General features: G+C 35.7%; 9 protein-coding genes across 18 annotated transcripts in view; 3 read left to right on the forward strand and 6 right to left on the reverse strand.

Annotated features, from left to right (window-relative positions):
• Positions 1–954, reverse strand: part of LOC104900605 (uncharacterized) — a 3780-nt gene extending 2826 nt beyond the window's left edge. Inside the window, exon 1 of the mRNA XM_010688073.3 lies at positions 639–954. Within this exon, the coding sequence (XP_010686375.1) occupies positions 639–705 (67 nt within the window). The 5' untranslated portion in view covers positions 706–954. The remainder of the gene's footprint in view (positions 1–638) is intronic.
• Positions 955–5371: 4417 nt separating this feature from the next.
• LOC104900606 (uncharacterized) lies at positions 5372–8913 on the forward strand. Its single transcript, XM_010688074.4, has 2 exons — positions 5372–6463; positions 8469–8913. Exon 1 carries the CDS (start codon positions 5540–5542, stop codon positions 6434–6436), a length of 897 nt encoding a protein of 298 aa, XP_010686376.1. The 5' UTR covers positions 5372–5539; the 3' UTR covers positions 6437–6463; positions 8469–8913.
• A 1118-nt stretch (positions 8914–10031) lies between these two features.
• On the reverse strand, positions 10032–11701 carry LOC104900607 (cyanidin 3-O-galactoside 2''-O-xylosyltransferase FGGT1). The gene is made up of 2 exons (XM_010688075.4): positions 10691–11701; positions 10032–10534 (listed from the first exon to the last, which is right to left on the reverse strand). The coding sequence occupies exons 1-2, from the start codon at positions 11586–11588 to the stop codon at positions 10032–10034; spliced, it is 1401 nt and encodes a 466-aa protein (XP_010686377.1). The 5' UTR covers positions 11589–11701.
• A 7029-nt stretch (positions 11702–18730) lies between these two features.
• LOC104900608 (hypothetical protein) lies at positions 18731–31399 on the reverse strand. The gene is made up of 9 exons (XM_010688076.4): positions 30622–31399; positions 24020–24223; positions 23384–23872; positions 21959–22072; positions 21070–21261; positions 20412–20642; positions 19695–19815; positions 19465–19618; positions 18731–19303 (listed from the first exon to the last, which is right to left on the reverse strand). The coding sequence occupies exons 1-8, from the start codon at positions 30997–30999 to the stop codon at positions 19506–19508; spliced, it is 1842 nt and encodes a 613-aa protein (XP_010686378.1). The 5' UTR covers positions 31000–31399; the 3' UTR covers positions 18731–19303; positions 19465–19505.
• Positions 31400–32238: 839 nt separating this feature from the next.
• LOC104900609 (COP9 signalosome complex subunit 4) lies at positions 32239–42049 on the reverse strand. The gene is made up of 14 exons (XM_010688077.4): positions 41785–42049; positions 41541–41692; positions 39223–39326; positions 39045–39105; positions 38577–38669; positions 38390–38490; positions 37141–37249; positions 37001–37045; positions 36832–36900; positions 36657–36748; positions 36456–36498; positions 35653–35712; positions 34972–35031; positions 32239–32822 (listed from the first exon to the last, which is right to left on the reverse strand). The coding sequence occupies exons 1-14, from the start codon at positions 41912–41914 to the stop codon at positions 32748–32750; spliced, it is 1194 nt and encodes a 397-aa protein (XP_010686379.1). The 5' UTR covers positions 41915–42049; the 3' UTR covers positions 32239–32747.
• Positions 42050–50863: 8814 nt separating this feature from the next.
• Positions 50864–55982, forward strand: LOC104900610 (uncharacterized). 7 transcript variants are annotated; one of them, XR_007269274.2, is made up of 8 exons: positions 50885–51400; positions 52036–53388; positions 53464–53532; positions 53626–53824; positions 53960–54066; positions 54519–54564; positions 54980–55165; positions 55254–55982. XR_007269274.2 is itself a non-coding variant. In XM_019251106.3 (7 exons), the coding sequence occupies exons 2-6, from the start codon at positions 51395–51397 to the stop codon at positions 54028–54030; spliced, it is 1698 nt and encodes a 565-aa protein (XP_019106651.1). In that variant the 5' UTR covers positions 50864–51000; positions 51132–51394; the 3' UTR covers positions 54031–54066; positions 54519–54909. The 7 variants fall into 7 exon arrangements, 4 of the variants coding, with proteins under 4 accessions (XP_019106651.1, XP_010686383.1, XP_010686382.1 ...); XR_007269272.2 differs by having other exon boundaries at positions 50887–51400; positions 54519–54885; XM_019251106.3 differs by lacking the exons at positions 54980–55165; positions 55254–55982 and having other exon boundaries at positions 50864–51000; positions 51132–51400; positions 54519–54909.
• Positions 55983–57559: 1577 nt separating this feature from the next.
• On the forward strand, positions 57560–61165 carry LOC104900611 (transcription elongation factor 1 homolog). Of its 2 annotated transcripts, none has more exons than XM_010688082.4 (5): positions 57560–57888; positions 59549–59678; positions 60188–60258; positions 60667–60688; positions 60776–61165. In XM_010688082.4, the coding sequence occupies exons 2-5, from the start codon at positions 59569–59571 to the stop codon at positions 60834–60836; spliced, it is 264 nt and encodes an 87-aa protein (XP_010686384.1). In that variant the 5' UTR covers positions 57560–57888; positions 59549–59568; the 3' UTR covers positions 60837–61165. The 2 variants fall into 2 exon arrangements, with proteins under 2 accessions (XP_010686384.1, XP_010686385.1); XM_010688083.4 differs by having other exon boundaries at positions 59554–59678.
• Positions 61166–61909: 744 nt separating this feature from the next.
• On the reverse strand, positions 61910–64610 carry LOC104900612 (ABC transporter G family member 20). Its single transcript, XM_048635273.2, has 2 exons — positions 63167–64610; positions 61910–63049 (listed from the first exon to the last, which is right to left on the reverse strand). Exons 1-2 carry the CDS (start codon positions 64263–64265, stop codon positions 62211–62213), a joined length of 1938 nt encoding a protein of 645 aa, XP_048491230.1. The 5' UTR covers positions 64266–64610; the 3' UTR covers positions 61910–62210.
• Positions 64611–66255: 1645 nt separating this feature from the next.
• LOC104900613 (transcription factor VOZ1) overlaps positions 66256–70391 on the reverse strand; it is a 7345-nt gene continuing 3209 nt past the window's right edge. For 2 of the 3 annotated variants that reach the window (XM_010688085.4, XM_057390992.1), the window contains exons 4-5: positions 67834–68350; positions 66256–67466 (exon numbers count right to left, since the gene is read on the reverse strand). In XM_010688085.4, the coding sequence (XP_010686387.1) occupies positions 66910–67466; positions 67834–68350 (1074 nt within the window). In that variant the 3' untranslated portion in view covers positions 66256–66909. The remainder of the gene's footprint in view (positions 67467–67833; positions 68351–70391) is intronic. The other variant, XM_057390993.1, reaches the window with a different exon arrangement.

Here is a 70391-nt window from a genome sequence, read left to right on the forward strand (position 1 = left end):
AAAAGAGGAAAGCTCACTACATAAATTAAAGAAGAATAGAGAATGTGTTCTATTTAAGGTGGTTGTTCATTGAACTCCTTCGTTTCAATAGTACCTAAAAGTGGCCTAAGGTTGTTTTTCACAAACAATCTTTAGGTTATGACAAAATTCCTCTTCGTATTCCTCTCCTCAACCCATTTCCATTGCCGAGCAACGGTAATAGAATCCCCCAATTTGTTACCTACCCTTCTCCCTCAAGTAACAAAATCCATTTATTAGCGATAATAGTTACAGTTTTCTTTCCACTCCATGGCTTGAACCTAACAAGCACTTAAACTGAAAAAGACTTCCAGTCTACTAAAGCACACTAATTCAGTTCCATATACAAAAACCAACATTAATTCTCAAAAAATGAGAATTCCATCCTCTATTCCATATCATAAAACTGTAAGATCACAAAGCATGACAAAAAAAAACACGACAACCAATTTGCTCAGCAATTCTAATTAAGAAAAAACCCAAAACAAAAAAACTGTCAGAAATAATCAGAAGGTCTGAAATTCGAAATTAAGAAAGATGCACAATTCAAAACTTATATAGATCTGAAAATCAAAAAACAAAAACTAAATTAGGAAAACGAAATTAAAATCAAAACTTACACATATCTTCTGGGGTAGAAAATTGGCGGCGGCCAGTAGGCTTTCCCTTGAATTTTCCTCTTCCCATGGTTGATCAAAGCTGAGGAAAATTTGTGAGAAAAAAATGGAATTTGAAGAGAGAGAAAAAGTTAGCGTGAGAAGAAGTTAAAGGCTTTAGAGAAAAGGGGGGAAACTTTAATCGATTGGCGATTATGGAATCCTCTTTATCTTCTTCTTCTTTCTTCGTTCTTCTTTTTGTCTGTGTTTTGGTTGATTCGAAAAACCCTAATTTTCAGTTATCGAATCGAATTGATACTCTCACCTCGACAAATTTGGAGTCCACTTGCTTGCAAAGCCTGTATTTACCCTTTGGGTAGGAGGTGAGGGTGAAAGTTATTTTGATAAAAATTGAAAGTTGGGTCGATTCGAATTGAATTAGTAATTTGGATTCGACTCGGTTTATATTTTGATTGGATTTGGATTGAGTATTTTTGAAAAATGGAATTCTTGAATTGGATGAGAACGAGGGTGATTGAATTCAAAACAACCGAACAACAAATAATCCTTATATTGTATATTTATGATTGAACTTAATTGATTTTTTCTAAAAAAATCTAAATGGTCTGGTAGCTCTTCTCTTCCCCTAAAATTTAAAACTCTAATGTATTGTTGTAAAGTTAAACATGTTGTACAGTTGAACATGTTGTTATGTTATTTTTGAACCTTTTGTGATAATGAATTATGAGTTTGTAATGAATTATTAGGTGTTATTAATTTATGAGATAATCATCTTAGGGTGATCCTTTTGTCGATGGATGTTCCTATCACACTCGTAGTCTCTAAAGGATGAGAACCCACTATGTAGCATCTATGTCAAAAAATCAAGTTTATGTCATTAGTCTCATCCTCTGTAGGAACTACCCGTGGTAACAAACTTGCAAAATTTAATGAAATATTACATGCATGAATTAATTCTATTATCGAACACTTTATATTGATGCTTGCACCAAATTTATTTCATCGAAAAAAAGAGTTTAAATAAATTGGATAATTTGTATTGAATCCGATCTAGTGTCTCAAAATTCGAATTGGTTTGATTTGGACTTAAACTTCATTAGTTTGGATTTGGATTGGGAAATTAAAATCCAAATTTTGATCTGATCGGATTAAATGAGGCCTAAATCCAAACTATATACCGAATTTTCGCCCCTACCCCGGATGTATTGTACACTTAGGAGTCTATGACTATTGAACTTCTTGCAATGAAAAACAAAAAAAAATACTCTTAAATATACAATATACTTGGTATATACTTTTTTGTTCTTTAATAATTTTTCAACATGTAGGAGTTGCATATTTTTTTTGGAAGAAGAGAGAGATGAAAAAGGGACCCATTTGATAAGGAGAGAGATAGAGAGAAAACATAGTCAAATTTAATAACATTGCAATTACTATGAAACTTCTAAACAAGAGAAATATTGCAATGATAAAAAAAAACAGAGGAAGTTCTATTCATGAAATAGGTTGTACTAATAGGCGCTCCACCATATGCGGAGGCTTCTGCCACAGACGCCTTTTACGTATGATAGAGCATCTGGCATGGATGCCTATACTTGTGGTAGGGCGTCCATGGCAGATGCCATTGTTTTCATTTTAGATTCGTTCAGGCGAAATTGTGCTTCGGGGTTTGCACTGAACACCATTGATGTGCTTAAAACCATCGAAGCGACGTTCTAGTGGTGGCGGTGGTGGCTTACGTAGTCTAATTGTGCAATTTCAATATTTCATAGTGGTGCTAGAAGAAGAAGGACGGGGAGAAAGGGAAGTGATCAGGGAAAGCGTAAAAGAAGGGTAAAGAAATGAAAAGGTGTATGGACAATACAAATACAACATAAAAATACATATTTACAGCGACAAAATAAATTTTATGGCGGTGAATAGCAAAACCTTTATAAAATCAAATTTATGATTAAAAAGTATGACCAATACTTGGTATCTACTAAGTGTTGCCTCCTATTCAATGTTGACATGATGTAACATCACTTGTGAGTTGTGACATGACAACTCTCTAGAGAAGTAAATTTTACTGAGTGCAAGATAAGTTCCAACTTTGCATAACATACAACTCTAATGGTTATAATTTTGGACCTACTTGCAATAATTGTAAGTAGTAAGCAAGTTGCTCAACCATTGGAGCAGAATAATTAAAACCTGGTTGAGAGCAAGACCTGCTCCATCAAGCTAGTTGTTTGACTTCAAAAAGGCAATATGATTTAAATTTTGAAATAAGAGAAGTTGATGTTCATATTCCGTATGATTACTGAGTGCATCTTCATCAACAATAAAGGCAAAAAGCTTTTATTTCTTCATAATTCTAACTGAATAAAAAAAATAAAGTTGAAAATGTTAATTGGCTTGTGGGACCATATAAACAACAATATGTTGTAGCCTACTATTGAGAGACTATGTACCTAGAAAGTAATGTTGGTTCATCAAAAGCTAATGTGACAAGTCAAATTATAAGGTTTTGTAGCTCATCATTGAAGTTTTGCGTACACTTTTTTTGTTTGAAATAAAAAGTTATTCATTAATTTGAAGTCATACAACATTTACAATAGACATAAAAAAACTAACAAGCACTTATCAAATCGGAAAAAAAACATAATTCTAATATGCAAAACCACGATCATTGAGTAGATCTAATACTGAAGAAGACCCTTGTCTTTCCATCATAATTTGATGCAGCCTTTTAGGAAGGGGTTTATCGATCTAATGTACGTAGTGAAGTGAAACCATATTTAATTCAACTGATTGTAAAAGAATAACTGACATTTGTTGCAACCCCACACAACTTCCAATCATTCAACTTAAGACTTTGGATAATGAATCTACACCCGAACACACAAAAGCACCTAATAAAACAAAAGCACTATAATAAACATTGGAGATTAGATCCCAACAAAAGGGGACAAACTAATCTCATGTAGAGGACAAAAGCCATCACAAAGGATGAATAAAATCTCTCATAAAAAGAGACTAATTTATTAAATAGACTAAGAAAATAAATTTAAAAATGAAAATAAAAAAGAAAAAGAGGCTTACCATGGACAAAAGTATCCATAAACCCACTAGAATGTTTTACCTTAAGATCGAAAAGAGAGAAAGAGAGTTGCTTAGCCTTTTACACTTCTAACAAGTTTCAACTTCGTTTTCAAAAAAATCTAACCTTATGCACATTATTACTTCTTCGGTTCTTTCGATCTTCATGGGTCATTTTTTGGATTGAGGGAACCTGAACTGAATTGAAATTAATTGAATCGAGGGAAACTAAATTGTAAAGTGAAACTAAATAAAACTGAACTGAAATAAAATTAATTGTACTGAACTAAAGATGGCCAACAGTGCGTGCCAATCCAGCCCATCCATTCAGTCCACCTCGTGGCCCGTGTGGGCCGGGCCCGCAAAAAGCCTGATCCAACCCAACTCAAATCGTAAAATTGATGGGTGTGTCGTGGGCCAGATTTCTTGAGCTCGGCCCACTAAAGCCCGCTACTAAAATCACCTAGCCCAGACCACGAAACCGATCCAGCCCGAACCATCGGACCAACCCAATCCAAGTAAATATTGAACGTGCATATTTTAATCAAATTATATATATTTTATGCAAATTGCATATATTATAATTCAACCAAATTTTTAAATAATGAAATTATTCATTATTATTAATAATTTTATATATTTTAATTTATTTTAAAGATTTTATGTAAAAATAATGAATAGGGTAATGTTATATGTAGCCCTTAGGACTATGGATAAGCATTAAATATATCTCTTAAAATAGAAACAGTTTTAAAATTCAAGACAAAATTACACATCATTTGAGATAATAAATGCTTGATTCAACTTTTTATTTCCATTTTTGACTTCATATATGTAGCCCTAAGGGCTATGTATATTCAATAATTAAATAATTTTGAACTCTCCCCTCTCTCCTCTCTACTTTCAAAAACCCTAGCCTCCATTGTTGATTTTTAAAGGGGCTTCCATCGGTTTTTACCGTTGGAAAGCCCCCACCTTTGCTTTTTTTATTTGTTTTTAGGTTTCCAATAACGATTTCTCCCTCGAAAGACAGGGTTTTCGATCTCCTTCGTAAGAAAAGGTTTTTCGATCTCCTTCGAAAGACAAGGTTTTTCGACCTCCTTCGAAAGACAGGGTTTTTCTCCTCTTTTAGAGGGGAATTTCTACAGGTTACAATCCGGGATACTAGATCTAATGGATTGCCGTGAAATTATTTTGTTCGTGAAGAATTATGCGGGATCACAAAGGTTATCAATTTTTCGAATACGGTTAGATGAATCCGACGGAAATCATCCTCACGACTACAAGGGATCGTTAGATTGTCTCTCCAACAAGGCTGTATTTTCCAGCGATATAAGCGGGAGATTTCCACATTGCAAGATTTGTTTGACGATCGTAGTTTTTATGAAGGAAATTTTTGTTTGATTCAACTTATGTATTTGTTTGATTCGATTGCTTATGTAGATGTCGTATGACTTTTTATTAATGAATTAATTTTACTATTCAAAAAAAATTAAATAATTTTGAAAAATATTTCTCAAGCGATGAATTTCATGTCCGATCCTAAACCTTAAAATCTCAGCCCAACCCGCTACGACCCACGATTCGGCTTGCCCAGCCCGCATCAGTGGCGATCCCTAAACTGAACTGAAATAAATCTAAAATTCTCGGTCGGCCAAAACTCCCGTTAGTTTTACAGTTTTACTATATCCTACTGGTAGTGGTTCCTATCTCAGACAGTCGGGCTATTCTTCGACGTTTGCTAAATCTACGAGTTTTAGGTCTAGGGTTTTTCCCATCTTCTCTCCATCAATCACACTGTCAGTCTTCTCAAGCTTTCAACAATGGCAAGAAACGAAGAGAAAGCGCAATCCATGCTGAATCGCTTCATAACAATGAAGCAAGATGAGAAAAAGAAACCTAAAGAACGTCGGCCTTACTTAGCCTCAGAATGCCGCGACCTCGCCGAAGCAGACAAATGGAGGCAGCAAATCATGCGCGAAATCGGCCGAAAAGTCGCCGAAATCCAAAACGAAGGACTCGGAGAACACCGTCTTCGCGACCTCAACGACGAAATCAACAAGCTAATTCGCGAGAAATCGCATTGGGAGCGTCGAATAATGGATCTCGGAGGTCCAAATTACACCAAACATTCGGCAAAAATGACTGATTTGGAAGGCAACATCGTCGATGTTCCAAACCCTAGTGGTCGAGGTCCAGGATATCGGTACTTTGGAGCTGCGAAGAAGCTTCCAGGAGTGAAGGAATTGTTCGAGAAACCGCCTGAATTGAGGAAGAGGAGAACGAGGTATGACATATATAAACGGATTGATGCTAGTTATTATGGATATAGAGATGATGAGGATGGTGTGTTGGAGAAATTGGAGGGACCGGCCGAGGCAGCAATGAGAGAGATGGCGGTAGAGGAGTGGAATTTGATGGAGGAGATTAAGAGGGAGGCGAAAAGAGCTGTTAAAAGTGGCGAGGTGGTTAATGTGAAGGAGATATTGTTTGAGGAAGAGGAGGAGGTTGTGGAGGAGGAGAGGAGAGAGAAAGAGAGGTTACAAGAGGATCAATTGCGAAACAACGAGTTCGTCGTGCACGTTCCATTGCCTGATGATAAGGAGATTGAAAGGATGGTTGTGGAGAAGAAGAAGATGGAGTTGTTGAGTAAGTATACTAGTGATGATTTGTTGGAGGAGCAGACTGAAGCTAAGGCTATGTTAAATATTCATAGATAGAGATTGCTGCACTACCTTAGTAACTTAGTAAGTAGTGTTTCTACTTTAAGTTTTGTGTTTGCTTTTATGTTAATTGATGTTTTCAGCTCTTCGAAACTTTGTCTGAGAATTTAGGATATAGATTAACAATAACTATTCTAATGCAAATTCTCGTTTTTAAGAGGGTTTATCTTATTGTCAGTTTTTTAATTTGCTTTGTTGCCAATGTTTTAAACATTGATAGTGAATTATGCAAGTTCTTGATTTATACAGTTGATGATGATTAGTATGAATAAGAATTATACAATATGAGATTGTGAGTTTAGCATGTGAGAGGGATGCAATTGCTTATGCGGCTGCATCTCTTAGCTCAAAGTGTGCGTCAACCCCTTCTGGCAGTGGCAATGTTTGGATCTGACAATACCATACCATAATCAAGAGGTACAACGGCCCGAGCAACCAGACTTAGCATAAATTTAGTGACTAGAGTCATTTTAGAAAGGGAGAAATTAGCAACTACTTGGTGAAATAGGTGTCTTATGCTGCCGCGATGGGCTTTGACGTGAACCGAGGGAGGCGTAGGATTCTATAAAGATAGTGAAGAAGGAAGCATTCAGTACGGGGGAGGAGAAGTTTGCAGACATTTTTGAAAGGTGATATTCAGAAGTGACAAGATCCGCTCTTTCCGACCTCTCTTGTTGGACCTTTTGAAAGTGGTGGATGCAGTTGAATGAATTTTGACTAAGTTTCATATAAAGAGTTGCGAACCTCGAGCAGAGTAATTGAGTGGGGATGTGCTGTTGTTAAGAGGTCTGCTAATTTAGAGAGGTTGAGGACTCAACACCTTGTTATATACTTGATTGAAGCCATCGGTGTTCTGAGAAGGAGTTGTGATTTGTTTGTTTTCTTCTGAAGCATTTGGCCTCTAGCTACCCAGGGGACAACTTAGTTTCTTGCTTTTTTGGGTGTGTTGATTCTATTTTTATTGTGTCATATGTTAAGTTATCTATTATAGGCTTCTAGATTAGATAGATTGGGATTGCAGAGATGCACTTGTAAAGATGGATGTGTCCAAACACATGAAGAGATAGAATTCAGAAGGAAGATATTTGAATTAGGGTTGAAATTGCAAATGTTGAGGATAAGATAAGAGACAATGGATTCATTGGTTTAGGCATGTGTTGACTAGATAATGTGTTGGTTAAGGTAGTGCCGTAGTGCAAGTTGGGATATTGGAGATTTGAGAAGAAGTCGGGGGTGGGGGGATGACACACAGGGAATTGGAAGTGATATAATGCTTGACAACAGAGTTTGGATGCAAAGGATCTTTGTGGACAACCATTGGAGATAGTATCTTAGACTCATCATGGAGGTGACCCATTGGCATTGAGGCTCTAACATTTTTGCCGTTGTTAAAGCTTATAGATTCGCTCTTGTCGTCTGATTAGATTGTTATTGTGTTTAATTTGTTTTTTTGTTTGAAAGACAGAAGTTTGAAATCGTTTTTTCCCCCTTCTATCTGTGTAGCGAATTCTCCTGCCTTCTTTGGATTATTGGATCTTCAGTTTCTTTTGTACAAGTATGGTGCTTAATATTCTCGAGAACTTCACTCTTATTTTTCTTGCAGCTTCTTTGTTGTAGATCAAGTGTTGAATCTGAATAGATTTTGACCCTGAGGTGGGTAGTAAGGAGGTGGGATTAGTTAAGTTCTACCTTGAACCTTTGTTTGAAGTGCATCTTCTACATGCAAATTATATAGATAGTGCATGTAGATGGAACAATAGTAGGTTATATCCCATCTTTGAGATTATGTGATATTAATGTAGGATTTGTGCGCATGTTATAGTGGCTTTTTTAGAGACATGTATGTAAGACCTTGTAGGAACTGCATGATTCCCTCGTCTGTGTGCACTATTTAAAAGTGTGGTGATCGACAACTATTGTTGCTTGGAATTACCTGTAAACTGATGGGTTAGAAGCATCATGTAGCGGGTGGTATATAATCCTTTGAATCTGCCTTGCACTTATTTTTTGTTTACTTCCTCTTTTCTAGATCTGTTGAGCATTGCTTCATCAAAAGGAGAGCAAAGATGGGGTGATTCATGCTGTAATCACTCATGGTTTTGCACGGAAAGTTTCATGTTGGAGAGTAAGGTCTTGCTGCTTTATTGTTCTATAAGCATGGTAAGATAGCAAAAACTTTTTACTGATAGGCCTCTTAAGTCTTATCTGTTGTATTTGAGGTGGTACTGGGTTGTGCTGCAATTGTCAGAAGAACATCATTTTATGGGCACTTCAAGTACGTTTATGATATGATAGAAATGGTAGTCAGATACCAGTCGTCTGTTATTGGTGCCGCGTTTGGGGTTCACATTTGCGTGTAAAGGTGTAGGTAGATACTTGAAAACGGGTACTCTAATGAAATAGACAAGCAGTGTTCATTCCAAATAGATACTTGAACCAAATATTGATGTTGGCTAGATCAATTCCTTCCTTAACTCTCCCTTTAGCATGTTGATTCCTTGTCATATCCCTACCTCACTTATGGGTGTCTTCACTTGAAGTGTGCCCTCATCATGTGTGTCTTCGGTGAATCTAATTGCATATATTCAACACTTAAAATTCCATTCTCATTAACCTTGCATTGGTACACCTAATTGCATACTTTGGCGACAACATGAATTGGCATGCATGCAAAAGCATTACGTTGACGATCTTCTTGTTTAACCTCAATTATATTGTTGGTTTCCATGACTCATTTCATCTTCGATTACTTTGCAAAATTCAGATGAAGAGAATACAACCTTAGTTATCTTCAAGATATTGGATCAAATCCTATTTACATCAATCCTATTGTGATTATAGATATTAAATAGTAATACGGAAAGTTAAACTGACACATGACTTCTAGCTTATATACTAAAGTTTTAACCACCAAATCAAGTAACACTAGTTATTAGGCCCGAGCTATGCCCCGGGTAAGAAAATTTTCATTTATTAATATTGTACTTTGATATTGATATTACTAAATACAACTTGGTCTAGTGGTTAAAACTTTAGTACATGAACTTGAGGTCACGGGATCAAAACCTATACTATGCAATTTCTATTTTTTTTATTGTACATGGATTACATGAACTAAAACTCCCCAGGGAGAGCGCCACGTGGCACCGTTCCTGGTTTACGCACGCCTTTTAATATATTAGTATAAATTGGGTGTCATAATTATAAAGTAAAATATTAATAAATGAAAATTATAATTACTCGCGACATAGCTTGAGCTTTATATCCTGTTATGCTATCAAAAGTTAAAAAGAGATTTGAAAATTGTCTCGGAGTCGCACAACATGAACCCAACCTTAATTGACAGATTGGAGAGCTCGAACTTGAATAAAACTATAGAAGTGAGAACAATTGTATTTCATGTGTATTATGTGATATCCGTTGCACCATCACGACTAGAATTGCAGCTGCTGGATTACTAATAATGTCTCATTAATTCCATGTTGCAACAATTTCAATCTTTATTGTAGCATTCATTTTCAACTACTGTTAAACACGGAAATCCATAGAATTTTTTAGAGTATAGGATACTTGAACTGACTGTAGATTTACATTATACTTGAGTGGATAAAAGGTCTTGCAGACTCTGAATGAATCCATTGATATAAGCATCCTCAAGGCCTTCTTTCAGCAGAAATTCCCTCCATTTTGCATGGTTAGCTCGCACCTCTCTTCCTACTTCATTCTCTGCGTCCATGACTGTGACCACTGCCTTACAAACCGCCTCACGAGTAAAAAAACCATCCCTGTCTCTCATCTCAACCTCAACCCCGAGCCGGAGGTCGAGGCTCATCAGCCTTGCGTTCACAGATTGATCCACTGCCTGTGGCAACATTATTATTTGGCACTGGCTCACCATAGCTTCTGATAGCGAACCGGCTCCACAATGGGTTAAGAAGCATCCTACTGAGGAATGTTGTAAGACCAATTGTTGTTGCACCCAACCAATGTGAACAATTCCCCTTCCTTTTGTTCTTTCTTTGAATCCTTCTGGTAAGGCTGACTCTAGCGTGGAGCACTCTGTAGGAAGCTTAAGGGCGGCCAAGAAAGGCATACCTAAAGATGAGATGAGTCAATGTGTATCCATACAAAAAAAACCTTCATAATTCATTCATACTTAGTTTCATCTGTCAGTTTGTTTCATAAGCTTGTATATCTTGAAAGGGTTAACTTTCTGCATAAAAGTATAGGTTTCCAATACAATATACTTACCTGTGAGTTCAAGTCCCAGAATGAGCTCTTGGAACTGGTCTTTTTGAAGGGTACATTCGCTTCCAAGCGCACAATACACCACACTGCCATTTCCACAACCCTTTAACCACCTATCAAAGTATTCATCAAGTTGAGTAGCAGGCAATTCAGGCACTACAGGCCCAGCCAGAAGCACAGGCTTACCATAATTTTTCTGCATAAAATCACAGTAAGACCCTTCCATCTCCCTACAAGTCTTGATACAAACAGCATCACATTGCTGGAAAGCTTCCGAAACTCGTTCCAATAACGACATTCCACCACCACCAAACTCCGCTTTAGAAGCACTAGATAGACTGCGAGCTTCATGGGCTCGCAGCCGGATAGAAGGCAAAGGAAACCCCGGTGGTGGCTGCTTCATATCTTCCTCAGAAAAGCAGTTGATGGCCAGTTTCCTTGGTTGAGGGAGCAAGTAAGCAACTGTCACTAAGTAGACTGTGGAATAGAACACTGACTTTATCTGGTGTTTTCGAGCTACTTTAGGTATCCATTCAGTGAAGTCAAAGAAGATAAAATCAGGCTTAATATGAGCCAGATGAGACTCGATTGTGTCTTGAGTCTGGTCCATAGCAGCCATGATGAGGGACCGAGAAGAGGCGGGCACATCCGCGGTTGTTTCAGCTCCAACATGCAAGCCATGGACGCTTGGGAGTGTGATCGGAATCAAAGTGATGAGGTGAGGGTGGTGATTGTGAGAGACAAATTTGAGTTTGGTTTTGGTAGGGATAAAGAAAGAAATTGTATGACCTTTTTCAGCTAGTTTGTTGGCTAAATGGAGAAAAGAGGTAATGTGACCAAAAGCAAACCATGGGCACATTGCTATATGCAAATGCTCAGAGTTGCCATTTTCCTTGGACATTTTTTGTTGATGTATTAAGTGTACTCACTTGTATTCTTTGAGCAATATGAGTCCATAGGATGCATGCTTTATAAAGTATCAGGTTTTGCATACAAGAGGACAGCCTTTTGTACATTGTTTCATATGGCCCAACTAAATCTGGAAGTCTATAGCAGATCCTTATCCAATGTTAGGACCAGGTATGAGCGAGGGGGTCTCGTAATGATAAATATGGGTAATTAGAACTATTCTACTTAGTAAATTGTTGTGAGTAATGTTACCAATAATTTTCGTTTACAACATTATCATTTTTGTCTCTCTATTCTCATCAATTTATTACGACTAGTCTTATATGCACGCTATGCGTGCAAAATCGTTATCAAAACTAAATTAATTGCGACGATTTATAAAAAAAATAATTACAAAGTTTTCCTAAAGATTATAAATTAATTCTACCGTATTTAATTACAGTTACCTTTCCCCCTTAATTGGGGATTTTATTGGTGGTTATATCTTTTAGATTACATGGTAGTTTTTGGAGTTCTTTTTGTTATTTATTATTTAAGGAGTTAATTTATTGAGAGTAATTAGGAATTTTAATATTTTGGTCTCCTATCCTTCTTCACATATAAAAAATAAGCTTAAGAGAACAAAGCCTGAGTATGTTTTAAACTTCAAATTCTTACTTATTAAAAACTTCAAAGTTTGCTTCTTTTAAAGATATGGGTTATAAATATAATTTCATCCCTTGTTCTTCATTTCTTTCTTTAACTTAGAAAAAAGAACTAAAAACCATAATCTCTGTCTTTGCATTTAACCTACATCCCTTAACCTCTTTCCTAAACAAGAAGCAACAAGGGAATAACAACTTTCCTATTAAATTGTTGCCACATTATCTTAGAACACAAACTATCAATTGCACCTAACAAAATACTCAATTTGCTATACATTTATCCAAGATTGTCAATTATCATGGATCCTTTTGAGAAAGAAAGATCTTTGCAATTTCTAACCGATCCATTCATTTTCGGGCGATATTAATTTCATCTTTTGGTTAAAAAAATGACTTACAAAGAAGGAACTTCCTATCCAAGAAATAAAGTGACAAAGATGATCACTAGAGAGTTGTTGCATCGATATCAGGGAGATCTTTCAAGATTCAGCATCCAAATCAAACTTCAATCTCTGTATATTACACATTACAATCACCCATATACTTTACTATTATTTTTAAAACTTTGTTTAGCTCAAGATCCGTTAAATTTATCGAAGAAGTTTAGTTCAATCATTGTTGTTAAAATTCCGATTCGAATTTTATGATCCTACAATTTTATGATTCGAATGTGCCTCACCGATCTCGATCCTACATAGGATCTTAATTTGGTAAATACTTTCGGTCCTACCTAACCACAAAAAATCACATGGTAGGATCTTAATACGATTTTACGATCTTACGACTCTACAATCCGATCCTATAGTAAAACAAATCATAAAGTAATTTCGCATATTATAATTTTCGGTTTTTTCACCAGGTACCCCTGTGGTTTTTCAAAATTCATGGGTACCTCTGGTTTTAAAAAAATGCACAAGGTACCCTTACTGTTTCAAATAAATGTACGAAATGCGCTTAATGACTAACGGTGTCAAGTTTCCGTTAGTCATATTTACCATTTTGCCATTGTTAACCCCTAAGTCCTAACCCTAAATTCTTAACCCTAACCCTAACCCTACCACCCCTCCCCTCACCCAGAGCCCCTCTACCCTTCCCCCAACCCGCAACTGCCCTGCCCTCCCCTCATCGCAAGTCGACCCATGAGTAACTCCTTCTTCTTCATTTCTTTTTCTCTCTCCTTCTTCTTCATTGATTTTTTTTTATTTCAAAAACTGATTTCGAAAATAGTTTCGAAAATGGTTTTCGAAATTGTTTTCGAAATTGGTTTTCGAAAATGGTTTTCGCAAAAGGTTTTCGAAATAGTTTCGAAAATGGTTTTCGAAAATGTTTTCGAAAATGATTTTCGAAAATGTTTTCGAAAATGATTTTCGAAAATGTTTTCGAAAATGATTTTCGAAAATGTTTTCGAAAATGATTTTCGAAAATGTTTTCGAAAATGATTTCAAAAATGATTTTCGAAAATGTTTTCGAAAATGATTTCGAAAATGTTTTGGAAAATGATTTTTGAAAATGATTTCGAAAATGATTTTCGAAATCAGTTTAGAGGTGGTGGTGGTGGTTCGGTCTACGGCGTAGGAAGGTGGTGGTGGTGGTTGCTGCTAGGGGAGGGGGGATGCTGCCGGCGGTGGAGTGGGGGAGGGGAGATGCTACCGGGGGTGGGGTGGGGGTGGGGTTGGGGTTGGGGGGGTGGGGGTATGCTGCCGGTAGGGATGGGTAAGGGTAGGGTCTGGGTCGGGTCCAGGTGGACCCTAGATCCGGACCCTAATTTTTTTGTAGACCCATACCCGGACCCGGACCCTAAGGGTTTGAAAAAATTGGACCCAGACCCAGACCCTTAGGGTCTGGAGGGTCTAGAGGGTCTGGAGGGTCCAGGCCTAAATTCTTTATTTTGCCAAATTTTCAGCATTATTAATATCAATAATCATCTGAAATTCGCATGAAACAAACACAAAAATTGAAAAAAACGAAACAAACACAAAAATTGAAAAAAGCGAAACAAACACAAACTTATAAACTGAAAAAAAACGAAACAAACACAATTCACAAACATATAAACTGAAAAAAAACGAAACAAACACAGACATACAAACTGAAAAAAAAAACGAAACAAATATAACTTACATAAGAGTTAAGAATGGGTGTTTTGGTGTTTAATTTAGGTTTTAGTCTTTTAGAAAATCAATTTATTTTTTTAAGAAAAATATAAAAATGTATATATTAAATAAGTTTAGGGTCTAAGGGTCGGGTCTGGGTCCAAAATTTTAAGACCCGGACCCTAAAAAATTCACTTGGACCCAGACCCGGACCCGGACCCTTAGGGTCTGAAAAAGTTGGACCCAGACCCTTAAATTAGGGTCGGGTCCAACAGGGTCCAGGTAGGGTCCTGGACCCATACCCATCCCTAGCTGCCGGGGGTGGGGGTGGGGTGGGGGTGGGTTGGGTGGTGGTTGTGGGGTTAGGGTTTCAAATTATGGGGTTAGGGTTTAGTTAGTTAATTAGGGTTAGAGGAGTTAATTAACGCTTATGACTAACGGAAACTTGACACCGTTAGTCATTAAGGGTATTTGGTGCATTTAACTTAAATAATAAGGGTACCTTGTGCATTTTTTTAAAACCAGGGGTACACCATGAATTTTGAAAAACCAGGGATACCTGGTGAAAAAACCCTATAATATTTCTATTATATTTTATTTGCATGTTACTTTGATCTTATAGTATTGAAAAACTATCACCATTTGCTAATGAAATAAGTCATTATTAACATGTGTAAATTTTTAACACGAGATTCTCACCATTATCTAGCATAATTATCTCTATTTTACCGAATTATAGGATCTACGAGCTTATGATACAGTCCCACCAATTCGATCCTACCAACTCTTACTATCTAAAGTAGGATTCCAATCCTGATGACATTGAGTTCAACAAAAGCAAGTTCGACAATGATGTTATATTACCCAATCTCCCATTCCACAAAGACATACTCGGATTATTTTGTGTTTCGTTGTTTTATGAAGTTCATCCATAATTTGCTTTCTTTTATTTTTGGCAAACTCTGATCCATCCTTAACCCTCCTTTACCTTCATCGCATGGTCAACCATCAACATGGATTTTCCATATTCAATCACTTCTTGATTTACAAGCAAAAGCTAATTAAAAATATTGAAGAACCATGTTTAACAGGTTACCCTATATCCAAATTCATTAGCTGATACTTTAGACACTCTGCACCATTTTACAAAAAGGGAAGATGAAATTAGTTATCAGAAAACAATCTAGAATAACTATTACATGATTTGCCAGCTTAGTAGTGTGATGCACAATTTTACAAAGACAATGATGTTATGATGTTTGAAGCTTTGCTAGACTGATATCAGTAGCATTTCCATTGATTTGAAGCTTCCGAAGACATAGACATCCAAGAGCAATGTGCTAGATATAACACATTTGTTTATATTATGATACAAAAATGCCTAAAAATATTGCTCATAATATAAGAATAAGTATTAGCATGTAATAGTGCAACTCAAGCATAGAAGTTTTATTAATAGAATAAAAATATACAACATTATTCAACTATTTTTGCATCAATTATTTCATACTCTCCAAAAATCAACAATATTAAACGCTCAAAAACAACTCAAGAATATAAAACTCTCAAAAACTATATCAAGAATATATCCTTCAAAGTAGTCGGTGTAAGATCTTTCGCTAGAAGATATGTTTCCTTCTCCATCCCATTGCCATGAGTTCTTTAATCCAACCTGCTGTTAAAACAGAATTTACATCAAATTCTGGACATTTCTTTGTCCCTCGTTTACAGATTTGTAAGCCATGAATATCGACGTGAATTGTGAATAGATTCAGGGAAAATTTTGAATTAGGGTTTCGCGGAAATTCGAGATAGAAGAGATTGGGAAAAAAATTAGGATTTCACGGAAATTCAAGAGAAAAGAGATTGAGAAAAAAGAAGTAGGGTTTCGCGAAAATTTGAGACAGAAGAGATTGAAAAGTAAAGAATAATTAGGGACATGGCACCCATAATCACTAGATTGTCGCCATGGCACCCATAACCACTGGAAATAGGACGAAGTTTTAGGAGATTTTGTCATTGCCAAGATGTGTTAGAACAACTGAATACGACCAGAGAGAATAATTTTTTAAGTATTTGTTCCTAATAAGATCCACCTAGTTATTACTCGGACTAGAAAGAATTCCCCAAAGGGATTTCATCTGAAAAGCCATTTTAATAATCTTAACCCTTCTGAGCCTCAATCCACGAGAACACTTTGGTTTACGAATAGCATCCCAACAGATGAGGTTAGGCACTCCACTAGAAAAAAATCTTTATTCCAGAAGAAATACCAATTGATTTTATCCAAATCTTGAAGAGTAGCAGAGGGTAGAGTAAAATTTTATATTTGGAAAGTTGCCTTTGCAGCCAAATATGTAATACGCCCAGCTTGAGAAAGGCAGTTGGCTTTCCATTTAGTTAGTTGGTTAGAAGATTTATCCACAAGCTCTCCAAAAGTGCTCTTAGAAATTTTTAGAATAAATAATAGGACACCCCAAATAGTTACTCAAAGAAAGCTCATTATTCATATTTAAAATATTCTTGAAATTCTCACAAGTGGCACTAGGAACATTAGCAATACACTGGAAGGCAGATTCATGAAAATTTACCAATTGACCTGACATCATACAATATTTATCTAAAATATTTTTAATCAACTAACAACTTTCAAGGATAGCCTTGGCAAACAACATATTATCACCTGCAAAGGTTAAGAAAGGAACCCTAATGCTAGATCTTCCCAATTTAACACCTAGACATTTTGAGTTATAGAAATTATAACTATGCATTTGATGAGCCAACAATTTAGCAAAAAGAATAAAAAGATAAGGAGATGGAGGGTCATCCTAACGGATACCTCAAGGAGAAAAACGCTCCCCCAATACTCGTTTAACCAGAACTAGAAAGGAGACTGACGTAATACAAGCATTGAACCACCTAACCATCTTTTCATGGAAGCCAAGTTTCTCCAGAGTAGTAATGATATAATCACACTCTAATCTATCATAAGCTTTCTCCATATCCAACTTGATCGCAATCCAGCCCTCTTTACCCTCTTTACCACTTTTATTTCTAAAAGAGTGAAAAAATTCATGAGCTATAAAAGTGTTGTCTTGGATCATTTATAAGGGATAAACACACCCTTCGATGGATAACTTTACCAAGAAATGACTGGATTCGAGCAGTTAAAATCTTTGAAATAATTTTATAGATAGTAGATCATAGGCTAATTGGACGAAAATGATTTGAAGATTGTGAATTATCAATCTTGGGAATAAGAGTGATAAACGTATGATTAATCTCATTTAACATTTTTCCGAAATGAAAAAGGCTTTAGTGGCTCTACAAATCGAAGCCCCAATAAGGGTCCATTATTTTTGGAAAAAGAACAATGGACGAAAACCATCCGAGCCAAGAGTTTTATCTGCAGCAAGATAAAAAACTGCTAACTTGATTTCCTCAATAGTAACATCACGAATAAGGTCCACGTTATCCTGATGAGAATAATAGGGTCTAATAACTCAAAATAAATATCTGAAAAAAGAACACTCCAAATTAGCCATGAATCTCTTAATAATTCTCGATTAATGACTTGTTCTATGAAAATAGGGTTAGTAACTTTCTCAACTGAGCTTGACACATACTCTTTGATTTGTTTACGATTCTTCCTAATATTTGCAGATGAATAAACATACGAGGTATTAGCATCACTCTTCGCCCAAAAGTTGTTTTTACTTTTTTGTTTCCAAAATGCAGTTTGATAAAGGAATAACTTAGCTCGTTTAAGAAGTAATCTTTCTTGAAGAAATTAGTCTGCAAGATCATTAAAATTCACCAAAAAAAATTTCTTGAACATTGCTAAGTTTAACATCAACTTTTTTTTAATTTTGCAAAAAATGTTATCAAATCTAACTTTATTCCAATCTTTAATATTATCCTTAAGTAACTTACATTTTCTAAGAAATTGGAACATAGAGGAACCATTGAACATAAAGCACCAAACTTTCCTAACAAGGTAATCAAAATCCTTCCTAAAACACCACATTTTCTCAAACCTAAAGGAGAGAATCTTTTAAATAGATATATTATCCATATTAACTATAACTTGTACATGATCAGATGAAATAAACACATGATTATAAAGAGTAGCATTTGGAAAGAAATTAATCCGAGAAGTGCTAACAAGAGCTTTGTCTAAATGCTCAAATACATTATTTTCACCACAAATTTTTTTCCTCCAAGTAAATTGGTTATCAGAATGGGGGAGTTCAAAACAACCAAGAGAACTTAAAAGATTGTTTATTCGAGCTAATTGAGAAAATTAAACTTGGCACCACCTAGCTTGTCAGAATTGGCTTACTTAATTGAAATCCCCTAAAATGATAAAGGGGAGGAGGCATAAACAAAGATAGCAGTAAAGAGTAAATCGGGCACTATATTACAAAGCCACAAACCGAGCTGATTTAAATACAATAGAAGAGAGAAAGGCTTAATATGGTCATCCTTCCGCAAAAGCCATAAACCATCGGACATGCCCTGGGTGGGGATAGATTCAAAAAAAACTTGAAACTTAAAGCTCTTAAACGAGCATAAGAGGGACATTTCACAGTTTTAGTTTCACATAACATGAAGAGCGAGATATTATTTACATTACAAAAATTCTTAACTTCAGCTAAAGCATTTTTCCTATCACAACCCTTTGTATTTCAAAAGTCCATGGACATTTAAACATTAAGCACAAGCACAACAAACCGAACTAAGCACGGTTTCTCTTCAAAGAAGAGGAGGCAGAGTCCTCAACACCACAACTTTTCCTTCTCTTGGATGAAGACAAGGAAGAGTCAATCTACTGGAACTTAATGGCAGCTTCAGACAATGCCAAAGCTCAAAGAGGAGAGAGAGAGAATGGTGAGGTGAGGGCAAGAAGGTTATTGCCATCTTTGTTCTCCATCCAACTGTATTGGCAATTGTAATCGTTATAAAATTTCCTGAAACAAGCAACCCTCTCATTGTTACTAGAAATTGAATTGGTAGACCTTTTGATTTGTAAGCGTAAGTGCGTTTACATAATATTAGAGCTCGTAAAGCTAGATTATTCACATAATCAGTCCTAATGATTCATATTCTTTCTTTTTTGCAAGTAAAATACCTTCTGTAATGTAACTCATGCTAGGGTCAGAACTAGATTAGTCACTGCGTTTGTCTGGCCAATGCAAAATGATTATTTTGATTAAGTGACATCAATAACTCAAGAATGATTATTTTCTCGGGTTTTTCGATCTTCAGCCGAGGTTCCAGAAGCCCTGAGGATAAAATTATTCTCAGAATGTAAGAAATCAGCAAGGTAAGGCGCAAAATATGAGCAAAGCTGATACATACCAGGGGAGAGCTCCTTGCCACCATACAGCTCCTTGGCTAAGGGATTGGCAGACCAGTGATTCACTGCCACAAGACTCGTAGGCTGGAAGCCAACAATTTTACCCTCGGTCGACAAAACAACCTGTATCCATATCATAATAATTGATCTACAGGTGAGCTAACCAAAGCCAATTTGTTTCCAATCCCTTTGAACAGGAAACAACAAATCTATAGATACCGCAATTATACTAAATAATGAATTAGTAATAGCCAAGAAACCCTCGACAAAAATACATATAAGGATCAAGATATGCAGAACTATGAAAGGGAAGAAGCGCTCAGAAAAGTTCCTTAACAATCATGAGTTTAGACATTGGTTGGAGTCTCAAAGTGTTTCATAATCATTGTGTTAGATGTCATTGTAGCTGCCCTACATGCTCCAAAGAATAAATATGTCAAGACAGTTTATAATAGTAGCAGCTGTTTGTTTAACAATCTAGTGACCCAGAAGAATACTATAGGCATGTTGTAGATCATACGACAACCAAATCAAAACCCCAAATACCTAACATGCAGACTAATTAGGCCTCATTAGTTTGTAAGTGACCAGATTTTTCAATATGATCATCAGAATTTCTAAGAAAATATGGGACTAATATACTTGATCTGATCATCTTTACAGGCTAACAGCTACATAAGAACCGCCCAGAAAAAAGGATATCACGACTAAACACATACCTGATAACTAGCAACTTCCTGGGCAGAGGATTCCAGTTCTTCCTTATTGATCTCAAACACATCAGGGCTAGCAGCAATATCTTGAGCACTGAGATCAGCCTCATAACCATGCCTCAAATAGACAGGAAGTTCCCCGATCCATGCTCCAACATTTGGTTCAAATTTTACATCTTCATTCCAACCATAATAATCCTTGATCTTTTTAACAATTGTGGAGCAATAAGCATCCAACTGGGAATGAGAGAGGAAACCAATATGAAAAGCGTAAAGAAACATTGCATCAAACCAGAAAAACAGAGTGCAGGCTTTTCAAAGTTGAACTCCTCACAACAAGAAAAAGTTCCAGCTGACTCTTTCATACCCCCCCCCCCCCTCTTCCCAAAAGAAATTAAAATAAAAAAAAAAAACAGCATAAAGAATCTTAGATAGGGCAGCATTAAGAAAGAAAAGCAACTCGTGAGAAATTAAAAACATCACACCTGTTGGACATAGACATCAAAGCAAAAAGTTAGAACAAGTGTTAAAATGATCAAACTGCTATTGTTTTCACTTATTGAAAGGCAACAAGTTCTTAAAATAGGATGTTGCACCAATAAAAAGGCTTCTCATAGAAAACCTATATATAGCTGATAGACTATTACTACTTTCTATAATATACCTCAGATGTCTCTAATTTCAAAGGCTGTTCATAACCATTTTCTGAAGATGGAAGCACGTGACTTTGTCCAGGATACCTCCTCCTTGCAATGTTTAGATGTGGCAGAAACAGCTTGACCAGCACTCCCACAGAAACCAGAATTGTTGCAGTGACTAGAGTCGTTTTTACAAACCCAAGCAGAGAAAAACCTCTCTGGCAGAAACCAAGATACAGTTTAGCAAAATTAAAAGAAAAAGAATCAACAGTGACAAATCTAAAATATCAAGATTAAGAGCCAATCCATTCCCCCAACCGCAAAGCCCAATCTATCTACAAGAAAAAAGCAGAGGGAGTGGTACCATCTAACTCCCATCAAAGAACATTATATGTACATCCTCGGGGAGACACAAAAGACCAAGGATGGAATAACGTGACATATTTCTACTTACAATGTGCCACAAGCACAAAAGTTAACTGTTTCTTACTCATTAATCAATACTTCCTCCATTCCGATTTACTTGCAACACATGGACTTTTACACTAATTCATACAATTTTTTGACCATGTAGCATGATTAATATGTAAGATTAAACATAGGCATATGTGATCTTATTAGATTTGTCTCGAGTATACTTTCAAAACATAAACTTTCAGTTATAGATAATTAAAGATATTAATGGTTGAAGGTTGTGCAGCAGGAAGCGTAAAAATCATAATGTTGCAAGTAAATTGAAACAGAGTAAGTATATGACTACGAGTAATCAAAACCTACCTTTAAACCAAACAGCAATCATCATTTCAAGTACATGAATTTGGAAGACATTGAAGAAAACATCCACGTCAAGAGTAATCCAACTGGGGGGAGTAATTTGGGAGCTTTTAAAAAAAAGAATAACCTGCATACTCACACCTTATTCTTTGACAATTTTTTTGGGGTTCTGACTACATCACATGATAGCTTCTGTTTACTGGCAAGTGTGTGAACATCTTCGAAATATACATCTAGAATATTGGCCAATCCAACCTGGAAATCATCGCACTTGTCAGGTATTTAAGGAGTAAGCACAAAAGAAATGTTTAATCTATCATTTACATTCTACAAGGACTATACTGCAATCATTTCATTGACCAGCCATATCAACATGAAAAAGTTCACTGAAGTCATGGAGCAAAGATCCTTCACCACTATAATCAATTTTAAGTACTTGGGGGTATGCTACAGTCACCTACTCACCTCCTTAAACAGAAGGCCTTGAACCCAACACTACAGCATCTATTTGACCAAATTCATTCCCACCCATATATTCTTCTCATACTTCTTAGTTAGTGTGGACGCGTGGTTCTTTCCAACCAGTCACCACAATATCGGACTTTGTGTTGCTCAGACTCAGATACAGGTAACCGAAATGAGTATGGATCGGGAGTCGGACAAGAAGAATTCTTAAATCAAGAACAAGACTCACAAGAACACTTTTAACAGGTGTTCAAAAATTCAAATATGAACTTGGAGACATGGCAGTTTTAAAGTATTTGTATTAATATAGTTTGTAACTGTTATTAAAAACAATCACTTGGAGTATTTCAAAAAGAACTAGAGATCATGAGGATGGAGGGAGAGGTCAGTAGCTAAGCATAATCCTGTAGACTTCTACTTTTCCACACTTGCCCCCTCCCTTTCTGACCTCCACAGCAAAAAGAAATAAAAGGAAAAAAGAGAAAGCAAGAATAAGCTACTGCCATGAACCGCTAAGTTTAAAAATCTGGGTTGTCGGGAAAGAGATCAAGGATGTCAGCATTCACTTATTTTTCAATTTGTTTTGTTCAGGGGAAGAAGAGAGGAGTCCATTTCGAATAACCTGATTCAGGAATTTGGTGAGTCTACTCTGAGCATCACAGGCTATAGTGACAAATAGAAAGCTGAATGTGAAGATGCATGAATAGATGAGTCACACCAAGTCAAACAACACACTGTCATTTTCATATTCCACCCTTATATATCATACCGACAAAAAAAAAAACTTAACTTCCCAATCTCCCTCTTCTACCCTGTCCCAACCAACTCTTCACTCACATCCACCTACTCTCTTGCTTCAACTGTGTTCCCTCCGCTCCCACCCCTTACCCGGTTACCCCCCAGCTCAGTACACAATACCAAATTTTGGTATATAAGCCAGTTCTCAGAAAAAAAAAACCCCCTCTATGTTGTTGTCACTATGAACATCAGATGATCAGAAGGTTTTTTCCAATGAAAACAAAGTGCATAGAATATTGAATTATATACTTGATAAATCTAAAATCAAACAGCAAGATAAAGAGAGAAAAGTAAAAAAATTACCATTTGGGAATGGGTCAGGAATACTTCCCAGTTATTTCCCTCAGCCCTTTTCCAGCCTTCAAACTTTAGACTAGCGAGTCTATCAGCATCAATCTGTAGCCTATAAGCAGGTACATACTCCATTGTCCACAAACTAAACTCGGATCCACCAATCTTTTCCAATTTCGACTGCATCAATGATGTCCACGCAGATTTTGTTGCCTTCTTGTTTGTCATCTTGTATTTTTTCCTCACCAAATTGAATTTTTCAACAAGACTTTTGGCATTTTCGACAATTTCATCCTCAAACCTATGTATTATCACCGACGAATCTTTTGATGAAGACTTCTTAGCCTTTGGAAACCAATCAAAGAGACTACCTGATGCTTTCCCTGCTGATCCATGAAAAAATTCCTTTTGAGTGCTTTCAAGAGCTAAATTGCAAAGTGCTTCTGCAAGTCCAGAAATGACCTTCTCATCTGACGAGCTGAGAACAAAAGAAGCAGTGACCTGCCGATGGCAAAGGCATAAGAGAACTGAAGCAATCAGTACCATGTGGCACCTGCAGGACAGACATACTTTTGTGGTATTACAACAGAGAAAGCCAGATATTTATCACGAAACAACGTTAAAGCAAAGGTAAAGAACAAAGTTTACCTCTCTTGGGCTTCCAAGATCCTCCATATTTCTTTGTGATCCAGGTCGAAACATTGCCAATTCAAAGTTCCAAAGCTCCTGCACTACAACTTGTCTAAATGTCATTGCCAAGATATTCCTGGAATTTGTGCTAGAGAGAAGATCGTCAGGGAGAGAACTTCTTAGCTTCCTCGCTTTCTCTTTCACCTTCTTAGCTGGGAGAAACTATAAAATATAAAGAACAAACACTCAAGCATCAGTAAAGAGGTCAACAATAAATTCAACAATCATGAAATTCTGAAATTGATAAGTATAGAGTAGTATATACTATATATATTTCAGTCTGATGTCGACAGCAGCCAAGTATTGCAGCAAAAAAAAAATATACATCAGATTGTCTAAGATCTCAACTTATATTGTTAAGGCCTTAATCTTTTAGTACCACAAGTGATGTCAATTTACAATACGTTTCCTGATTGCAGATTTCATTAAACTTGCAAAAGTAAAGGTTGAATATGTCCCAATATTCAAAACCTATTGGCACCAAAACACATCAACCACCACATCACCCTAGTATTAGTACTTGGTCAGGTCTTGCCATTTTGGGAACACCGTATATACACATAAAACATCCTTCCAACACATGGGTGAAGACCTATAGTAATTACCTTAGAAAATACAGAAACTGACTTTAAATAATTACCTTCTCAAACCAAACCAAGCGAAAAAAGGAACTTGAGTACAAAGAAAAAAAGAAATTGTAAGTTCGTAACTACATCCCACTAGGCAACTCGCACTTCAAATTGTAGAATAAAGTAGAATTAAAACTACCCAAACCATGTATTATCTGAAGCCTATAAACTTTTTTTTAACTCTATTTTATCAATTATATCCCTAAAACAATGGTTTCCGAAAAGAGAAGCACATAGTCATCCATAGACATTCGATATTCACAGTACAGCACCAAACAAAAATACAACAGTGAGATAGGAATTGGCATCGCCAAAGTCCTCATTTAATTCTATTATAACTCAATTGCATCCAATAGTTCTTCATCCTTGTCTTCTTTTTAATCCAAAACTTCACGTAATTCACGAATTAAGTTTTGAATTTTAGTATACAGAATGTACCACTAATACTTACCCCTACTTATTTTTCCTATTGGACTCATATCACATATTTCAAGAGCAACTTAAAGCACTTCTCACTAACAAACACCAAACTTTTCACTTACAGTTTTTTTCCCTCCCTAAATTTACATACTTAACAGAACAATAATTTCTCCAAAAGAATCTAACTTCTGACTTGACATTCCCAAATCTACTAACAGTAATAATTATACTAATATGCACATTCTGATATAGGCAAAAGCCACCTTCCCGTTCCATACACCCACGCACATGTACACACACAGCACATGCGCCCAGGTCGGATTTTATCTTCTTTCCCTCATGTTTCCTCTTTTATCTTTCTTTTTAGCAAATGAGCAAATATATGTCCATTTCCTGCTAAATTAGTGGGTTCCATATTCATCTTATTTTCAACTCCTCATCTCATTTTGCTCCTCTTAAAATATCCACTAAAGGAATTGAGTGTATAATGACTTCTATTGACATTATAATTATGCACACAGCACATGCGCCTAGGTCGAATTATACCTTCTTCTCCTCCTGTTTTGTTTTGTCCCCTTCTTTTAGAACAAATGAGCAAATTTTATGCCCAATTCCTCCCAAATGAGTAGGCTTTAGCCTTTATATTCATCTTCTTTACAAATGCTCACTTTCTTTTGTTCATTTCTCTTAAATGTTCATCAAAGGAATTGAGTGTATAATGACTTTAATCTGACATTACAATTACCAAATGAAGTTGCATCATACTCATTTCACATATTTACAAGGGGTAAAAAGTCCTTCACAAATAAAAACATAACAAAAATTCAACAACTGATTCAGCATACACCAAATACCACGGCCATCCCCTCAAAAATTCCACCGGCATCACTCATCAGATACCTAATCAATAATTCCAAATCATAACATATCTTGTGATATAATTTAGTTAGTATAAGTCATCTAGTGAGCCGGTACCCTATGAAGCATGGGTACGGCACCCAGGGTCCGAATCCCGTACCGGGGACGGGGACGTCCTGGGTACGGTACGGATTCGCCTGGGATTCGTACCTAGGACGAATCCAAATACCGGGTACGGGTGTTATGTATGGGTACGGCTAAGGTGAGATCGGGGACGGGGCTGGGGACGTTTCTTAGAGTGAGCCCACGTACCCATCTAGTTTAATGAAATTTGAGAGCCCAAATATCATTTTCTAGGGTTTCAGATTTTCGCAAAACCCAAATACTCTCTCAACTCACCTGAACTGGGAGTGCAAACTGCTTCGCTATCTCGCCGGACGCCGCCTCGCCGCCCGCCGTTCACCGGTCTTCCGTCGAGTCGCCGGTTTCTGAGTTTCTTCTCTCTCGTTTCTTCTCCTTTCACTCGTCGGTTTCTTCTCCTTTGAAGGACTGAAGGTCGACTCGTACTCGCAAAGTCGCAGCCAAGCGCCGGTTTTTCTTCTCCGTCGAAGTCGCCGGTAACTCGGTAAGCTTCTCTCACTCTCTCAGTTCTCTGTTTCCTACTTTCGAATTTGCGTGGATGTATGTCTGGCGAGTTGGCAGACAGTTTGGTCTTTTTTTTTCTTTTGTTTGTGGAGGTTTGTTTGCTTTTTTTTTTTTAAGGAATAAATGCAGTAAGTTAGTGACTTAGTTTAGTGTTAGTTTATTTAGTTTAATTGAGTGTTGATAATTGAATTGTTGTTGTGTTGATTCTGTTTTGATTGTTGAATGTTGGGTTGAATTGTTGTGTTGATTGTTGAATGTGTTTATTAGGAAAAATATGGCATCCCAATCTCAACAACAAAGTACTAATATTGGTAGCAGCACGGGTAGTGGGTCTGGTGCGGATTCAACGCAAAATGAGGGTTTGCCTCCATTGTGGAGGTTTGTAACAAGACTTGAAAAACAAGGGGCGGTTGGTTGGTGGAACATGGAAATATAGATGTAATTTTTGTAATGAAAATCGAACATCTAGTTATTCTAGAGTTAGAGCCCATTTGCTTCAAATTAAGGGTCAAGGAATTGCATGTTGTAAGAAAGTGTCCCGTGTTGATAAACTTGAAATGCAAAAACTTGATGATGAATATGAGACTAAGAAACAGGATTCGGGCCCAAGGGAAGTTCCTTTGCCTAGTGAATCTCTTTCTCATTTGGACTCCGATTCTACATTCAAGAAAAGAAAGTCTGAAAAATCACCTATTACTAGATGTTTTGGGATTGAAACTAGGGATCAATTGGATCAAGAAATTGCAAGGATGTTTTACACAGGAGGGTTGCCATTTAATCTTGCTAGGAATCCACACTATATGAGGGCCTTCACTTTTGCTGCCACCCATAATATAGGAGGTTACAAACCTCCTGGTTACAACAAGCTTAGAACTACATTACTTGTACAAGAAAAAGCTAATGTAGAGAGGCTTATGATACCATTGAAATCAACTTGGAGAGAAAAAGGGGTAACAATTGTGACTGATGGATGGAGTGATCCAACAAGAAAACCTCTAATTAATTTCATAGCTACTTCTGGTAATGGTCCAATCTTTCTTAAAGCTGTGAATTGTTTTGGTGAAGTGAAAGATAAGTATTTCATTGCTAATCTTATGAAAGAAGTCATTAAGAAGTAGGCCATCAAAATGTTGTGCAAATCATAACTGACAATGCAGCAAATTGCAAAGGGCGGGGAGCTCATTGAGAGTGAGTTTCCTCACATTTATAGGACATCATGTGTTATTTATACCCTTAATCTTGCTTTGAAGAATATTTGTGCGGCAAGGAATGTGAATAGCAATCATGAAACTTATGAAGAATGTAGTTGGATCACAGAAATCCATGGAGATGCCATTCAAATTAAAAATTTCATCATGAACCACAACATGAGATTGGCCATGTTCCAAAGATTTTCTCCTCTTAAGTTGCTTTCCGTGGCCGATACTCGCTTTGCCTCCATTATTGTGATGCTTAAGAGATTTAAGCTCATCAAACGAGGTCTTCAAGCCATGGTTATAAGTGATGAGTGGACTTCTTATAGAGAAGAAGACATGGGGAAGGCAAACTTTGTGAAGGAGAAGATTGTGAATGATGATTGGTGGGACAAACTTTCTTACATTGTTGATTTCACAAGGCCTATCTATGACATGATTAGGCATTGTGACACCGATAAACCATGCCTTCACTTAGTGTATGAGATGTGGGATTCCATGATTGAACAAGTGAAGCTTGAGATTTACAAGAAAGAATGCCGTCCTCATTCGGAGTTTAGTCCCTTTTTTCATGTGGTTTATGAAATCTTGGTAGCTCGTTGGGCAAAAAGCAACACTCCTCTCCATTGTTTAGCCCACTCCTTGAACCCAAGGTATATATTCTTTCGCATTCTTTTTATCTTGTTATATTTATACACAAATTTATAATCTTTTTTTTTAAATATTGAAGGTTCTATAGTGATGAATGGCTACTTGGAGCTCCATCTAGAGTTGCTCCTCATAGAGATGGTGAAGTATCTCGAGAAAGAATGAAGTGCTTTCGTAGATTATTTGCACTTAGTGATGATGTTGGTAAAGTAATGGATGAATATGCACTATTCTCTATGAAGAGTGGACCTTTTGAGGATTTAACTTGTATTGAAAGGATGCATTCTATGGATCCTAAGAGTTGGTGGGCAAACTTTGGAGCTCAAACTCCTCTCCTCCAATCTTTGGCATTTAAAGTGCTTGGGCAACCTACTTCATCATCTTGTAGTGAGAGAAATTGGAGTACATATTCCTTCATTCACTCACTTAGGAGGAACAAGCTAAATCCAAGTCGTGCACAAGATTTGGTTTTCATCCACAACAACTTCGCCTTTTATCAAGGAATTCCGAAGAGTATTGGGAGCTTTACACTAAGTGTGGGATATTGGTGGAGATGCATTTGATTCATTGGAGGATGTTGGGTTTCTAGAGTTTGCGGAACTCTCACTAGATGAGCCGGATTTAGAAAATGAGTTGCTTCTTGAAGATTGATGTGTTGCGATGTTGCCTTATCTAAGCTTTATCTAGTTTAAGACATTAAATTTAGTTGTTGTTTTATGTTATTTTTAACTTTGAACTATTTATGTATGAATGTTTAATTTAGTTAATTTTTTTTTTGCTGAATCCATGCCGTAGCCGTTTTTTGCAATTTTGATTTTGCCGTTTTCCGTCCCCGTACCCGTCCCCGTACCCGTTTCCGTGCAACCTAGCTGGTACCTAATACTTGTAATTGAATTCCGTCTATATACTGCGCATAAAATGAAATACCAAAAAATCAACAACTGATGCAACATACACCAAATTCCACTGTCATCACTCATCAGACACCTAATCAATAATTCCAAATCATAACATATCTTGCCATACAACTTAATCACTAAAAATTCATCTCGTCAAGTGAAGGTCATAATATCCAATTCAAGACCTATAATCGAATCCCGCCTACAATACTGCGCATAAATGAAACACCAAACAATCAACAGACGCAGCATACACCAAATTCCACTGTCATCACTCATCAAATATCTAATCGCTAATTCCAAATCATAACATATCTTGCCATATAGCTTAGTCTCTAAAAAAAAGTCGTCTCGTCTAGTAAAGGTCATAATATCCAATCCAATACCTCAAATCGAATCCCGTCTACATCACTGCGCATAAATGAAATACCAAAAAATCAACAACTGATGCAGCATACACCAAATTCCACTGTCATCACTCATCAAACACCTAATCAATAATTCTAAATCATAACATATCTTGCCATACAACTTAATCACTAAAAATTCATCTCGTCAAGTGAAGGTCATAACATCCAATTCAAGACCTATAATCGAATCCTGTCTACATCACTGCGCATAAATGAAACACCAAACAATCAACAGACACAGCATACACCAAATTCCACCGTCATCACTCATCAACTACCTAATCAATAATTCCAAATCATAGCATATCTTGCCATATCAGCTTAGTCTATAAAAAATTTGTCTCGTCTAGTGAAGGTCATAATATCCAATCCAATACCTCAAATCGAATTCCGTCTACATCACTGTGCATAAATGAAATACCAAAAAATTAACAACTGATGCAGCATACACCAAATTCCTATCACTCATCAAATACCTAATCAATGATTCCAAATCATAGCATATCTTGCCATATTAGCTTAGTCTATAAAAAATTCGTCTCGTCTTGTGAAGGCCATAATATCCAATCCAATACCTCAAATCGAATCCCGTCTACATCACTGCGCATAAATGAAATACCAAAAAAAATAAACAACTGATTCAACATACACCAAATTCCACTGTCATCACTCATCAGACACCTAATCAATGCTTCCAAATCATAACATATCTTGCCATATTAGCTTAGTCTCTAAAAAAATTCATCTCGTCTGGTAAAGGTCATAATATCCAATCCAAGACCTCAAATCGAATTCCGTCTACATCACTGCGCACAAACAAAACAAAACAAAAACCAGAAGAGTAAAATCAAAACTAACCAGCCTAGTAGAAACAGTGCAATGCTCATCATCAGGACCAGGAAAAAGCGCTTCAACAACCATCGTCGACAAACCAGCATCAATATGTTCGGCGGCGGCTTCTCCGCCATCGGAAGCAGCGGCAGTTAAGGCTTGTTCGAAACCGACTGAGCCGGTGAGAGAAAGCCGAGCCATGTCGTTTTCGTATGAGCGAACACAAGGGAGTAAGTTTCCTTGAGATTGAGCCACGGCTTCGAGCATGGCTTCCTCTGAAGAAGAATAAGAGGAAGGTAAGGCGTTGAATGTGAGTTGTTTTCGAGGTTTGAAGGTGAGTGATATGAGGGGAAGTTTGAAGGAGATGAGTGATGAAGAGAGAGAAAGTTGGTGTGGAAACGCCATTGTTGTCTGTTGGAGTTTTTTTTTTTTTTTTCTGGGAGTGGTGTTTGGAAATGGAAGGGGAGTGCGAATGGAGATGGATGAGGGTTTTGGGGGGAGGGTTTTAAGTTTTTTTGAGGGGATAATCTCGTGATGTACAAGCTTTGTAAATTAAGTGGCCGTTTCGTGGTTGAAAATATTAAATAATACTTCCTTCGTCTTAAAATAGTGTCAATTTTTTTTGGGCATAAATATTATTATTAAGAATAAATCATGTAGAATCGTAATTGTATTAAATCATAATTAAATATAAAAATTTGGTACATTTTTTATGAATTGTTTATTAAGGGGAGAAATGTGGGTAATATGAAAAAGGGAGAGATATTATAAAAATTGAAAGCAAATAATATTATTATTGGTGGACCCATACTAAATAAGGAAATGAGAAATCTATTTAAGACAAACATAAAATGAAAAAATGGACACTCTATTTAGGAACGGATGGAATACTTTATTATTTGAAAAGTTGAATATAAAAGTTCCGTTATTTTGGAAGGAGAGAAACTAAACTTAGAAAAAGCTGAACATGAGACTAAACTAAAGTGAAAATAAATCCAAAAGAACAATTTTCCGCTTTTACTTGGTAAAATTTTTGGATTAAATGGGCAATCATCTATTATTCACTACTCACTACTTATGTATAAAGTTTAGCAAAATTCACTAATTTATCTTGTTTTTATCTACACATAAGAGAAATATCTTTTGTATATAAACATCTAGAAACATTAAATCCCTTAAAGGCTTAAATCAGAGATACCAAATTGTGTCACTACTATAGTTGTATTAATTTTCACCATTATTAGAGTAGTCTCGAAACCATTAGGTGTAAGAAAAAATTGGTGGGGTTGCACTAGGTTACCTACAACAAAAGGCACTTTTTCGGGAGACTTTTTTGAAGATACTAACAGAAGCAATATGAGATGATCAGAAACTGCATCAACAAATGTGCAGGATGAGGAAAATTGAAGGAAAGGAAAAACAAACTATCTCCTTGATATAACAGAGAAAAGAATAAATGATTTGCTAATAAACCAAATCATACAATTAGATAGGAAGATACAAGCTCACCTCACCTGTCCCTCCCCCTTGGATCTCCTTTCCTGCCCCACCTTTTTCTCTATAATCGTTATTCAAACAAAGCGCAAATTATCAAAATCAGGAGGTGACTCGAAAATGCATCAAAAAGATATTCGACATTTCGACTGAACAAAAACGTGTTCCGAAGTAAGAGCACAGTTTCTGTGATTACGATGAAACGATGAGCATCAAATTCCCAGAACTTTGACAGCCAAAATTGTCAGTGTTATTACATACACAGTAGAATACTTCGACAGCCAAATTTCGTAATCACCTTTGTCAGAAATGAAACTATTTGTATTGATACTGTCCACCAGAATGAACTTTGATAAGCAAATTTTCAAGAGGAAGACTAGATCTTAACAATATAATAAATGATGGCCTCCCTCAAAATCAATTCCATAAAGTGAATTTTCTATACATATCCTATCTATCGCCTTCTTTCCCCTCAAAAATGAAAAGCCCCACCAATGAAGAACGAGAAATAATCAACGAAACTGATTTCCCTTGTATGCAAATGCTTAAGCATGAGCAACTGCGACACTTCATATGAAATAAAGCTGCTTCCTTATAAGCCATGCCAAAGTCTAAACCCTCAATACTTCCAGTAGCCGAGACTGAACAGCTTTTTGTGATCAAACAGGAATCTGGAAACCCCTCTTAGCCATACCATCTAAGATATCATTAAGGGCTTGACATACTCCAACAATCTGCAAAATTTCACAAGCAACATTAGAAAAAGGATGAAAAAGTAACAATGAAGATTCTTTATATTATCATGTCAATCCCTTCCCCAAAAAGTGAGAAAATTATTCTGTTCCTTTCAGTCTATCTGCAGCTTTATTTTACATTCTGTGCAGGTACATATCCACATAAGAATTTAGAGCGAGAGGATACAAAAGAAATAGAACAGTAAGTAAACAACATGCAGTATGAACCTTAACTTCTACAAACTAGAAACCAGTTTCCAGTGTCAATGGAAGGGTCTTCGGAGAGTTTCAAAAAATATTTGAACTTCACTTGATGTTGTCAGTGAGTTCTGAGAATGAGATCCTAACTTGTCTTCCTACAGGGAACCTTTCCAGTTTCAAGATAAGAAGAAACTCAACATCTCTCGCCACACTTCTTAATCTTGGTAACATATTGTTTTGTTAGATTTCTAAAGATGGACTGTAGCTTGGATTCATATATCATCCTAATATTGAACAAAGTTAGGTTTAGAATCTTGGTTTTGCTGATGCTCCTGCTTCCTCTGAGAGAACAGAGCATGGGTACATATAGCTGGACATCCGTGTGGTCACTTTGCTCATACCTTTTGGCTTCATGCAAAGTAGATGAGAAAGAGTGTCTGATTCAGAGAAAGAGAAGTAACCTGCTACAAGATATTTGGCAATTCACATAGCTCTGCTGCAAGTTTACAGTCAGCTTGTAGACAAAATTCTAAGTGCAGCTCTAAGATTGATCATAGACTATCCACAGCTGAAACTATTCATATATACTGAGACTGCAAATCTGCAATACCTTACGCCTCCAGCATATGTGGGCAGTTCTTTCAAAACAACTAGTTCATGTCACAACACTTGTGAAGAGGAACGTTGCATCTCTCAGAAAGGTTCTGTGAAAGGTTGCTTTAGACGCTCAAGATTCACAATCTAAAAACACACCTACTTGTTTGAGGATAGTCAAACTCTCCCAAAATGAGAAAGATCTTGGATTCATACACTTTTTATCATAAAGCAAAAGTTCCCTGGCAAGACTTGACGTGCATCAGCCTGAGAGATTAGGGTAACTTTAGACAGCATGAATAAACTAATACATTAGTGCATGCTAGTGAAGTTACAACCAAGCCAATTATATTACTCCACGGATTCTTGCTCAAACTACATAAATTTCAAACACGTTCATGGAAATGTTGAACAGAATGGATCAGCAATTGTGTATTGATGGAGAAAACAGGGCACTTGCGCAGAAGGATGTGCATTGGTACGTTGACAGCAGTGGAGAACTGTTATAGATGTGTGCGTGGAAGCTAGCACGTATTATGAAGCCTGAACCGTTGTTCAGTGCAAATGCTTTTAGTCCCAAAGCAAACTTCTAGATTTTTTGGCTATGTTGCCAGTATTCTGGTTGCTCTATAAAACCTTAAGAGGATTAGTTGTTATGTTGTGTACAGGCAAAGATTGCCAACCAAATCGCATGCCTCGCCTTTAGGGGGTAAAAGCACAGGAACAAGAAGACCTTCCATGAACTGCATGAGCACTCAAACTGCAGGTGCTTATAAACACCCTACTTGTGAGCAAAGACGTAATTTTTCAAACTAGGCAGTAAGCCTGAACTTATAATGAAAGCTTTAAGCTTGTAGTTGATATTCAGTCGGTTCTTTATTATCAACCCACCCCTCCCTCCCTCCCTCCCTCCCTCCCTCCTCCCTCCCTCCTCCCTCCCTCCCTCCTCCTCCCTCCCCTCCCCTCCCCCTCCCCTCCCTCCCCCTCCCCTCCCTCCCCCTCCCCTCCCCCTCCCTCTCCCTCCCTCCCTCTCTCTCTCTCTCTCTCTCTCTCTCTCTCTCTCTCTCTCTCTCTCTCTCTCTCTCTCTCTCTCTCCTTATCCCTTGCTTAACCCCGCTCTCGATTCCTCCTTCCATGAGGATGCGGGGAAATGGTTGAGTTTGATATCAAATATCATAACACCTAGGTTGGACTTGTACAAGTGTACAACAGCTCCAACTCTAACCCCCCACCCCAGCTTAAAAGAGGAACAAAAAATTATGCTTAGAAAGAAAAAAGGAAGAAAAAACAAATTTAGCAAAACATTAATCCTCAAGTCCTCACTCACACCAAGTAAAAATTGACTGAAAATTACCTGCTGATCCCACTGTTGCAGTTCCTCTGTGTCATCCTCAAAATGTATGACAGCTTCCACCTGATGCATGAATAAATCAACCATGAACACAAATCAAGAGAAAGCAAGTAATATTCTAATTGTGCTATATTAGTGCACAAACTTCACAAAAAACACAAGATCTAATACTTCGAACTGGGATTATGTCAGATGTCAGTCAAGAGTAAAACAGCTATCATCCAAGGCCTGATGCTATATTTATGTTAACACCTCAGTAATGTCCACATCTTTAGAAGTGTTCCACATGAACATATCAAAGTTCATTGTAAAATCATACCCAAATACCCATGTTCCTAGCCCGCATCTAAAACATGTTTTGACACCACAAATAAAAAACTTGGAACAACATAGAGAGATATCTGATACATAGAAAACAGAACATATGTTTTCTTAGTTCCTTTCTCATGCCATTCTTAACAATAAAAGCGCCAATTTTATGTCAGAAAAAATCCAAAAAAGGATTATGTAAAGATGAACTGATTAACTTTCTTGTTTTCCAAGAACCGGCTATCTTTTCCCACTTAAAGGAGATAAACATCATTATTAAGCACACTCCAAAGACATGCCCAACCATGAACCATCAAGAAACCTCACGAATTGACCAAGTTCATATATCACTCAATAGTTCATATCCAGCCATACCTGATCAATTGAACCCCTCATTCGATCTTCGTATATCATTTTCGAAGCAATCTTCTCAGCCTGCCAAAATAGATTTTTTTAACTTCCAAAAGCATTTCACAGCTTTAACAAGAGAGGCATATACAAGGAAAAAAGAAAGAATAGTCCAAAGCATAAACAAGCTGTGGTGTTTACTGGTGAGAGAGCCTGAGACAAAGTTTACCCACAGTTTGTGGGAGACCAATCAACCTTCCCATGTGGTCATCCACATCTTCAGAAGCAGAAAGATATAGACAAAAGGCGAGGAATAAGCGATATGATTGGCAAATACAAGAATCCTGGTCAAGCTAGTGTACTGTAGAGTCCTCTCTATATCCAAGAGCAACTAATTTATTGTGAACTTAAGATCTCAAGTATAGCGGAAACTATTTATCCTTTCTTGTTTCAACAATAAAAAATTCAGAGCACTAAACTCCTTTTCAAAGGAAAACATGAACATGATAAAGCTCAACTATAATTACATTACAGTTCTTACGCTTTACAATGGCATAGCCATATACAGCCTTCAAAAGAAGTCCCCAAAACCCATCAAATAATTATAAGATGGATATATAGCAAAATCATATCAAACTGCACTACATGCAGTTGCTGAAGTCTACTTAGTAAAAGGTAGGCTAGATCACAAACAAGACTACTGAAAATATAAACATTTGTATATCAATAGAAATCATTGAAAATTCTTCAAGACCAGCAAAAAACATATAGAGAAGAATGAAAAGAAAGAGCAACTTCTATGAGAAAACTCAAGCAAGATAAAGACTAACCTTATGAGGAGGAATACCTAGCAATGTGCCCAATTCATCAAAGCTACATGGCAAAGATAAAAAAAAAAAGACAATAAGATTAGGGTCATTAGCAATAAATGAACAAGGTGACAAGTAGAAGTAACGAAATTTTTTAATGTCTTTATTATTTGAGAAGGAGGGGTTGAGGCCTACAAGGGCAAGGAGGAGGGAGTAAACCACCTTATGTTTGTGTAAAGTTTACTAGCACTTAATAGATTGTGCTCAATCATCGCTCGATCCAGCACAGTGAAGTTATCAGGCAGAAACGCTTTCTGTCATAAATATCAATGTGAGAAATTTATTTTAATCAAAAAGAACACACAATATTACAGAACAAGAATAGTGTAATTATAACCTGATGTGGTTTCAATTCTTCTGCAAATGCATCAATCTCAGGTTTTCTCAGAATCCTTTCTAAATATACCTGAATAAATTGATATTAAGTAACAGGAAAATAAGCCAAACGATTGACAGAGAATACCAATGAATGAAAGCTTAACTACAGTGGAAAAGATAAAAATAACCTTCTGCAGTATTGGATAGATCTTCAACTTTGAGCAACGCTCATCCTGTAAAAAATGCAAGATTTGAGCATCATCAAAGCAGAAACAAAAAAAAGGAGAGTAGAAATTAACATGCTCAACTCACCAACGAAGACACATACCTTGTACAAAGTAGCCAGAACCCGAGAACGTTGAGGGCCAGCACCAGCCAGTATTGTGCAGGTGACAGCAGCTGATAAAGCTTGCTCCAGTGCTGCTTCATCAATTTCCCTTTGATAACGAAGCATATAAAAAGTCAACTGACTAATCCAGAGAAACCCATCCCGCTCTCCCCGAAGCTTCCCCCCCCCCCAATATAAAAAATCAATAAATAAAGAGGGAGGGGAAACCATGAAGCACAATTTCCATTTATATGAAATGCAGTAGAGGTTAGTGTATATAGTGCCATCAAACAAGAGACAGAACAAGCATGATTACCCATATCCAATTATTTAGTCGCCTAACACATGTAAGATGTAACTAAAACGTCAATTTGACATATTCAACTAGTTGCTGGTATATTGTGTTTTACAACCAAAGGCAGCAGTAACTATATATGTTTGATCAAGAAAGAGCCATCCAAAAACTTGTTCTGTGGAAGTTGGGATACAAAAGTTTCACTGACCACATTCACAAACTGTGTACTACTCAAACCGCCGAAACATATGATAAAATGTAACACAGGCCACAGCTACCATTATCCCAAAAAAAAATATATGTCAAAGTCTCATACCCATCCCTTTTCTTAATATTGTACAATATGTGATTTATACACAAAAACTAAAGAGTCCACACCTATGTCCAAATTTTGAGAGTTTCATAGAGGTTTAACTACAATGAGATGGAATGTAACATGGAACCCAGATTGAACACTGAACAATTTAGCTCTATAGTTTAGCTTACAATTTTGAACCAACATTACACTCTCGGCTGTGAAATGAAGTGCAGGGCTAAACTGTTAATATTATACTCAAACGTTTTCATAACATAGAATCAAGGATTAGCCACTGGTATGCCAAAAACATTTCTGGAACGGATATGGATCGTACGAGAACAAATTCGCTGCCTAGTTTTGTTGAACTAGTCCAAAAGTGTACCACTATTAGCTATACTAACATGTTCCAAGTTGTGGTTCATGAAAGGGATTAGCAAATTGGTGATATTGGGCTAGATAAATCACAGTCACACATTTTTCTATGCATGTGATACATATGGTCATATACAACACAGATGTCAGACATCTAGAATTGAAGTCCGTTAGTCCCCTAATACGAAATATCTTCAAATTCATCAAGAATTAATTCATTGGGATAATAGTAAAGTCAAGTAGCAAACAGTATAAATTATTAGCAAAAGGTGCTCTGTACATACTCATCTCCAATTTGTCGCTTTTCAACCTGAGATATGTCATAATATCGTAGTGCTGCTTCTAAGAACTTCCTTTTCAAGTCTAGAATCCTCGCATAACAAACCTATGCACAGTTAAAGGCAAGATGCTTCAGATAATGTTCAACTATGATAAAACCCGGTATCCTTCACTAAAAAGTAAAGTATCAACCTTGTATTGCAAATTCAATACTTCATTCTGGCTGCTGCTGACCAGGAAAGAAGCTTTGTTGATAAAGGCCTCCGCATTTACTGCATCATCATCCTTCATAACAAAAAAATAAATTAACTTAATGCAAACTTCAGTAAGCATTCTGGATTTTACTCTCAAAAAACTAAAAAGAACAAAGATAATGGTCAGAGTAGCCAGCCACCCACCGCCAACACCCCATATGAAAAAAAAATCTCTCATAGAAGTAGATGAGGGAAAGCATTTTCTCGACACCTAGTATCCCATTTCAATTTCCAGATTCCAAGGCATTGAGAGATGACTAAATGAGTACCCAATTGCCCGAAACCAATATGATAAACAAAATTCTCTCCATTTAAATATTTAATGTATTGTGAGCATGGCTTACATGGAACCACAATCAAGTAAAACAAATATAAAGATATCCAGCAGAATAGTAGCACCAAGTACCTCAAGATACAAACGAGCGATCTGAACACATTTTGATAGTCTGTAGATATCATCAATCCCTCTGAATAATATCAAAAAAAAAATTTAGTAAAATCGTTTTAGCTGATGGATCGTGCAGAATAAAGAAATGAGAGGGGGATAGAGACCAAGGAATGGAAAAGCAAGATAAGCCCCTGACCTCATTCCAGAATCCAAATCAATTCCACTGAGCATCTGAGCTGCTTTTGACCATTGTTGCTCAGACTCAAATAAGTCGGCGAGCTTTTCCCTGATGGTTAAGGCCTGCAACTCAGAAAAAATAAAATAAAATATTTCAAGCTCTGGATTCTACTTCTGAGCTGCTTTTCATTCACCAATCCACAGCTAGAGCTAAGCATAGAGGTCGACAACATTTGCATTACAAACATAATAGACCATTTAACTTCACAGCTTCAAACAAAAAAATCGCTTTAAGAAGCACTCATCATGAACCTACAGCAGCCATATTCCTCAAACTCATCATTTCACATCACAATGTCCACATCTTATTGTAAAAGAACAAGACAAACTATTAGATTTTGTCACACAAAAAAACCTTCGATAGTTTCAATATCGGATGTTTTAATTAATGTCAGATAAAGAAATCCATAGCCGCTGAGTCCAAGAAGAATAACTAATGGCAAAATATCCATAGAACTTACTTCAAGAGCGCTCAAAAGTCAAAAGTCAAAAGTCCTTGTCAGGACTCAGGAGCTAACTAATATATCGCTCACAGCACCCTGTACAAAACAGATATTTCCTTCAAACATGAGGTTTCATAAATTGTTGGTTCAATAACAAAGTTCCTTAACACCTGAAGCCCCTAGATACCCGTTCTACTCAGTAAAAATACTTGTTTAGAAACAAGAAACACTCTTTAACACTTCTTCGTTGCTCTCAGTTCGTCGTAACAGAAATGTTACCTTCATGCCCTGTGAAGTACTAGCGATAAGATGGAGCTAAAGATAAAGGATACAGCACACAAGTGTATCAATAATAAAGAGCTAGGCTTGCATGAGTAGTATCTGCAGCATCCAGAGTTTACATTACAAGGGCAAGAGAGAAGCATCAATTTCCTTTCCAGACACAGTTCAAGAATCACATCCAAGTATCACCAGTCATTTCGTGTATCAGATAAATTAAGATACATACATGACCAGAAGGTCAAAGAGTCCATGTCCCAGGACCCAGAACTCGAAGCACCAGGAAGGATTAACCTAGAATGTTTGCTTATTATGAGTTATGGTTATTAGTTATTACTTCTAATGACTTCTGCATAACTAATTGACTGAAAGGAACAGCCATTGCATGCTTATAACGCACAACTAAGATAATCTCACCATCATTATATAGTGCCTACAAATTCAAGGCAGATACTCCCTCCGTCTTTTTTTATTTGCTACATTTTGCCATTTAGGGGTGTTTCAATTTATTTGCTACATTTGCAAATATTTCCATATATAGTACATAGGTCCCACACTTTATTTACAAATTTGCCATCACTCCCTTCTTGATTTTGTAAATGTTTCCATATATAATACATAGGTCCCACAATTTACCTATTTTCTTTTTTGTTAATTCCATTTATGTCAATGGTCCCCACTCCCTCCTTGGTCTTTGTGAAAAAGTGCTTGTAGCAAATAAAAAAAGACGGAGGGAGTATCTCACTTCTGACATCAAAGATAGGCCTAAGTAAAAGGGTTCTTCTCCTCTCAAAATCACCAAAAGAAAAAAAAGAAAGCTATCAATATTTTAAGCTTTCCCATCCACCTTACACAATATATGGCACTAACACTGTAACACATTCAAACCCTCTCAAACTAACTATCCCTCTAGTGTCTTCAATAATCTGGATCTTGCTTCCATAGTCCATACGTGGCACTGCATCTTTTTCAAACGCGCTCATATAAAATCACCTCATTTTTCATATATACAAATAAAAAGTCCATGCACAATTTAAGATATTCTGGGGATACAAAAGAAGCTCGTCAAGCAGCCACTTTAATGCAAACAACTCAATCCTTCCTCACTCTCACTCTCACTCCTTCAACCCACTTACACTTAAGCTTAAGGTAAGCTGATGAGGTCCAATCACGTCTTAACATAACGTAAAATCGAGGCTGATCAAGTCTAATCAGATAACACAACCTTACTAACTACTTCAGCAAGAAACCAATTTATCCCAATATTCTGAACAAAGGGCTCCAGCAAAAAAAAAACAATTTATCCCAATATTCTGAACAAAGTGGTCCAGCAAAAAAAAACAATTTACCCCAATATTCTGAACAAAGTGCTCCAGCAACTATCAATATTAACCGATTAATCACCGTAATTTCACACAACAAACTCAGGCAATAAACAAATTCTACAAAATTTTCATTCAACAATTGCTCCAACACAAAACCACATACTAAGAGTACACACAATCCCAAATTACCACCCTTGAAAAATTTCTCTAAAATTGAGTAAAATCATCACCTGCTCCTCGAACGAAACGACACGAGGTTGAATTTGCTGAAGAGTATAATGAGCAATCTCCTTCTGAAGTTCAGGCTCTAACTTTCCTAACTCTTGCGCAAATGTCTGCAAAAGCTGCCTTGAAACCACCAACGGAACATCATCCGATAACACTACAATCATCAAGATGAATCAATTATAACTCAGAATCAAAATTTTCCTAAAATTGACGAAAACGAAAGAGAGAGAAAAGTGAGGAAATTACTGTGATCAATGAATTTCTTTGCTTGACTAACATCGTTGGAGGCTAACACAGAAGAGAGAATGTGACGATATTGTTCGATTTTTTGACGTTGATCACCGATTGCAGAGGCGCTTGCTAATGAGCTTTCCATCGTTTAAATTCTCGACTAGTTTTTGCAATTGTTTTGATGTGAATTGATTTTGAAATTTGGGGATTTAAAACCCTAGGATATAGTAGAGTGGGATTTGAGAGGGTTCTTGTCAACACTCACAAGACAAGGAAACATGCAAAAAAAAAATTATGAGTATACTTTATTTAATTGAAAAAATTGACAGACTTAATCCCAACTATAATCGGTCTGCTTAAAATAATTTCAACTTTAGGTTATTTTGGAATAATTCAAACTATTTAGGGCACCTTTCTAAAATAATTCAAAGTTTAAATTTTCTTGCCTACAATAATCCCTTTTGGGTCAGTTATATATGGGATAATTAAAAATTCGGATTATTTTGAGAAAGTACTACCAATAGTTTGGATTGTTTTAGAATAACTCATAATTGGGATTATTTTGAGCGAAACGGTAATAGCTCGGATTATTCTTGTCAATTTTTTCAAAATTAGAGATTGTAATAGGTCGAATTAGGTCGCATTTTAAGTATTTGTTTGGTTTAATCGTTTAAAATATGAAATGAAAATGAAATTGAATTAAATAAAGGGAAGGGATACGGTAATAAAAAAAGTGGTATCTAAAGATTTGGTTCTAGACTTCAAATCGTCGAATGCTAAATTGATAATCATCAATTAATCACCATTAAAAATTGAGTTTTGTTCCCCTCAAAAAAAAATGAGTTTTGTTGCTTGAGGGGTAGAAAAGGTAATAAATTAGGGAAATTATACCATCATCATATATAATATTCAAGCAAGAAAAAATTGTCCTACGTGGCAAGACCTCAATCTTTCTTTGTTCTCCTTCACCCTCAACTTTTTGACCTAATGCTTGCTTATGCCGCGTGGCATTGCTAAAAATAATTTTAACAATAATCAATTAATTCTTCCGATTGTGTAACAATGAAGCAAATAATATCAACTACATACAATAACTAAAGGAATCAATCAACCAATTATCAATTAAGGAAACAAATCAAATATTATCTTTTTTTTTAAAACGAAAATCATATATTATCTTAGCGGTCATTCTTATTATTTTCACAAAAACCAGTTATGGAATTATTTTCAAGCTAAATACCAATTTAGAGGAGAGAGAAAATATACAATGAAAAAGATGAATTGATATAACAAGAGAATTTTTATAGTAAACCTGGGTGTACCATGCTCATGGTACACCCAAGGCTATTTTCGCCAAATGAGCAAAATGGGCAAATGAGCAAAATGAGCAAATGAGCAAATGAGCAAATTAAGCAAATGATCAAATGAGCAAATGAGTAAAATGAGCAGATGAGCAAGTATTTCTACTCATTTAAGAAAATGAGCAAACTTGGTGCAAATGAGCAGTTACGAAAACGAACTAATTACAGGTGAACAAAAAAGAAAATGAAGAAAGAGATGAAATGAATAGAAAAAAAAAGAGACTAGAGCAAGTATAAGAGTTGACTAAGCAGCAATAATCATCCAACACAAATTATGCAAATGAGCACATAATCTTCAATCATTCTAAATAAGCATAGATGCTTGACTCATTTGAACATTAGAATTCAAAATTATTGCAGAATACATTTGCTCATTCCTACAATGATAATTCAAAATCAGTACCCATAATTTTGTTCATGTCCTGGTCATGCATGTAAAACAACCAAAAACACCTGGTTTATGCAATACGAATAACTGAGGAGAAATGAGAAAAACAACAACAACAAAACAAATGAGCAAAAACATAATCAGATCTGGGTCGTGGGTCTTCATCATCGTCGTAGATGGGTTGTGGGTCTCTTCAGTCGCCTCATCATCATCATCATCTCGAGTCCGCGTCATCATCGTCTCATCATTCATCTCGCGAATTTCAGATCCAGAATTTTTTTTTCGCGAATTTCAGATCTCCATTGTTGTTTTTGGAAGGTTTCCAAGGAGGAGAGAGAGAAAAATTGAAAATTAGATTTTCTGGTGAGCAAGAAGTGAGAGAAATGAGCAAGAAAGAAGAGAGAGAGGAATTGAAAATCAGATTTTCTGGTGAGCAAGAATTGAGATAAATGAGCAAGAAAGAAGAATTGGATTCAGATTTTTGCTTTTTGCTTTTTGTCATTTATTGCCCCGAAATTACCAACGTGCCCCTTAACTTGCAATTAATTATAGAAATGCCCCTGGGTGTACCATGAGCATGGTACACCCGGGTGTACCATGAGTGGACTCATATAACAACTTTAAGTTTTTCACTAATACAAGATACTCAAAAAGTCAAAATATGAAATTTCAAATATAAAACAAATATTAGCTAAGTACAAGCCAATGGTTGCGTTGGTATAACAACTTTAAGTTTTTCATCACACCTATTAAACTTATATAATATAATTAATTTAAAAATTACCTAATTTCAAGCCAATGGGTACATTGGTCTAATAAGTTTTTTTTTTAATATTATTCACTTTTGGTAATGAATACCACACCATTATCATGAGATGTTAGCCCCTTCAAGAAAATATGCAAATGTAATAATAATAGTAATGCAAGTTTATTTTATTACCAAACAAGAAATAAAAAGATGATTTTGTTGAAAAAAATATAAACACCATGATTATGACTAGAGATTACATATAACAAAAACAATAACAACTCAAATATTCAATTTTTAGTCCCAAAGTGGTTTAGGTAAGCTAATATGATAATCATAAAAAAATCATATCCATGACCAATACATACTAAAAGTATTTTTTTTAAAAAAACAAAGTTAAAGTGAGAGAGGTAAAATAAGAGTTCATTTATATATATGTTCAAGAAATTGAATTAGGTAAAAAAAATGAAAACCAATATATAAGCATCTGTCTACTTTAACTAATTTTGACATAACTATGATAATATAAGTTTGGAAAATTTAGATAAGATTAAACAAATTTAGATATAATAATTAAGTATTTTTCAGACAACTTAAGGGAGAATTAAGAAAATGTCAGACAAGATAAGTTGTTTAAAGATAAAAATGGATATTTTTCTCACTACTAAAAAGTTAAGGTCAAGAGTACATTAAAACATTAATCTATGGCAATTCTCTCTCCAATTTATTGGATATATATTAATATATTATTCTATTATTGCGACTAAGAAGGTTGACAACCTTAGGTTAGGGACTAGGGTCACTCAAATATTTTCCCACATTCTTACATTCAAATGAAACAAACGATATAAGTACATACACTTATGAACTTACGCTTGATACTAATATCATTTTTAAAGAAAATTCACACACTTTGAATTTGGCCCATTCTATAAAAATTATAAAATAAAAGAGTAGGAGAGAGAGTGAAAACATGACACATGTGCTTAAATTATAAAATAAAGCTTTCTTAATTTTTATAATAGTTTGCGAATTATTTTGCAAGTTTTATGAAATATCCCAAAAAGAAATATGTTGCGTGTATTAAGAAACTAAGAATAGTAATTATTTTTCTTCAATATAATCCAATATTCTTTAACTAATTATTCTTGCAAAAAAAAAAACTAATATAACTGTTCATAAATTTAACATCCTAAACTCAAATTATATATGAAAGTATGAGTGAATCATGAAGTAGTTGACATTATAGGATATCAATAATTATTTCTTATATGCATGATTAAATATAGTTTCCTTGCTAAAATAGATATTTCTCACTTATTCATCATTAAAGTTAAGCAGCGCCATGATTTTCTTATATAATAATATTGTATAATACTCATTCAGTTAGATGAAATGGGAATGATGTAAGATAAAATATATCATCAAAATTGTGGTCATTTAAGGAACTACAAGTAAAATAATTATCTTATAATTTTATATAAAAGTAATGTTACAATTTTTAAACCATAAATCGTGTGGACGATATTAGACTGGAAAGAGAGATATCTAATGAGCATTGCGACACTAATTTAGAAGGTGAATCAACAAGATGAGTTAATTGTCAAGCTTATATGTAAAAAAAAAGGGGGATTTATAAGTATTCAAGTTTAATTGGTTTATAATAGAGTGAAACTGTTTTGAAAAGATCAAATAAAGTTATTGAATTGGAAAAGTTGTTAATTTATTTAACTTTGTTTTGTTTTTTTTTCTTTGATGTAGAAGATAATATTGAAATGTACATCTTATAAAGAACCTATAAAACACACATATATTATACAAGTAGTGTGTATTTATATTTGTTTACATTTTCTAAATTAGTCTTAATGAATATTAAAACTTTAGTTCGCTTAATATATTCGAAAATTGGTTTTAGGAAGAAATTAATGAATAAGGGTTAATTGTGGACCATTGAAGTCACTTGAGGTAGTCTTTGGGAGGTGAAAAGTAAATTGAGAAACCCTGTATTATACTCATTCCGTCAGATGGAATGGGAAATAAGGTAATACAATATATCATCGAAATTGTGATCATTTCAAGTAGCAACGGGGAATAAGGTATTTGGAAAAAAGTAGAGTTGGGAAACCCTGTATGATACTCATTCCACCAGATGAAATGGGGAATAAAGTATGATACAATATATCATCGAAATTGTGGTCATTTTAGGTAGCAACGTGGAATAAGGTATTTATACCCCGTATGGTACTCATTCCGTCAGATGGAACAAATTTCCTCTGAGGTTTCAAAAAAGGCAATTTTAGTTGGTCGTGTGTCAAAAGTCAAGGACAATCCCTATCGCATAGTGGGTTTGTATCTCCCGAGACCAGTTCTCAGTCATGGCCAATTTTATGTAGCCATTTCTCAGTCATTGGTAAAAATTGCCTAATAACTCCTATATTAGAAAGATAATGGGAAGTCTAATACTTTAAGGCCATTTCGAGGAAAAAATGAAGATGTAATGTAGAGAGAGTTTCTGAGACGATTGACCCCCCACTGGTTACTGGGATGAAAACCAAGTTCGTGCAAATTTTCTCCCTGTTGAGGCGGTTGAGATCCTTAACCTTTACCATCTCAACCCTTAGATGATGGCTTTCTATGGGGCTACACCAAAATTGGTATGTTCTACTAAATAAGACCATCACTTTATTAATTTTTTTAAGAATTCCCATACAGTTGTTGGCGATTCTATTGTATCGGAAGTGTGGAAGAAAATCTGGAATTCCAATCTTCCTCCTAAGGTGTTGTTGGCTTTACTTATGATGATATAATTGCTTCTGACTATATTATACTTCCTCCGTTCTTTTTCTACTGCAGCAATTGGGTTTTCAGCTTGCCAATGCTCAATTTTTACTATTAATATCTTTATTTACTATTTAGTAAAATTATACACATTTGATATTTTGAAAGTATATATCAAGACGAATCTAACAATACCCCACATGACTATATTTGTCTTTACATAAAAATAACAATATATAGTGAAAGGGTATGATAGTGAATGAATAGTGTAAAAATCTCATTGTTATATTAGACTACAAACGGAAAGTAGCTTCTTAAAACATTTTGTTTTGCTCTAAAAAGAAGTCTTCCAAAACATATGAATATCATGTATCTGTTAAACAACTTTATAATTAATATAAATGTGTATTTCTCTTAAACACAAAGTTTTTGATCAAGTAGACGTAAATAATCGTTTATATGTTTTCAATGTAGCGGATATATAAACATTTTTATTGTATTAAAGTTCCCGTGCATTATGCACGGGTCCAAAACCTAGTTAAGTAATGGTAACAGATAGAAAAGGAGTTGAATCAAATGAGCAGAAAGATAGTGGATAATTAATTTCATTTCTTGGAATGCAAAATTGTTGAACCAGGTATGCTCTAAGTTTGATGTTTGACTCATCTTTGTTTTAAATTGGATTTTTATAAGAAAATTTTGACATAACCAGTCCTAATTATAATCAGTTCACTTTCAAAAGTACCAACTTTTGCTTATCTTAGAACAATCTTAACTTTGAAGGGTCTATTTTCAAAACGGTCCTTTGATTTAAACTTAGCCTGTTAAATTGGTTTATTATTATATATTAGACTCTTTCATTAACTTCAATTAATTAACAAAAGGTTATCATAAGAGAATAGAGTATTTCAATTAACTTATTTAACAATTTTATTAAGATAAAAAGATTATCTTCGGGAAGAGCCCCCTAAAAAGCTATGACTATTGTAAGATAATCAAAAGTTAGCGCAATTCAAAATGATTCGGTTATAATTGAGACTCTAAAGTCAATTTTTAGTTCTCATATTGTTGTTTTTAGACTCGAAATTTACCTATTGGATTACTCTTCCTCCTATCTAATCGAATTCAAATTATTCTATCATTTCAAATGAAACATAGTTGTGATATATATTATAGAAGTACTTGATTTTCTAATAACGCAAACTAAATTAACTTATTGAAATGTAGTTTTAGTGAATACATTTATGAGGTGGTATTAGTTATCAGATTTTAGATAGATTGTTGAATCTTACATAAGCTCTACCTTCAGTAATGTTCGAATCAATTTTTGACTTTTTCATATACGAATCATGTTTTTCAGTCATATTCGAATCGGAATAAATTATCATTAGATCTAGATATATTCTTGTTTTTTATTTAAACAAATTTGTTAGTTTGAATAGAGTCAAATAAAAAAAAATTATATCGCAAATAAACAACAAATTAAGCCTTAGATACACCTAAGATGTCGTTTTTAAAAGTACAATTCTTTTTTAAAATACTCGATAATATGATAGTCATAACAGGGAGAGGATATTTTCCACCACTAAAGTAGTTTTATTTATATTCCCAATTGATATTTTGTTTGATTAAACTGAGTTTTTGTATCTGCAAACAAAACTCGGATATCATGAGTAACACCAACATAATACACTATTGCGATTATTAATGGGAAGAGACATGAGAGGGTGAAATGGTTAAAACCCCTTCATAGAGAAAGCAAATCATGAAGGACGACATAGGTATATGTATAAATTAATTTATATTCTAAATCTATTCTCGTCACACGTCAAACATAATAGTAACAAGTTTCATGAATTTTTACTCACCGATTCTTATTTTCAATCCCACTATGTAAGCCCAAATTCTCATTCCCTAACACCAAACTCACTCCTCATTCTTGTTTTTGCTAAGATCTTTGATTATTTAGAGAATTAGTATTAATGATCTATTGATGGTTTATCTTAAGAGCATCCGCAATAATAAGCCAAACATATACCTATCTAATTTGCTCTGGTATATCAGTTCTCCAGGCTACAACACTTTCAAGCTACATCATTTTTCGATGGTTGGTCACCCACCCATTTACCTTGAACACGATACTAAATAAACTCATAGAGATAAAGGTTGTCGATTTGCGTTGTACTTCATGCAAGGCACAAGATAATGCCATCTTGTTTTAAGCTATATAATTTTGTTGAGCAACTTTACTTTGTGAAGCTATCTACAAGTTAACTTCCAACAAAGCGTGGATGGTGGACTAGAGACCACCTTCCTCTACGTGGTCCTACTCCAAAATGCATGACCTTGGATATCAAATGCAATTTAAAGAAAGGGAAATATATTTTAAAAAAATAATAATAATTTTTTTTTAAAAAAACAAAATGATAGAACTCCCAAAAAATTCCGGTGAATTTTTATAGTTTTTTTTGTATCTCAGCGATTATACGTTTATGTTCTTTATAATCAATATGACGTTCTTTGTTTGGTATCGTCATGTTCTTTTATGTTTTTATTAATCTTTGTGATTTTTAATAATTTTTTTTTCGAATCTCAAGTATTATATGCACATGTCATTTGCAATTAGTATGTTGTTCTTTGTTTTATACCTTAATGTTCTTGTTAGGTTTATTTTCATGTTTATGAATTTTAAAAGCCTTTCGTTTCTCAAGTACTTTATAAACATGTTCTTTTATAATTATTATGGTGTTCTTTCTTTGATATATTCATGTTCTTTTTTACGATTGTATTCATTTGCAATTAATATGGAAATGAGAACTATATTTTGGGACACCCAAAATGAAAATGAGAACTATATTTTGAGACGGAGAGAGTAATATAGTTTTAATAATATTTTGAAAGTTTACTCAAAACCATAAATAATAGTAGTTTTTTTGGTAAAGTTTGATGTACTCCACCCAATATACAAATATGAGGAGATATGAGTAGTTACCCACCGCCGCAATTTGTGGGAAACTATCAGCAATTTTTGTTTAGCAAATTTTATTTTTTTTAATTTCTTTGAGGGGAATAAATTTCACTCACATACTTAACAAAACGTCGCCGTTATGTAACAGGTGCACAGAGAGCATCATGCTCTCTGGTCCACCTACAAATTTACCAACTTCCTCCCCCTTCATGGTTGAGCTAGTACAAATTGCAAGCAAGTCCTTCAACTTAGCCGTTAGAGATGACCACAACCTTAATGATTATCCAAAAGGACTTGCTAGAAATTCCGTAAAATTCTTAGCAACTAGCTAAACCATTAAAGTGCTGGTGAGAGTTTGACTTTACTAAGCCAATATGCTCTATAGAGCTAATTTTCCTAAACAAAGAAAAATGGGGCTAGATTGAGACATGTTGAGAAAAAAAGGAGGTATTGGACCTATCCAATCAAGATTTAGCTTTAACTTACCAATATGGCAATGCGGAGCTTGTTGCTTGGAAATGGATTCGCTAAAAAACCTAGGTCTCGTTTGGTTGCACTTGGGAAGTTGATCTTCCCTTGATTTTTCACTTCCCATGAAATTTCACTTCTTAGGAAGTAAACAAAATTGTTTGGTAGGCGGCTATGGGAAGATGAAATTCCCATGGGAAGTACCACTTACCTAGGGGGAACTAGGTAAGCAACTTCCCCCATTGTGTGGGAAGTTAGTTAAACAAACATCTACTTATACTTGCATTTCCTAGGAACTTGCAATTCCTAGGCAATTGGATGTTAAACAAACATCTACTAAATGAGTATCACTCTTACCTAAATGTGTATTGAACTTATCATAAGAAAAGCTCTTTACGCGTTTGCAATGATTGTTAATCATTCATTTGCAGTCTACAAGTTGATACCAATTTCTCCTTCTCATATTCACAACGAAGTGACTTATCAACCCATAACAAATGTTATTGAAACAACAATTTACGTATGTATCAAATTGTCAAATTTAAGTTTTGTATATTGATGGTTCTATTACATAAAATATTCATTGGTTTTTTTATTAAATCTCTTTTCCAATTAAAACCCGATAATTCAATTCAGATTATTTTATTTCAGTTCGATTTTTCGCAATCCAAACCAACCAGCATAAGCCTTCCATGTTTCAATTCAAGTTTCTGCAGTGTAACTACTATCAGTTTCTGTACCGCTACCACTCTGCCTCTCTTACTCCTCTTCTTCGCTCTTAATCTCTCTCCTCCAAATCCTGATCGAAGATCCAAAGATCGTTAATTCTTCTTCAACTGAATTCATGGTACTTGACTATTTGATTTTCAGTACTAAGAATTTTCTCAAGTTTGCTGCACAACTGCATTAATGGTATGAATGTATGATTGTGTTTCCTTACATCTCATTGAAGTTCTTTTTAGTAATTTTCTTCAATTCAATTTGCTGCAGATTTCATTAATTTGTCATTTATGTATTTGAATATAGTTCTAGACGAAATTAATTGTTGCTAGTATGGTGATTGATAGGGGAATTTATAAGATGAATTTGAATTTGCCGATCAAGTGACATTTTCGTAAACAAAATGCCATGAATTTGTAATTGTGGAGGTCACGACTTGATATCTGACCTCTACGACTAGATATTTGACCTCTACGACTTAATATTAGTGGCATTTTATATACGTAACTGTCACTTGATTGGTGAATTAGCCAATCTTTGTGATGTACCAGACAGCCCTTTGATTGATATATCAATCGAAATTCGATACAATTTGAAGTGTTCTATGACAAGTTGATACAAAGAGATTGATGTTTCCTAATAATTTAGCTAGAAGTTGGGGTTAATAATGATGTAAATGTTAATGATATTATGAAATGAAAGATGGGAGGAATGAGTGTGAGAATGGATTTTGTGATGCGGGTATATGTGATTATGATGCTACTTTTGTATAAAGTTTCTGATATTGCTGATGATTTAGAGGAACTTCTGAGTGATTGAGTGTTGCATGTTGCAGTCTTTTCAGAGTAAGGGGTTCTGGGTCTCGAAGGATGGTGGGTGTTTAACCGACGGGGAGTTAACTTATGATAATACCTCTAGAATCGAACCCAAGCGCCCACACCAATGGTTTATTGACGGTGGCGAGGCTGGGTATTTACCGAACAAGAAACAAGCTGTAGAAGTTCCTGGTAGCAATTTATTTGCTGGAATACCGGCCTCGACTCTTTCGCCTTGGGGAAGTGTGTCGGGTTTCAATTCTGTTCCTAGTCAATTCACTGAACAGTTATTTGATACTGATGCTGCTAGATCATCTAGTTTTGATGAGAGAAATATTGCATCTGACAGTATAGGTACTTTGAATATGGGAAGAAAGGTTATGGATGACCCATTTGGGAATACTTCGCCATCTGGTCTGTCTATGTCTCATTCATTGGAAAATGCCAAGTCAGGAATTAACTATGGTGGGATCAGGAAAGTGAAAGTTAGTGAAGTAAGAGACCCTGAAAACCTATTGCCTTTGTCTTCTGGACCTTATACTAGGGAATTAGACGGTGCTATTTCGACTGCTCATGGTTATGGCAAGGTGGATGATAGTGGTATATCTATGGGTCTGACATATGGTCGAGATGAGGAAAATGTTGTAACAGTTGCGGAATCTTATGGAAGGGAAGGTGGCAATTTAATATCAATGAGCCAATCTTTTAGCAAAGATACTTGCAACACAATGGCACTGGGGCATTCCTATAAGGCTGATGGTAGCACTTTGCCGATGGTGAGTTCATTTAGTGGATCTGATTGTAACATCATTCCGATGGCTGAGAACTTTAGTAAGGGAGACAACAATGTCATTTCCATGGGAAATCTCAGCAAAGGGGACGATATGATCTCCATAAGTCATACATATAAAGGTGATAGCTCCATCTCGGTGACAAACAATTACAATAATGTTGATGACAGCACCACAACAATTGCTCCATCGAACAACAAGTGTGAAAGCCATGTGTTATCCATGAGTCACTCATTCAACAAGGGGGACAGTAACATAATATCCTTTGGTGGTTATAATGATGATGATGATGCAAATGCTTCAGGGAAACTCATATGCAATTATGACTTGCTAATGGGGCAGCCTTCCATTCAAAGGTCTGACATGTTAAACCAGAAGGACATGACTATCTCAAATGCTAATGCAGCTATAGTTGCTGCTCAGGTTGTCGCTTCTGGAGCAGATAATGCCTCTAGGAAGAAAGAAGACATCAAAACAACGAAAAAGACACCTCCCAATAATTTCCCTTCAAATGTGAGAAGTTTGCTTTCCACTGGTATTTTGGATGAGGTTCCTGTGAAGTATATTGCTTGGTCAAGAGAGGTAAAGATCTAGTGATTGTGTTCATTTTTTGTTTTAGCTTATGTTCGCTGACATTGCTGTACTAATGTATTTTAGAAGGAGCTCCGTGGTATCATAAAAGGTTCTGGATATCTTTGTGGATGTCAATCATGCAACTTTTCTAAGGCGAGTTGTCTACTTGTCTTTCTAACTTCTTATTTAAAATTTGGTCCAGTCATTTGATCTGACGAGGAATATTTTTTTCCCCTGTTTGTTTAGGTTATTAATGCTTATGAGTTCGAGCGGCATGCTGGTTGCAAAACCAAACACCCCAACAATCACATTTACTTTGAGAACGGGAAAACCATTTATGGCATTGTTCAAGAGCTTAGGAATACTCCACAGAATATGCTGTTTGATGTTATACAAACAATAACAGGTTCACCCATCAATCAAAAATCCTTCCGACTTTGGAAAGGTGACTACAGCTGATTCCACTTGTTTGATGTTTGATTTTTTTTCTTTTTAAAATAGTTGATAATCTCTGTTATCTGTAACTTCTTCCAATGCGAAGTGCAATTTTTTCATGTTCTTTCTTGCTCATGTTTGTCAGAATCTTTCCTGGCTGCAACCCGGGAACTTCAGCGCATTTATGGTAAGGATGAGCGGAATCAATCGTTGTAAACTCATTTGCAGTTGCAGTATGGGTATTGGTAACTGGTAAGCACATCTTTACTACTCTTAATTTTTTAATTGTCAATTGTGGTGACGGAAACAATGTGATAAAAATTTATCTGACATAATGAATTGATAGAATGACAATATATTCCTGTGTCCTGAACTTTCTAAGACTGGAACAAATTAAATGGAAGGAGGAGTTGTGCTTGTAGTTGTAGACTAGTATTCACCCATTGTACAGAGGAAGAAAAGATGTGGATTGTGAGGGATGTGAAGCCATAGTTTTCCCTCCTGATTTATTCATCCAAAGAGAATCACTCTCCTCCATTCTTTTCACCCAGTTACTCTCTTCAAAGAAGTTATCAGGTGTAACTCTGACGCAAGTTGTAGAAAATAAACCATAAACAATTAGTGTCACTTCTTACAAAGTTTTCTTGTAGCTCCGCAAGTAGTTCTATTATTAATTGTTGTATGGCTGTCTTCTTTATTTGCAGGCGCAGGGCTCTTGAAGTGTCAAGGTACAAGGGGTAGTTATTCTATGTAAGTTACCAATCTATTCCTCTGAAAGCATGGCTGGGGAAAGAGCTATGATCTCCTTACTCTAACTTGTGTAAAGGTTAATGGCTCAGCAGATATGTTCTGCTGTTACCTCTCACATAAGAATATCATGAATATCATAGGATTACTGGTGATGTTTTTATATGCCTCGCGATCTTTATTCCCTGGATGTTCTAGTGCAAGGTTTATGTTGATGCTAGTAACAATGGAATTTGGGGTTTGATTAATGCATGCTTTGGTAGCAAGTTCAAAACCTGATAGTGCAACTCCAGGTCCTGTATACTCTCTGATAAATATGGAAATGTAAAGTTTTTAAATAGTTTGAAATTTCTTATGCTCCTTAACATTTCAGAGAAACTTTTTATTTTTTTTCTGATAAAAAGTTGTACTACTCTAGGTTGCATACGAGATAGATGCATGATCAAAGTGCACTGTTGCTCCCTCCCTGATTTTGCTTCTATTGTCGGTTGGGTCACTCTCCTACAAGATATAGATTATTGATGCACAAAGAACCGAGTAGCTTCAACCATTCTAGTTTTCATGCTGCATTCATGTTGTTCATGTTATAAGGAGAATTTGAACGGTGTGTTCTTAAACTATTAATATGAAATCTGATAAGTGGATAATCAATTTGACTTTGCTCTCCTTACAGTGGTATATCTTATTTGTAGTTCAAGTGAAACAGGACTGGCTTGAAGATGATATTAAGCAGATTTTATGTGTGGCAGTATGAATAGAGTGTGTAATATTTTATGCGAGGCAGTACGAATAGAGTTTGGAAGCTCTAAAATAGTTTGCTCACTCCTTGGCTTCATGGAAGTGAATTTTAGTTTGAAATTAAGCTTTAGAGACCCAGGATTCACTGACATCATAAGAAGGCACTTGAAAGTTATGGTAGCTTGTTTCATGCTCAGAAGTATAGAAATGAGATTGAAAATGTGCTCTCTTCACAAAGTGAACTTATTAGAATTTACTAGAACTTATTGAAGTTAAGTTCATGATGTACTAGAATTTATTGGAACTTATTAGATCTGAAAAGTGTTTTCTTAATGTAAAGAGAGCGCATCTCCAAAAGGAGATGGTATTTGAATCCTAGACCTCAAGGTTATGAACCTCATAACCTCAAGCTCACGAGTTTGCGAGTGACGAAGCTATTGTAGAGGGTGCAGAAGAAAGGTCCGGAACGGATGGTGTAGGTGCAATGAGAAAAAAAGTTGTTTACTTTTCTAGCTTCAAGGATGTGGTGTTGGCAGATGTGAGGAGATTTAGATCCCAATGTCTGTCTATTTGTGTTTTTAATATGTTCAAGTAATTGCCTTTTGTTGACTTTTTAAATTTGCTAACAGTCTTATATGTCTGATGTAATGCAAATCTGTAATGTTTTGAAGAGAGCACATTAATCTTCAGACTCGAAAGATCCCAACAGAGGAAGAACAAGGAAAATTATCGCAGAGCGTGGAACACCTTTTAAAATTTCACCTATTAATTAGCTAGGGGATGCTTCTTGTCATTTCTTCAAGGAAAAATGCTCTCAATAATCCAATCAAACTATTTTTTTAGGGCAATCTAGAGGTGATCAAAGGTACCCAACTTGGTTCGGAAAATGCCCAAGTTTGAGCAGAATTTTTTGGCCCGGCCCTTTCTTTTTTTTTTATAATTTGGAACGGGTTTTGGGCAAGACGAAAATGACCTTTTAGTTTAAATTTCGGCTGGCTCGATTTTGGCCCTCAAAAGTGGGCTTTTGGCACAAAAAATGGTCCGAATTTTGGCCTGCACGACTAGTATGGGAAAAATTTTTAGGAGCAGCTCGGCCCAAATCTGACCTAGCATGCTATTTGATCACCTCTAGAGCATTCCAATCCGACTATTATTAGTGGGTGCTAAATAGAATTATAAGTACTTAACTATTATGCTCACAACTATTGAGAATTTGTGAGAAAACCATACGATATTTACATATTTTATTTTCTTTCCTTCTATTTTTTTAAAAAAATGTGTCTTACTTGCACTTTAACTCTTCTTCACCATTGGCTTTCTCACTTCTCTTTCTTTTTAACAAACACCATTAGATATAAGAGATTTTTTTTTTTTAAAAAAGAATGAATGACTTAGGCTCTGTTTTGTTTTGGATTGAATTTAACTAAACTGAATTGAATTTGTCTGAATTGAACTGAACCTGAAAGGAAACTAACCGAACTGAATGAAAATTGTGAAAGATAACTATCTGAACTAAATTGAATTTTTATTAATTCAGTCCAAAAAAATAGATGCTTCTTAACTTACCCCATCATAATTCATGACCAATATGATTCCAAAAATTTTCGATAGAAAAGAGTTGCATACTGTCTGATTTTTGGGATTTTTTTGGGATGCATATGCTGTTGGACCTAAGCACCTCTTCACTAGTAAATGACTTAACCAGTGGACATGACATATTGACAATTCAACATAATATAACATGGTAGATAAAGACACATCTTGGTATCTTGCCATTACAAATGGGTTTTATTCTGATTTGTTGTCATCAACTCATACTTAAAACTTAAAAGATGTGTTGTTACAATCCCCATATTCAATTGTGTAATGGTCTCTAAGCTCTTAGAGGTTTAACTTCATAATTTGTAATTTGTACTCCTTTTACATTTACGTTAAATTTATTAGATGCCAAAAAGGAAAAAGAAAAATTAGGCTCATTATTTTTTCATACACAAGAGAATAGGAAAAATATCATTATATAATGAATTATAAGATTGGAATTTCTTAATTTGTGATTTTTATATGGCCTATTCATATATCGCAAGAAGTTTTTTTTCAAAAAAGAAGACCCAAAATCTCATTTTTATTAAAATGATATATTGAAGATTGTCAATATAGAACATACTCACTTATCCTCTTTTTCAATGCTCCGAAAACGCAAAATCTCAATTGGTAAATCGTAATATACATATTCGAATCCGATATCACAAATTACCAAATCAAAGATCGCCTAATTCGTACCAAACAGGTCAAATTTTCTTGTTGCCTCTTTTCCTCCCCATCCAAAAACTAAAAAAAAACAATTTTCTTTTAAGGCCAAACAAAGTGGCAAATATTTATAAAGAAAAAACGAAAAATAAAGAAGGATAAAGACATAAAAGAAAGAAGCTGAAAACTCTGTAACCCTAATCCTCAATTATTAAACGCGATTTCTGATTCCCTTCATCAAATCAACTTTCCTCAATTTCGTAGAACAAATTCGTGAAAAGAATTGCGGGGATTTTTAATCTTTTTCGACATCGGAAACTTCAATCTTCCAGGAATTTGAAGGTTCGTTTCATAGTAATTTCAATACAAGTTTTAAGATTGAAAGCTTGAATCTTTTATATATTTGAGCAAGAATTCAGATTTTTCTTTTATTTGTTCTGTTGAAATCTTTACTTTGATAAGCTGAAGAATAAAATTCAGATTTTCAAGAGATCATTCTATGATTTGCTTCAATTTTTAGTGTTATGATTGTTGCATTCACTTTTTGATTTTCAAAATGGTTGTGATTTCTTGGTAATGTTTTTGAAAACATGGGTATCATGTGATAATGAAAAACATGAAAGGTTGTGAATTCTGCTAATGTTTTATTTTTCAGTTATGTGTTTTTGATTTAGTTGTAAAATTTTGTACATAGGTTTATGTAATTGATTAAAATAATACGTATGTATTTGGTTTAAATGAAAATACAAATTTGTTTACTTGAACAATTTGCTAATACCATATAGTAGGTATCAAAAGAATGGTTGTGGGGATATAATTCTTGAAGAAGATATTTGCTTAAGGATTATAGTGGGTATTATTGAGGATTAAGTTGAAGGAGTGTCCAATACCGTGATATGTACAAGTTAACTGTCAAGTTCAGGATGCAAGAATCCCCTATCACAAGTTAACTGTCAAGTTCAGGATGCAAGAATCCCGTAGACGGGTAGTTGGGAAAATGGAGATGGACTTGATGAAAGGGGTGAAAGAAGGAAATGAAATCGTTGGGTCTTTAGGAACATATTGCATTAGATAGGATGAGTGGAGGAGAATGATTCACATGAGCAACTCGGGGGAGATGACATAGTGGTCTGAATAGGCAATCCCATCCTTTGGGGATTGAGGGGGTGTTTGGCACAAAAAATCGGAACAAAATGGTATGAGATTGAGAAAGTATGGATTGGAAGTTCATTATTGTCTTTTAGTTGTTTAATTTACTCAAAGAACGGATTTAGAACCCATAACTAGAGGAGGAGGTATGGGGATGTTAATGCATAAAGGGGTGGTGGAAATGGGATTCAAGGGGCGTAGGGGCATGTGAAAGTATTGGGGGTGATGTTAACCTTCTTTTTCTTTCTTCAAGTAGTATCATATTCAATTCATTTCATTTCATTCCGTTCAATCCCAAAACCTTTAACCAAACACCGCTAATACTTTGAAATTGTTGTAGGCATCAAGTTATTATCAAACCTCTTGATGCTAGATAATGGGTCAATCCGTTCTTGCGGATATCGCATACCCCGGGCGCTCCACATTCCATTTAACGAAGTTATGGAGATTAATTAGTGGTTTTTTACTCCTTATCAATAATATGTCCATGTCATGTTTGAGGGTCGGATTGCGTATAATTGGCCTTTATTGGCATGGTACAGACTCTTCATCTATGTGTTATGGGAATGAATTGGCTCACTTTATTTGTAGCTTCTTTTTGAGATTTAGCATGCAAGGCACTTGCTCATGCTAAGGGTTTAAAGATGTTAGAAGATTCTTCATAACTTGTTTAATTTAATCGTCTAGAATGTGATTGGCTTTTAGCTCATATGGCTGACTAGAAGGTCAACCTTTTCTGTTTTGATTAAGTTATCAATTGTTAAAATGATATCTTTCTGATTTTTTTCTGCTGTCAAATAATCTTGCTATGCGTCTTGTCGTGCCTTTTTAATTTTTCCCCTGATGGTTGTAGTCCAGTGTTTGTAGCCACCAATGGGGAAGAGAAAGTCAAGAGCTAAGCCTGCTGCAAAGAAGAGTATCAAACTTGATACTGTTTTTAGCTGTCCTTTCTGCAATCATGGGACCAGTGTAGAATGTCGGATGTAAGTGTACTTCATATCTGTTAACCTTCTTTTACTAAATGAGTAAAGAGTCATGGGCTCATGGATGTTTCCTTTTGATTAATGCTTTTGTCCTCATTGCAAGACTGTTGACATGAAGTGGAAGTTAGATCTGCTGATTAACTTTGGTTGTTCAATGAGGTATAAGTAGATATTACACTTGATGACAAAGTAATGGTTGTTTGAGTCCTAAATGATATTCGATTGCTTTTGAAGTAATACTCATTAGGAAATAATGGATCTGATAGTTTTGGGGAGAATTTGAGTGGTGTATACCTCGAAATATTGAACTATTACTTGTGGATGCCCTTGCCTAGAAAGGGGATAAAGAAGCGATTAGTGAACATGATTTAGCCTTACTAGAGTCTGAAATGATATCGCTTCTTTGTTTAATTTTTTTATTAACTGTTTCTATTCAGAATATATATCATTAAATTGCAGTCTAAGTGGGTATTTTGAGCTGAAATTGTATTATCTTGCCTGATTATTAGTGATATGAAGAACTTGATTGGCGAAGCCTCATGTAGGATATGCCAAGAGAACTTCAGCACTACCATTACAGGTACATTTCTGAACCATACTAATGGTCCATCAATTTGCACTTGCATGTTTTTGTATCTCTGCCAACTGTGTATTAAATATTGATTTCTTTTTTTATCTTTTTTTCTTGGCATATTGGTAGGCCATTAGATCCTTTTTCTCAATAATTATTTTACAAGTACCTATTAACTACAATTTTTCTCTTCTTCCTCCATGTCCTTTCCTCACTCTTCCTTGTTTTTTGGCAAGAAGAATGAAGCTCATTCTTTTTGGTTGACAAACTCCATAAAGGAGCTCATGTTAATGATATTCTGATAGCAAATACTTGATTCAAAGTTTGGACTAGTATTTTTTTTTGTATATTTGCAAAGATATGAATTTTTGCTGATGATATCTATGTTTTTTTCTCCTTTCATTTTGGCATCTGCAGCCCTGACCGAACCGATTGACATGTGAGTTTGACTTATTCAAGATCTTGCCATTTACTGCTGTATTATATCATATTCTCTTTTCCTTACATTATCCATGCGAATATACAGATACAGCGAGTGGATTGACGAGTGTGAGCGAGTTAATACAGTGGAAGATGATGGCGAGTGATTAGACAATGATGCGCTAGAAGGTTGTTGCTCTGTTCCATGAAATAATAGTCTTTTGCCCAATGTTCTATGCTATGTAGTCTGCTGGATCCTTACTCCCTACGGGTTCTTCTGTCACAGACTAGTCAAATGTGGATTGTATTTTATGTCAAAAAATCAGCATCTCATGCTGATTCACAAGGGTAGATTTTAGGTGCAGCAACTGGTTTGTGCTTGTAATATATGTCATCCTTTTAGTTTCCTTTCTCTGAATGTAATGCCATAATTATACTGATCTATCGAAGGTTACTCTGAAGTCTGAACTAGGTAGTTTGGCCTTATTGTGTCCAATTTCGAGTGGTAAATGCTTTTTTCGTGGATTCGGAATTGCTAGATGTGTTGTAGAACATGGTAAAAGGACGTAAGGTAGAACCTAAGAATTATGATGTGCTAAAACGTCAAAATGTGAGTGCAATATATTGAAAGATAAATAACATTTCATGCCATTAGAATTGTGGTTTGCCTCCATGATGTGATTTCCATCATTGCACGAAACTATGTTCCTCGCTAACTCAGCAATTGATTAAAGGGATATATGCCGGTTCTGAAACGGCAAAGATTTCGAAGGTAGTAGCTTCAGTGTGGAGGTATTGAGCAACTAGTGAGGGTCACTGGATCAGTATTGAGTAGGCGTTCAAAGCGCTCTAATCTCTACATCCACAAGGACGTTGTTTTGATATTTGGAGCATGTACGGGTGTATTTTGGATATCCCCGAGACCCCGACCATATAGGGGGTTTTCGGCAAGAGATACACAGTGCAACACTATGCTGGGGTAAACAATTTTCCGTATGGATGTGAAAAACTGATCCAACCCATTTAATAAACAAGTCGAGTCAAGGTTGATTTTTTCAATCCGTTCAATAAACGGTTTCGGTTTGGGTTGGGATATGTTCAACCCGTTTATTATTAACTCGAACCCGAGCCGATCTGTTAATCAGCCCTAATTTTCCGTGTTCGATGGTGTATCTTGAAGAAGACAATGTTAAAGCCCCAACCCCAATAGGATAAGGCTAATTATATGAGCCAATTTGTTGTTCTCCCGTAAACTTTTTTATTTAGATACTATATTATATCCAATTGATCTAAAACTTTAAAAACAACATAAAGTATGTCAAACGATCTTGTTAATAGGGTTACATAATCATATATCATGTTTATATACTACTCAACTTGCCTCAGGGACAAGGTGTAGATTACGGCGGAGCATGGTGGTGGTGGGGATCCTTGAGGCTCACGCCTCACCTCGGTAGACTAACTACTGAACTACTGAACTACAACTATAATGTCCATCAAGTTGGCAGTGTAATATGAATAAATGGCAACAAAGTATTACCTCACGTCCTCTTATATTTGTTACCAAGCAACAGAGCAATGTAAAACAGGATCCTAAAGAAAAAACCCCAAACCACAGTAATAAACAGGCAATCAAGTTTACTGAGGTCAGTAACATCCAGCTGCTGCAGTATATCAGTACCTCTCATCACACATAAGCCAGTAATGTTGATCCCTAGAGTGCTACTCATACTCTCTAGTACCTTGCCCTTCAAAGCAAGCGATGCATCTTTGAGGGCTGTGTTATCGAACATTTGGAGCCCGTTAACTAAGCACTTCACAGGGTTGTCGAATTCATTGAGTAAAACTCCTTGATATGGATACTTCACTAGAGACATATAATGAAACCAAATCCAATACCGAGGGATTTGACCTCGAGGTATAAAGAGTCCACCGAAGAGTGTATATTGAGCTAAGAGGGCCACTACCAACACGCACCCAATCAGAACATCGCGCACCACAGCAGACAGGAAGGTTACGAATGAATTTCCTGTCCAGAATGAGGCTAACATGAACATGAAGAACCAAAAGAAGCCTGAAAGACCACCACCTAATCCAATAGCCCAAAAGGTGATAACAGAAAAAGTGAAAGAGAAGAGGATCAAAGACGGGAGGGCAATTATGGCAGTAGAGAAAACATAGGATGATCTTCTATAAGTATTGTAAGAAGTTTCTCTCATGAAGATGGACCGTTCTTGGATAAAATGAGGTATGGCTTCGGCACAGATGAAGAAAGTAGTTACAATAGCTGAGGCAAAGAATCCAAGCCGTTCTTGTGCTCCTTTTGAGGAATCATCTAGCCTCCAAAAGACGGTAGCTAGCATTGCAGCAGCGAGTAGCACTGCACTAAATCGAAACACAAATGATTTAGGCAGTCTTTTTGAGTTGATCAATGATCTTTCCGCGAGCGAATAAATTTCAAACCAAAATGGATTGGCAAACTTGAGAAGAATTTTACTTGATGTCAATAGCTTGCCTTGTGAAATCCTGGCATTTACTGCATCACTGACTGATGAATTGGTAGCAAGTTCTTGTGGACTATTATTCCTTGCTTGGATGGATTTGTTGAACTTTACCAAACTTGTGATACCACCAGGAGAATCCTTGAGCTCAGAGATGAGATCAAGAACAAACTCGGCCTTGTTTTCATCTTCTGAAATTGGGTGATTACATGCTGCAAAGAACTCTGTTATATTTGAAGGTGAGCCACTATAGACTGTCTGTCCATCAGAGAGAACGATCAGATGGTCCACGACACTTAGAATCCGAGTACTAGGCTGATGAACAGACAAGATCACTATACGGCCACTCCGAGCAACGTTCTGCAGAACACTAGCCACTAAGAATGCACTAGTAGAGTCTAACCCTGTAGTGGGTTCATCTAATAACAAGATAGCCGGGTCATGAATGATTTCGATACCAATCGAAACTCTTTTCCTTTCACCTCCAGAGACTCCTTTATGCCCTTTCTCTCCAATAACCGTCTGAGCAGCATGTGTTAGACCAAGTTGATCAATGAGTCCATGGACTCGCGCTCTCTTCTTGGACTTTGAGAGTGTTCTTGGCAGGCGAAGCTGTGCCGAAAACATAAGGGTCTCTTCTACTGTTAGCCCTGAGAATAAGAGGACATCTTGCATAACATAAGCTGAGATTGACTTTAGAATGTTGGTACTAGACCTCAAAACTTCATGTTCATTTAGAGTTACTGACCCTTTTAAGCTTTCTTTGGATATTCGACCCGCTAGAGCATCAATTAACGTCGATTTTCCAGACCCACTAGCACCCATAACTGCCATAATCTGTCCCTCTTTTGCTTCCCCTGATATGTCATTTAGCAATAGCTTCTTTTCATATTCATTGTTTGAAGCATTTTTACAAACAAGTGGTGACCATGTCAATGTTGGACGGATTTTAACACTGTATGTTAGGTTTTGAAATGTAAGAATCAATGGTTTTAAAGGTGGTTTTGCAGTATTTAGCTCAACTAGGTGATGTACATTTTCATTTTCTGGGAGTTGCATTCCCTTTTGGAGTTCATCAAATGATTGATTTCCCATGGTAGCAACTTTTGGGAGTTATGTTATGCATAGGTTTTTCTAAATTTCTACTTTCTCCGTTTTTTAATAAGTGATACATTTTTCTTATAAGGAAATGTCACAATAAGTGACACGTTGCTCAAAGTAGTAAAAAATACTTCTTATTTATTACTTCTTTGCCATCATTTAATTATTTCACCTACCTACTTTATTCAATACTCAAATTTAATTGATTGAACAAGTGATCTCAACTTTCTCTCTAGGCTCCTTGATATTTTCCCACTTTTTCTGTCACTTATTAGAAAATGAAGGAAGTATAGTGTTAGGAACTTCAAATGGGGTTTGATTTAGCGATTTGAGTCTCTTCGATTCAGGTCATATTTGAGTGATGATTCATTCGATTAGCCTGAATTATATCTTTATTGGTTTAGGCCATTTTCATTTTTAATATTAATTAGTTTAGTAATATACTAATTATATTATCTTTTGAGTTGAGCCAATTAAAGTTGTGCTAATTTTAGGTTTGGACCAAAATCATGTCTTAGTGATTTCGGGGTTTATAATTCGAGCTTTGAGTGATACAGTTCGAATAGCCTGTTATGAATTAACCTTGTGCAATTTAGTGATCTTATCCAAAAACTATGTTGCTCAGATACGGATTGAGTGTCTATTCGGATACGGGTGTCCAAGAGTCCGACCCGACTATTTTGTAGGAAAAAAGGCAAGTTTTTAGTTTAAAATGAAGTATCCAAGTTAATATCGTGTCGGACGCAACCCAACATGACACCCGATTTTTAAGGTAAGTGAAGGTATCGGCGTAAGATGGTCCAAAAATGTAAATCTCAACAAGGGATTTATTGCAAAAGATTGTGGAATATGTCAAGAAGAATTGAACTTGAAATAAAATTTTATTTATATTTTTGGCGGGTACTTCAACAGTTCAACTTCAACTTGGTACGCATTATAACGCCTATAGCCTTACAACCTTACTCTATAGGTTAGATCCTAAATCCTAAGTTCCTAACCTATTTGGCTATTAGCGTAGAATTTGGTAAATCCTGAATTAAATGATTAATTAAAACTCACGTGATGCATTATGCTTCTCTTTTTTTTTTTTTTTTTTTTTTTGGTGTGAGCATTATGCTTCTCTTAAATCTTAATCAAGATTCTCTGTAAGAATCAGTTTGTTCACAAGCTGCTGAAATTCCAATGCACGTGAACTTATTGGCTACGTTTAATTTCATAACTACTCTTATATATTAGGCTTACCAATGATGTCTTGACCTAATAATTACAATTGAGCTGTTGTAAACGATATATACAACATCACGGGTTCGAGTCTCCCTCCTCTTCTTTGTATTTTATACTGCATTCATGGTTCATATAAATCAAACTTTTATAAAATCATAACTACTCTAAGCTAGATTGAAATATCACGTTATCCTATTTAACTCATTTGGAACTCTTCAAATAAAAATAATAATAAAATGTTCTCTCTCAATTATATTTTTTGCTTTTTCAATTTTTACTCCCACTACTCTTGTGACTCTAAATATCTAACATTAACAATTTTTCTTTTCTTGCTTTTTAAATAATATCCTTGGTAAATTCCCCAAAGCAATTTGTTTAATGGATTAAAGTCTCATTAAAATAATTTTTCATAGATGTCATTTATCATTGATATTTTATGTTAACAGAAATATAATATTTTGACAAGGTCAGTTTGAGGGAGATTTTGGAAGTTATTGAAATTTTCAACCATTTAAAGTTATTTTGATTACCTTTAATAATTCCTTAAAAATTTGCCAAAAAGCACAATATTAATAGCCAATCTGGTGATGGTGATTAATATACATATGACATCGTGAAGAACGTTTCATGTTGATACCCATGTCAATAAAATTTCATCTAGACATTAACACCGTTTATTACTGTCTATCAAACAGGCCGTAAGTGTAAGACAAGCAGAGAGCGTAAAGGATAATAACTTAATAACTGTACCACCCAAACATAAGCCAGAAGCAAAAAGTTGGGTATATCCCATCAATTGCAAGACAAGGTTATCATTTTTCCTACATGAAATGATGAAATAGAAAGTAACCACTAACCAGCCAGAAATATCCAATTCTTTCTCGCAACTCTTCAGTACTATGCAGCATGCAGAGCACTACATTTAGGGAAAATAATTCTCATCTTCTAGATGTTAACATTACAGCACCATGTCAAAAGATTTCCACTCATACATGAATTGGTCATTTACATAACTTTGGGAGATGATAACATGACAACGAGGGAGAGTTGACAATGTATCTCATCTCGTAGCCGAAAACAAAGTGCACCAGCATTCAACGTGCAGTCTCCATACCATGTAGTAGAAACTAGCGTTAGAATGTACATCCACCCTACCAAATGTGATGGCCTTTACTATAATCAGTAGAAGTAACAGCAATTTACGCTGTACGTAAGTTGTAACCCTTCTCATTTGTAATTATGCTCCAGCAATGACAATAAAAAACCGCAACAAGCTATATACAAGATCCTCAGATATAAAAAAAAGAGGATCTCACTGATGTTATTGTAGATGATCAAGACTAAAAATGGAGCTGTCAGTAGATGAACAAAATCCGCCAACTAGATATGTCTGAGATCATTGGTATTCTCTCCTTCATTTCAAGTAGTAATCACCTAGATTCTCCACAAGATACCCATATGGTGCACCAACTCCATGATCAAACGATGTTTTATCTGCAGTGATCAACTGGGTTGGATCAGAGTGGAGATTTCCAACACCATCTTTACTGTTGAACTTAGTCCTTCCCTTCAGCGGACGTCTGCCATCAAGCGGAAACTCAGCACTAAGCCTACCCATCTGCTTTTGGAGCTCTGAAACAGAATCATTCGCCGTTTTCCCTCGGGGAGTTTTTTTACGGTCAACCAGCTTGAGTTCCAATCTGTATAGTGCGCAAACATCACACTTGTTGATCTCATATTCATAGAGGTGCCATTCATAGTTATTCAGTGGCTGAGGATCCATGTAATAAGATCTTTTCAGCCCACTGAACTCGTCCATGACTTGTTTTCTCGACTCATGCCAACCTCGGCCACTGTAATCTGGCAGTGATCTCTGCTTTCTGTTTCCACTCTCAAATGCTCTTCGAGGCTTGTCAAAGAAGAGCCACTCCCTTATAGTCTCACCCTCAAGAACTGAGAGGTCAAAAAGCTCTGCAATAATTTGAAAAACAAAAGCCAATGAACACATTGCACATCTGGAAATGGTAAACAGATCATGGAAAACAAGAAAACTGTAGGACATCCCTCACAAACAAAATCACACCTTTTCTTCTACATTCTATAAAAAGACTACCATACAAGATTACTCAAAGGCAGTTTGTCAATAATATTTACACAGTTAGAAATTAATAAACGCAACAAACAATTAATGTAGGATGCAGAAAGTGATCAAAAGAATATTTTGGAAGTAAAATTGTGCTGGACATTAACATATCAATTACTAACATTGCAGGCTTATAAACCATGACAGTCATAAGAGGATGGGATAACAAGTAGAGAACAAGTTGCAGAAACTTACCAGGGGCATTCCAAGGAGACTTTGCAGTTGCAGCTCCCTCACATTCTGGAATGCCGACATCTTTTCCTTGTACTTTTGCACTCAAAGCAGCAAAAAGTAAACCATCCTTCAGGCCTATGCCTCCAGGACGTAAGACTGGAGACATTCCAGGAGGGCCCTCATTTAATGCGAGAGAAGCATGGAAACTACTACAGTAGTCTTGCCACCAGTCTGATCCTTGAGCAGGCCTGGGACAATCCCAGAGCGCACACTTTGGTCCCAGGAAAGCAGCAGGTGGTGGGCATACATTGGGCATGAATCCTGAAATGGGATTTGCATACAGTGCACCTACATCAACACCATTATATCCACCAAAATAGTGATTTTCAAGGTCCAGATGCAGATTATATTGATTATAGTCTAGCTGATTTGCCATTTCCAGATTAGTTGCCGTCGAACTGCGAAATCCAGGAGCTCCTTTGCATTGATCAACGGGTGAGAAATTCTGCTCCTGTGACCCAGGCTTGATATCAGGTCCCTATTGGAAGCCAACTTTAAAGTCAACTACCATATTAATGTCTAAACTTTAATAGCAAGAGCTTTAATTTGACTTCACAATAAAGAATGATCTTTGAGTAGAACTCCAGATAATCTATACAATCATGTGATTGTTGAGTTATGTTAGCAACTAATAGCCTAAATGCTAACGTAGAAAAAAAAATTCTAAACATTATTGGCATAAGTGTGACAAGATAGGTGGCATACGCACCCAGAAGCTGCAGACACAAATGACTAAGATACGTAGCATGCGATCAGGAAGAACCTAAATCAATGAAACTAACTGTAGCGGAGTTAATTCAAAAACTGATTTGCCACAGTTTCCCCATGAGTGAAAAAAATGAAGGTTGGAGTTACTGAAGTGACTAAAGCAAATGGAAGAATTTGAGTTGTAAAATGGGTGGATACTGATAAAGGAAAAACTCTGCCATTTTCATAGTGATTGTCCTAGTTCACTTTTCATAGAGTAATAAATATTGATAAATAAGAATATCGAGCAGCCAATTTAACAATATCCCAAAAAAGATGGGATATTCACTCTAAAATGAAGAGCAAGAATAAGGGTAAAGCAATAGTACTAAATTGTAACTTTAATCCATGATAAATTCCTAATTGGGAATAAAGCAAATGAACTCAACCTTATTGTAGCAACCAACGTTACCTAATTCACTAAAACCCCTGTATAATGTGATCCAGAAAAGGTTAAGTGACAATTCAGTATGGTACATGCAAGTAGTATATATTTAGCTAAATTAACAAAGCTACATAGCAAACTGTGCTCCCATTCCCATTCTTGTACAGAGAATTAGGTAACAGTAATAGCAACTTTAATGAGGACATGTTCCTAGAACACAATTAGAAAGACACAAACTGGCTTGCTGCTTCAACACAAAAAGAAAGCATATACCAAATTAAAGACATTTCATCTCTTGCACAACAGTCACTCTTGCAGGTCTACTGCAAATAGAATTTTCTACTCGGTATAAGCATCCTTGACCCATGAATAAGAGAGCATCCATACCATTTCTTGAAATACCCAACTGCACAAGTCAGTAAAACAACTATTGTATGCCATGAACCACCATGGTACTGGAAACAAATATCAGTACAGTCCGTCACTGCACTGCAGCTATAGTAGGATTCCAATTGCTCAAAGCGACAAAAAGTGCTAGATTAGAAATTTTTTGGGTCTGCAGAAGCAATAGACATGGCTACGTATCTTAAAAGAAAAAAAAGTCATAAAACATGAACATATATTGGAACTCAGGAGAGTAAGGATATGAAGTATATCTGTACATGACTTAGGAATGATGTCCTTTATGGCAAAGATGGTGTTTGTGATTAGAGGGATGCTGAACTTAGTAAGCCTCACAAATCAATTAAAAAACCATCATTTCAAAATCTCAAGGGACTAAAATTCTCAAATTGCAAACCACTTACTGGTAGTGCCTTTCAGGGAAGTTTGAGAAGGAAATAAATATTCTTGAACTTGTGGCACATACTCACATTGTATTCTTATTCTCCACATCTCGAACTCAAAGATACGGATATAATAGAGGAGAGGTACCCATCCAAGTATACGGTCCTTGAAATGAAAATCTAATATACAGAGACTCAGTTCAACAACTAGGTTACAAAATTCAAAACCCAACATTAAATAAAAGCTTTATTCCTTTTCATCTTAGAAAGTGGGAAAATCAAAGTTATGCTTCCCCCCTCGTAAATCTAGTCAAGAAAAGCTATGTTTCATTTTCTTTTCCTCTTCTGATAGTTCTATAACATAAAAATTCTGGTATCGTAGGAAAACTCGGGAAAAAAAACCCAAATAAGCATCGATTTTGGCCTTCTGAAATTTGGGTAATATGAAAGTAATCCTAACTTAGGCTGCACCCAAAACATCAACTTCTTTAGAATAAGAGAAAAAATGAAAATTTCAGGTTCCATAAAGTGAAAATGAGAAAAGATCCAGAAGGATAAAACATAATCCCTGCTCTCTCCTATTCTACCCTGCAGTGGCATCC

The sequence above is a fragment of the Beta vulgaris genome, chromosome 8 (genome assembly GCF_026745355.1).
Source record: "Beta vulgaris subsp. vulgaris cultivar EL10 chromosome 8, EL10.2, whole genome shotgun sequence".
NCBI classification, from domain to species: Eukaryota; Viridiplantae; Streptophyta; class Magnoliopsida; order Caryophyllales; family Amaranthaceae; genus Beta; species Beta vulgaris.

Excerpts from the sequence above, each read along its gene's own strand:
- LOC104900606 (XM_010688074.4), top strand. The coding sequence starts at position 5,540 with ATGGCAAGAAACGAAGAGAAAGCGCAATCCATGCTGAATCGCTTCATA.
- LOC104900607 (XM_010688075.4), bottom strand. The coding sequence starts at position 11,588 with ATGTCCAAGGAAAATGGCAACTCTGAGCATTTGCATATAGCAATGTGC. Across the intron at positions 10,535-10,690 it reads TCTGGGACTTGAACTCACAG|GTATGCCTTTCTTGGCCGCC; the intron begins GTAAGTATATTG and ends TCTCATCTTTAG.
- LOC104900608 (XM_010688076.4), bottom strand. The coding sequence starts at position 30,999 with ATGGCGTTTCCACACCAACTTTCTCTCTCTTCATCACTCATCTCCTTC. Across the intron at positions 24,224-30,621 it reads GCACTGTTTCTACTAGGCTG|TTTCTCCCAGCTAAGAAGGT; the intron begins GTTAGTTTTGAT and ends TATATTTTATAG. Across the intron at positions 19,619-19,694 it reads TGGCAAGGAGCTCTCCCCTG|GGCTTCTGGAACCTCGGCTG; the intron begins GTATGTATCAGC and ends TTTTATCCTCAG.
- LOC104900609 (XM_010688077.4), bottom strand. The coding sequence starts at position 41,914 with ATGGAAAGCTCATTAGCAAGCGCCTCTGCAATCGGTGATCAACGTCAA. Across the intron at positions 39,106-39,222 it reads GATTTGGATTCTGGAATGAG|AGGGATTGATGATATCTACA; the intron begins GTCAGGGGCTTA and ends GATATTATTCAG. Across the intron at positions 35,713-36,455 it reads TAGGTATTCCTCCTCATAAG|GCTGAGAAGATTGCTTCGAA; the intron begins GTTAGTCTTTAT and ends CTATTTTGGCAG.
- LOC104900610 (XM_019251106.3), top strand. Across the intron at positions 53,389-53,463 it reads ATATTGCTTGGTCAAGAGAG|AAGGAGCTCCGTGGTATCAT; the intron begins GTAAAGATCTAG and ends AATGTATTTTAG. Across the intron at positions 53,825-53,959 it reads ATCCTTCCGACTTTGGAAAG|AATCTTTCCTGGCTGCAACC; the intron begins GTGACTACAGCT and ends CATGTTTGTCAG.
- LOC104900611 (XM_010688082.4), top strand. The coding sequence starts at position 59,569 with ATGGGGAAGAGAAAGTCAAGAGCTAAGCCTGCTGCAAAGAAGAGTATC. Across the intron at positions 59,679-60,187 it reads ACCAGTGTAGAATGTCGGAT|TGATATGAAGAACTTGATTG; the intron begins GTAAGTGTACTT and ends CCTGATTATTAG. Across the intron at positions 60,259-60,666 it reads CTTCAGCACTACCATTACAG|CCCTGACCGAACCGATTGAC; the intron begins GTACATTTCTGA and ends TGGCATCTGCAG.
- LOC104900612 (XM_048635273.2), bottom strand. The coding sequence starts at position 64,265 with ATGGGAAATCAATCATTTGATGAACTCCAAAAGGGAATGCAACTCCCA. Across the intron at positions 63,050-63,166 it reads AGGCAAGCTATTGACATCAA|TGCTACTCGCTGCTGCAATG; the intron begins GTAAAATTCTTC and ends GATTTAGTGCAG.